General features: G+C 34.5%; 2 protein-coding genes and 1 long non-coding RNA gene across 19 annotated transcripts; all 3 read left to right on the forward strand.

The window, feature by feature from the left end:
* Positions 1-1,505: 1,505 nt before the first annotated feature.
* LOC119876923 lies at positions 1,506-3,653 on the forward strand. The gene is made up of 3 exons (XR_005368402.1): positions 1,506-1,550; positions 3,290-3,314; positions 3,533-3,653. It is a non-coding gene; the product is annotated as an uncharacterized LOC119876923 (long non-coding RNA).
* A 3,265-nt stretch (positions 3,654-6,918) lies between these two features.
* PRR27 (proline rich 27) lies at positions 6,919-22,102 on the forward strand. Of its 17 annotated transcripts, none has more exons than XM_038556245.1 (8): positions 6,919-7,112; positions 9,472-9,613; positions 9,873-9,926; positions 12,776-12,903; positions 13,956-13,974; positions 14,423-14,481; positions 17,903-18,364; positions 22,006-22,102. In XM_038556245.1, the coding sequence occupies exons 4-8, from the start codon at positions 12,856-12,858 to the stop codon at positions 22,072-22,074; spliced, it is 657 nt and encodes a 218-aa protein (XP_038412173.1). In that variant the 5' UTR covers positions 6,919-7,112; positions 9,472-9,613; positions 9,873-9,926; positions 12,776-12,855; the 3' UTR covers positions 22,075-22,102. The 17 variants fall into 17 exon arrangements, with proteins under 17 accessions (XP_038412173.1, XP_038412171.1, XP_038412172.1 ...); XM_038556243.1 differs by having other exon boundaries at positions 12,845-12,903; XM_038556256.1 differs by having other exon boundaries at positions 6,920-7,112; positions 12,845-12,903; positions 13,956-13,979.
* Positions 22,103-55,692: 33,590 nt separating this feature from the next.
* Positions 55,693-64,950, forward strand: ODAM (odontogenic, ameloblast associated). The gene is made up of 11 exons (NM_001097551.1): positions 55,693-55,762; positions 55,852-55,893; positions 56,710-56,757; positions 57,306-57,539; positions 58,399-58,446; positions 60,550-60,654; positions 61,632-61,679; positions 62,453-62,524; positions 62,931-63,089; positions 63,345-63,403; positions 64,576-64,950. The coding sequence occupies exons 1-10, from the start codon at positions 55,712-55,714 to the stop codon at positions 63,372-63,374; spliced, it is 837 nt and encodes a 278-aa protein (NP_001091020.1). The 5' UTR covers positions 55,693-55,711; the 3' UTR covers positions 63,375-63,403; positions 64,576-64,950.
* Positions 64,951-72,089: the final 7,139 nt, after the last annotated feature.

The raw sequence follows: 72,089 nt of genomic DNA on the forward strand, positions 1-72,089 counted from the left end.
AAGGCGATTAATAATGAGCAGCTAAGAACCTGGTTTTATTGTTGTAATTTCAATCCTTCTAATGATTATGTCGGTAATGTGAGAAATACCCCCTGAGCCACTAACATTCAAGAATAATACTGAGGATGTCATATGGTGGCCCGATTTTGATCTTTATTATTATTATTTCTCAAGTCATATTCTAGCAGACAATCTAGTGAAGTAAAAGACCTTTTCTTTTAACATCAAATAGCAAGTTCATCAAGAAATACCAGATTTCCGGCAAAGTGTGTCTTAATTTGTTAAAGGAATGTATAGGATAAGCAATGGAGAAATCATCCAAACTCAGTGTTGTTTTGGGGAGATTAAGCGTCGCTCTATACACCACAGTGTACATTGGGGCTCTTTGATAGAAACATCAGATATCTGACTGCAGACAAAAGAGCATTTTTAAAAAGATTTTATTCATTTATTTATGAGAGACAGAGAGAGATAGAGAGAGAGGCAGAGACACAGGCAGAGGAGAAGCAGGCTCCATGCAGGGAGCCTGATGTGGGACTCAATCCTGGGACTCGATCCTGGGACTCGATCCTGGCACTCCAGGATCACACCCTGGGCCGAAGGCAGGCGCTCAGCCGCTGAGCCCCCCAGGGATCCCCCAAAAGAGCATTTTAAATCAAGCTCGTATCAAATCAAAAGTCTACTATTTGCCCTTGATCTGGTTTTATCCTGAAAAATCTGTCAATATTGCTTAGAGCAGTGGTTCTCAAAGTGTTAGCTCTCATCTAGCAGCATCAGAATTACCTGGACATTCTGATACACTATAAAATTTGAGAATCTCTTGCTTAAAGCAGATGGATAAGGGAATAAATTAAGATGTGTAGGTTACTGGTATAAGAAACAAGTGATAAGATTATCCAAGTAAAAAGCATGATGAAAAGGTATCCGGTGAAGCAAGAAGCATAGGTGTTGCCCTCAGCCTTGTGGCCTGAGGCCCAGTCTGAAATCTTCCTGCTTAGTGTCTGTGAAGCATGTTTTTCTCTTTCTCTAAGTTGCAAGTTTATCTTAAATGGAGACCCAATGGTCACTTATAAATAATAATTATATCCTCTGGGAAGAATGTGTTGGATTTATTTTACCACACACCTCACTAGGCCTACTTTGCAATATTTTTTGTCACCTATATTCGCTCTAGGCATTTGATGAATAATGTAGAATCTATGATACTTTGACACAAAGCAAGGGTGCTGCTGATGACAGTTTTACTGTATTGAATTCAGAATAAAATGATTTACTTCTCAGTAGTAGTGACATGGTCCCCAAATATTCCGATAAATTGACCCTACCAGTCTGGTACAACTCTAAGGTTAATTATGCAGTTAAGTTAGTTCTTTTCTTCCCCTAAGGAGTCTGCTGAAGTTCCCACAGAGGTAAGTCATTTCCATTCAAATAAAATGAATTAATATCATTTATCAGTGTTTTCTTTTTGTGTATTTTTATAATAAACGTTTTTGTTTTCCTGACAGAAAGTCAAGCCCACTGTGGAAAGAAAGAACTACCTACAGCAACTGGTAAATTTCTCATACAAATTATAATTTTGAGCAAACCATCATACTATGGCTGTTTTTTCTCCCAAATGTTCACTTAACTCTTTGTATATCAATGAGATAATTATCCGCAAAATTATAGTAGTTAATATTTTTCCCCTTTTTGTTACTTTTAATTTCTAGCGTTACCTTGTCAAATGTGTAGATGATTGTTCTAAGAAAAATAAGTGTTGAACAATTATCCAACTGATTTTGAAAGAGTTACAAACCTCAGAAAAATAGTTTCATGCTTAAATGATGAAAATTAGATAACAATGCAGTTAAGGCATCGCATTATTGCTCACTCAACTTTTTTTTTTTTTTTTTTTTTTTTTTTTTAAGATTTTACTTACTTATTTGAGAGAGAGAGCACAGTGGAGAAGGAAAGGGAGAAGCAGACTTCTTACTGAGCAAGAGCGTGATGCTGGGCTTGATCCCAGGCTCCAAAGGCAGAAACTTGAAACACCTGAGCCACCCAGGCACCCCTACTGCCTCAACTTCTGACAATGGCATCAGATATCTCTTTACCATCAGATAAAGGTTTCCAAACCATACATAGGAAATCATGTAATCTGTCCACTATGAACTAGAAAAATTTGCTATGGGCACACATAAAGGGAACATACTTTGGAGTCAGCAATTTGTGTTTCAACCATAATTTCACAAATTATTACTTAACTTCTCCTAGCTAGTTTCCTTAACTAAAAGTGAAAATAGCTATATTGACCCTGCAGAATAATATTAGATAATATGCATTAAATTATGTTAAAAAATGTTCGGAACATGTAGATAGATGCATCTAAAAAAAGTGACAAGTATTGTTGTTATCTTCCTACATAGAACAGACGTTCCTTCCTAAAACTTTCATAACAGGAGCAGTCTTTCTTTGAACACTTAAAAATGGGACTGTCCAAATAGAGCTTTTCTTTTTTAAAAGGAAATTCTAATTATTATGAAGGGCATTCCTATATTTTGTTTGACATTCTCCCTTTGTACCACTCTTAATGTAACTGTGGATTTATCTAGTAATTTTTCCCAGGCAATGCTAAAGGCCAATTAAGTAATTAATTAATTAAAGAAATTACAGACACCTTTATTTATTTTTTTTAAGATTTTATTTATTCATGAGAGACACACACACACACAGAGAGAGAGAGAGAGAGAGGCAGAGACACAGGCAGAAGGAGAAGCAGGCTCCATGCAGGGAGTCCGACATGGGACTCGATCCTGGATCTCCAGGATCCCACCCTGGGCTGAAGGCAGCGCTAAAACGCTGGGCTACTGAGGCTGCCCAATTTAAGGAATTTTTAAGGAACCTGGCAGCTTATCTCAGAAAGTAAATCAAAACCATTTATATATATATATATATGACATTATTTTTTATTTTGTCATGGCTATACAATAAATATATTTATGTTATATAAGCAGGAAAAGAATGTGGTTATGCATACCAGTCAGATAACATTTATCTACTTATGGCTAATTAATGAGATATCTCATTCTTTATTCATTTAATAAATATATATTTAGTAAGTACTATATTCCTTACATGATCTTAGATCTTGGGGATACAAAAGCTATTAAAAGAGTCAATAAAAATAAGTTTATATTTATTCTTCCTTTTTATAAAAGAAAGATTTTTTCCCTCTATATATTCAAGAGGAAATTACATATAACCAATACAGTAAGAATAAAGTATCTAATTCTTTTTTCATTTCTTTAAGGAAACCCCAAAGAAGACTGGATATGGTAAGCTATTGTTTCTATGTAAAGCTATATTTAATTCATATTTTAATATTAATTTTAAAATAAAAAGAATTTTGCATGAATTAACTTTCTTTGATTATATTTGTTTAGTATAATTTAGAATTTATCCAAACAAAACAAGTTTTAGTTTCTTTGGTTATGTCAGGTATCATCTGGCACATGCGATATTAGTGCAATTACTTACACTTTTTTTTTTCTAGAACAAAATCAACCAATATTATCAGAAGTTCACCTTGCCCCAATATCTCAAGACTATTCATCATTATCAGACAACAATGAAGCCATGGAATCACGTTGAGATAAATGCTTATCAAATTATCCCTGTTCTGGTAAACTCTCCTTTCTTATTTTTAATTTAAAAAATAGACTTATTTTTGTAGTAAAAGTAAGCTGAGAAAATGAAATTAAGAAATAAAATTCCAGAGACACCTGGGTGGCTCAGCAGTTGAGCGGCTGCCTTCCTCTCAGGGCATGATCCTGGAGTCGCAGGATCAAGTCCCACATCGGGCTCCTTGTGTGAAGCCTGCTTCTCCCTCTGCCTGTGTCTTTGCCTCTCTTTCTCTCTGTCTGTCATGAATAAATAAAATCTTTAAAAAAAAAAAAAAAAGAAAGAAAATTCCAACAGGTTTTGTTCAGTAGAAGCTAAAACAAAATTTTAAAAAATTTCTAGGCTGGAAATTAAATCATAAATCATAAAGTGCAAATACAGCTAAAAAAATAAAAATGATTAAAATGCATTAAAATGATTAATTGAATTTATATTGGATTTAAATTTCTTTTTTTTAAGATTTTACTATTTATTCATTCATGAGAGACTCATTTTACATAAGTATCTAAAATTCTAAATAGTCCAAGCTCTAATTACATTTTTCCTTTATTTAATTAAAAAAAATGTGACTCAGGACACCTGGCTGGTTCAGCGGTTGAGCGCCTGCCTTCAGCTCAGGGCATGATCCTGGTCCAGGCATGGAGTCCTGCATCGGGTTCCCTGCAAGGAGCCTGCTTCTCCCTCTGCCTATGTCTCTGCCTCTCTGTGTCTCATGAATGAATAAATAAAAATTTTTTTAAAAATCTTTAAAAATTAAAAAAATTTAAAAATGTGACTTAGGAAATGTTCCTTTTCAACATGAAGAGTAAATGAGAAAGCAGGAAATTAAACCCAGAAAACTATTTAACATAAATAATATGAAATTTAGAATCAGAAGACTTGGCATAAATAAGCTTTTGATTTTGAGAAGTGCCTCATTTCTCAGGATATCTTTTTAAATATGACTTAGTTTCTTAGATATATATGTAACATTTAAATATATCCTCCACATTTTTTGAGAAAATAAGAATTTAGTGTCTGTAGTTTGAATGTGAGATGCCTAAACTAAAATCTGTTCTAAATATTTCTATGGAGATGTAAATATTATTTTTTGTTTGTATGTGATGCAAAAGAGTCAGGCAACTTCACAAAATAATCTTCTATGAGGAAAATACTTATATAATTACTATAGATAAGAGCTGAAAATATAGTTGTATTTTTTATAAATAGAAATATTTCCTTTGTAACATTATTTATATGTTTATTCTACATTTTTAAAAAGCTGATCATGTGTTCCATCATGCGAGGGACATGAGATAGAAATAAGATACCAAGCTTTCTTATTAAACTTACTTATTAAACTCTGTTCTAGACAAGAGCACAGAAATGGCAATACAATGTGATAAACACTAAGTCAGAGGCATAGTATATGGCGGTACAGAAAGGTCAGGCGATACAGTTAAGTCTTCAACTTAACTTAAGTCTTAGTTGAGGCTTAGTTAAGTCTTCAACTAAGTACTCTCATGTAGTTAGACTAACCAAAGCAGTAGTAGGGAAAATAATAAGGCAAAAATACTGAATTGACAGAAAAATTACCAAAATTATGAAAGAAACCGAGAAACCAAAAAAATGTACAAACAATTCTGAAGAATTTAATAATTGTAAATTCTTAAATTGTAAAATATCAGCCCCAAGTCATTCTGCATAATAAAATTCCTTTATTAAAATCTAGATTTCAATTAGATCAAAAGCATTAAAATATAGGAAGCAGTAATATTTTATGTCCAATAAACTATTCAGAAAATAAGAGTAGTTAAATATTCCTTCAAAGCTGGCTGAAAATCTAAATGTATACCATTTAATAAATAAATATAAATATTGCTTTTTGTATGCTAGATTGAAGAACTTGGCTATTAACTTTCATTTGCTCATTAATTGTTCAACAAATAGTTATTAAAATCCTACTATTTGCTAGGTATCACTGGGGCATTAGAAAATAATAATGATAACTAATAATAGTTATAAATAGTAACATTATGTCAGAGTAAGATGGATGAATGTGTGTTCTTTATACAGACATACATTATTTAAGGAAATAAGTTTAATAAATAATACAATATTGTCTTTTTCCTTTTAGATTTGACTGGAAAATCTATCTTCTACATTTTCCTATCTACCACAATACTTCATACTACCAGCTTGGACAGACCAATTAATAAGACAGAAATATTGAGCCAAAAGAAGACTGTGCAAAATATTTCCTGAGTCATTTATATTTTTCTTGTTAGTTCATGTTGAATATACTGAGGGTCTGTATTGAGGTTTCATACAACTGAGCTGATGATTATTTAAGATGTTTTTACCATTCTTTGAGTTAGAAAATCACATTTTTTCCCCCTAAAAATAAAATTTAAATTGCATTCTTTGGTGTGTAATCATCATTTCCACTGTTCATACTGGCCCAGCAGGCTACTAATGATAATATAAGGAGTCCTTTAACAATTGACTTTAAAAGAGCTTGGCTATCACCGACATAAATGTACACTTACATTTTACTTCTCATAATGGATAAACTTGAACACTACTAATTATATTCTCCAACCACAGTTGGTTTTACAATACTATGCAGCCATCATTCTGCCATCTCTGATTTATTCATGCTCATAATTTGCCACAGCCTCAATCCCAAACCTTCCCCAGAGCCCTTACTTTTCCTCTCAGTTCACACTGTCCCACTGAAGAAGGGAGTCAGGCACCGAGAACATACACCTTCAAGGCCCCCCATTAATGTACCTAACAAATAAAGAAGCAGAAAGAGCAAACAAGTGGGTGCATGCATGTATTATAAGGAAACTCTCTAGGGGGATGAACATATCCAGAGAAGACAGAGAAGGAAGGGAAGTTAAAGAAACGTAGATCAGAGGTCAGAAAGGAAGAGATACAGATGAAGGTTATTGAGCTTAGAAATTTGTTAGGCATTTGGTTGTGATGGGAAGACACTGAAGGAGTGTTCACAGGAGAGTGACATGTGTCTTTGGTGAAAATTGGAGACTTTCTCTTTGACTTCATGGAATATTCCAGTCCTTTAACCCTCCCATTATATTCCATTCTATCCAATCCTTTTTAGGCTCATTTCCGTTCTTATTTAGGCTGAACACTAAAGGCTTTTTTTTTTTTTCAGAAGGCAGTAATATATGACATATACTTTGAAGGGACAGAATAGGAAGAAGCTAAGAGACGTCTTTTGTCTTCATAGAACATTCCATCCCTTAACACTCTGATTATATTCCATTCTCTCTATTCTATTTTCACTCCCTTTCTTACATAGCCCAGACTTTATCCTTGACTATTTCAAAATTTATCTTCGTAGTACATATAACCCTTCCGTCTCTCTGCACTTAGTCCTGTCTGGAAAACACCCAACCACGAACTCAATTTCTACTACCACTTCATCCAAGCAGCTGAATCCTAAAGTAAGTTCTTTTTCTAAATTTTTTTTTGTCACGAAAGACTGTTTATCAAACTTTGTCTTATTGGCATTAGTTAGCTGCCTTCCTCGACTCTCCTTACACTTACCACTAATCCTACTAGAAAAAAAAATTCCCCCTTCTATTTCATAGACTATACTGAGTCCACCAAGCCCAAACACTATCCACCACCTAGTATAATACTTCAATAACTTGATAAATCTCAACATTGACTGTCTCCTTCAAGTCTCAAAGAATATAGTGACCTTCCTTTATGTTAAAGCTAATAGCTCTTTTGATACTTGTAAAAAAATTCCCTCTATAATATCACCTATTTAATAGATTGTGGCAAAAGTAATAATGACGATTATAATATATGATCTGAGTAGCAGGGTAACTTATATATTTGACCCAATTAACCTTACAACTATTTTTATTACTATTACATTACTAATAATGATTAATATTACACTTTGCAGATGAGGAAAAATTAATTAATTAATTAATTAATTAATTAATTATTTATAGATGAGGAAATTTTAGTAGAAAATGAATAAGTTGCCCCTAGGCGCACTATTTTGTTTGGACCTATTGATTAAGATGTACTTTCTGGTAATTTTTATAATTCTCTTTCTTTAGCCATTTCTTCTAGGTATTTTGCATGGATGCCTCTTCTTTACACAAAAATTGATATTCTCTAGGACTCTGACTTCAGCCACTTCTTTTTAACTCTACATATTTTTCCTATATGATCTTATCCATTTTAAGCATTTTAATTGCCACATACAATCAGCCAACAAATATCAGCTCCTAATTCTCAAGATTCAACTCTATAACAGCCATCCCTCAAATTTAGATAGGTGAATCTAACTGAGGCCTGAATATCTCCATATATTTGTTGGCTTCCCAAATTAAAATGTAAGCAATATAAGAAAAGAAAGCTTATTTTTCACATCCATTCTTTCCAACCGTCAAATATAATCCATAGGTTTCCCATACTGTTGAATCACAAAGTAATAAACTTAATAATACCCATTTTTTTAGTATAACAGTGTGAAATAGGAGGTTAATTAAGTTTACACCTTTTTAAATTCTTCATTCATAAAAAAAAGTGATATCTTTGGAGCTTTAAATTCCAAAGCCCTTATTATAATTTTGTCCTCCAACTGCCTTTTATCCACTGGGTTACATCTCTTATATTCTCTAGGGTCTAGAACAGTAGTACTAAGTGACTAAGTGAATGATCAAGTGAAGGAAAAAAGGAAAGAAGAAAAGAAGAGTGGAATGAAAGAAGGAAGGAAGGAAGGAAGGAAGGAAGGAAGGAAGGAAGGAAGGAAGGAAGGAAGGAACATATCTTCAAGTTCTCTGATTCTTTCCTGGGCTGTGCTGAGTCTAATGATGAGCCAAATCAAATGCATTCTTTTTCTTTGTTAGTGAACTTCTGATTTCTAGCATTTCCATTTCACTCTTTTTTATATTTTCCCTCTCTATGCTGAAATTACCTTTGTAATCTTGCATCTTGTCTACTTTACCATTAGAGCCTTCAATGTATTATTCAAAATTATTTAAATTCTCTGTTTGAGAGCTCCAACAAGGCAGTTTAATAACTGACTTTGGTTCTGGTGATTGCTTTTTTTTAATCTGTAGACTATTTTTTTGCCTTTCTATATACTTATAATTATTTTACTGAATGCCAGAACTATGCTATAGTTTAGTAGATAATAAGGTTAATATTTGAATGGTTGTATGCAAGCACTTTTCCTTCTGCAAGGCTGTTGGGGGGGTATGTCAATTGATTCTACATAAAGAAAATTATATACTTGGGGTAAAAAGGGTTTTCTCATCTTAAACACTATAGCCCTTACTATGGTTCAAGAAGGTATCAAGCTAAATCACTTCACATTACTCTGATTATGACTTCGGCACTGCCAGCTGATATTATGTCTTTTACTACTTCTTATTTATATTGCATATTACCAGAAATACTTGGTTGTCAATAATAAATTTACATTACAGAAGAGCTCTTTTTAAAATATTTATTCATAATAGGTAATTCATGTTTGTAACACTAATATAGAAAAAAATACCACCCTGTTATTTTTAAAAATATTTATATTAAACTGTTTTCAGGTTTAACATAAAATGAATCAAGCATAAAATTCCTTCATCATACTTTCTGGAGATGTCAAAATTCAATCAAGTAATCAATATTTGCAAAGTGTATTTAGTAATTAAGTTTAATGGAGTTCCTAAATTTCTCTTTTACTGCCAAGTCATGGGAACTTGTCTATTTTTATGATTTTCTGAAATGAGGGGAGCAATTTACAGCCAAATAAGTCAAATTGATAGGTTTTTATTTTTTCAGATATTATGCTGATTTATTTCAAAACAAAAGAATAAACTTTAAATTAAAGACTTCTTATAAATATCACTGGAAGAAAGAGAGTGAGGCACAGTGTCCAGAGCAAGACCAGATCTCCAGTCATTAGTTTCCATCCTGGAACAAGGTATCCTCCCCTTGTGGCACCCTCCTGCCCCCCTCCTCCCAGTATAAAGATGCTTCCATTTTTAAAAGATTCTCCCTTAGGTCACAATTAGATAGAATTTCATAGAGTACCTGTAAGTGCATATTTACATTATCTCTCTTTTGTAGAAGTTAGTAACACAGGGTGTTGTGTACATTTAATCTAACACACATCTCAATGATCACTTCAAGACTACGTAAGAGAAGACTCATCACAGGAATTTTCTTTTTTAAATCTCTAGGTTCAGAGTGGATTCAGGATTTCACATAAACCCTAAAAGGATGGGGATACTCAGGTATTCTCATGTTCTGAACTCAAGAACTCAAGAGTGGAGTCCAGTGATCCCCTCTCACTTAAAAGCTATTTGAAGAAAAAAAAAAAAAACTGAGGAAAAGGAGAAGGGAAAATTGTTATTTGAATGAGACATGAATTCTTTGTTCCTTCTGGAGCATTCTAAAGTACTAAATCAAAAGTGATATATTGATAAATAAACTAAATGAAACAAGGAAGAAAAGGTTTTTAAATATTGCTAAATCTGGGATTTTTCCATTCTCAAATGATCTTTTTAGAACTCCAAAGTTATAACTGAGTTCTTTGTTAGCTGTTAAGTATTCTGATAGGAACAGCTTATTTTTTTTTATTCTTTGTGAAGAAGAAATACTTATTCATCTTTAACAGAACTGCTAAAGCATTAAGAGCTTCATTAAATTAACAGTCACATTAAGGCAAAAGTTAAATTAAATAAAACTATGCTTATGGGGGCACCTGGGTGTCTCAGCTGGTTAAGTGTCTGCCTTCAGCTCCATCATGATCCTGGAGTCTGGGTATCAAGCCCTGCATTAGGCTCCCTGCTTAGTGGGGAGTCTACTTCTCCCTCTGTCCCTCACCTGACTCTTGCACTCTTATTCTCTCTCTTCCTCTCTCAAATAAATAAATAAATTTGTTTAAAAAATATCAGATTATCTATAACAATTTAAGCTGGTACTATTTAAACCAATTATATAGATTTCTGTTCAAAGCACATTTAAAAAGGTGAATACGCACATTCTCACATTATTTTATCTATATTTATCTATATTTGGGGGCCATTATATATAATCAAATTAATAGGTTCTCAAAATAATAGTGGGATAAGGGAGGGATTCTTCTAAAAATTCAAGCATGATATAATTTGACAGTTATTAGATAATTATTAGACAAGATAACAAATATTATTTTGGCAAATTAGACATTTGCCATATAATATGTGTAGGAAAATCTGGCTCCAGCCAATTAAATCCTCCTATTTCAGAAATTCAGATAAGGCTTAAAAGAATGATTTTAGAGAGATCAATAAATACATTCATTAACTTTATATTGTTAACCTTTAGGTTATATGTGCTATACAATGAAGTATAGGATAATTTAAAAATAACTGATCTATATTAAAGAATAAAATATTATCTTCTTTAGGTATAAATTCATAGTTTTGCATCACCAGTAAAATTTTTATTTTCTTTTCACAAAAATGTTAAAATATACCACAGAAATTTTAGCACTATAAACAATTTTAGGAGACTTATTTGATTGCTTAATTTGTTCTTCTGTTTGTTTATAATATGACCCATTCTAAAAGGATTTAAGACAGCTTGCAAAATAAGTAAAACAGAATTTTTAAAAATATATATTAGTATTTTGATACAGGAAAAGCAAAATTAGGGGAAATAATATAAAGCCAGAGATGGAGTAAGCATTCCCAAATGAGGTGCCATAATGTCCTGTAGAGTTCTATATATAGCTAAGATATTTGACTCTGAAATTCCTGGTCAGCAAAAAACAAAACTACATACTAAAATAAGAGATAATTAATATTATGTATCTAGGACATAAAAGTATATCCATAGCTCAAAAAAAAAAAAAAAAAAGTCTAGGTGTTGGGATTTGCCAGGAATTTCTCCAGTGCTGTCTATAGGGAACGAGAATGAGGCACAGGTTGTTGTCCCATACATCTTTACAACTTAAAAAACAATAGTAAAACCTAACAGTTTCTTTCTTATGCAATATCTCAACAAAAAGCAGATGTGTAATACCAAAGAACATTATAGCAAAGATTATTCAATATATGATCAAAACCATGTTGAACAGGTAAATAGGTGATCCAAAATGTTTAAAATATGTTTTGAGAAATGGATGGAGTATATAATTTCCAGGGCTTCCCCCATGAATATAATTTTGCAGCCTAGGTCTTGTTACAAATTAGGCACTAAACCATTCATAGCTTCATCAAAAACTTGGAAATACTTCATACTATTAAAATACATTTAGCATACTAGTAATACATTCTCACTTCACAAAAAAAAATGTAGACTGTAGAAGACAAAATGAAATTGTGGAGATTATTTTAAAAATCAGCCATGATCTAATTAGAAATACTCCATCAAATACTTTAGCTATATTTAACATCTGAATATTCATGAATATTCATTCATGATATCATGAACCTGGTATCATTATTCTTAATAAAATACTTCTTGACATTTATATTTTTCTCACTTTGAGATATTAAATAATATTATATAAATGCCTTGCATAGGTATTTTTACTTTAAGAGTAGACATAATCTATATTTTTGAGGAAGGGAGAAGACAACCAACTTTAGATTGGTTTTACTTTCTTTGAAAAAAATTGAGCCTAATCAAGGCACACACCTGAACATATGGCTGCCCCACCACTTTTCAGAGACAGAGGGAAAAAATGGATGATTAAGAGCCTAAAGGTTTATGCCAAAGCATACAGTGGCAACAACTTTAAGAAGGGAGTGTTTCCAAGTGGTTGATATCCATCTCCCACTCAATCTGTAAAAAGAAAACCCTAATATAGCACCCATAGAATGGTTTTCTTTAAGCAATTTTATCTCATGGTAAACCCTCTGTGACAAATCGCATAATTATATCCCTAGGTAACTAAATGAGTTCACTCCTACTTAAAGAAGCTTAAACTTTAGAAGCCAATTAATTGTTGAAGGACATTTGCAGAAAAATAGTTTTGTTTTAGCATCATTCCTGTTAGGTCATGTGGACAGTAGTTAATAGCAGGATCAAATTTTCTGTTGAGGGTGCTTCTAATCAGACTAAGAAAGCCATGTATTCTTTTGTCTCTCTCTAGAAGAGAAACAACTAAAATATACATTGTGTGTTTTCTGAAACAACCACTTTATAAAAATAATCTTCATAGGGTCACTCAAAATGAAGCTTCTATTATGGGCCTGCATCTTGTGTGCTGTTCTTGCAAAGGTAAGTAAATAGACATCTAAAATTATAACAAGAGTATAGCCATCTAATAATTGTAGATAGGAATTCACATTATTGACATAAGTTATTATAGCGTTGATAACAATGAAGCAGAGAGACATGTTAACGGGCATGAGGTTCGTTGTGCCAAACTTTTCAAAAGAAATTTTTAAGAGCAAAAGAATAATATTGTGTTATCTAAATGACTAACCAGCAAGGAAAAGAGGTTAGCTCAAAAATGCAGTGGGCAAGAGGAGGATAAAGTTACAGGGAACCAGAATGCCATGTAGATTGTTTTAATAGAGTTTATGTCTTCAAATTCTTGTGCATAATCTGTGGTGAATTCATAAAATATATTGAAGCTTAATGGGAGAAGAAGTGAATAGATGATCCTTCTGAAAGTGTAAAGAAGTGGCACTTAGATGCACAAGTATGCACACACCCACACACAGAATGCAAACAAAACCTCAGGGTGAAAGAGAGCAGCAAAACCAGATCTATAAATAACAGCCAAGTGATCTTTCAGTTGGTAAGATTTATGTACATGTAGAAAATTACAAACCAAAATCCTTCAGCCAAAGTAAAACTTTCTAAGACAATCATTGAGGTCAAAAACATATGTTGATAACAATAACAAACCATTTATACTAGTGATTCATATTTTAAAAAGAAATAAAGTGGGACACCTGGGTGGCTCAGTCAGTTAAGTGTCTGCCTTCAGCTCAGTCTCAGGTCATGATCCTAGGATCCTGGGATGGAGCTGGGCTTTGGGCTCCCCGCTCAGCAGGGAGTCTGCTTCTCCTCCTCCCTCTTAGATACTTTAGATAATTATTTAATCCTCAAAACCATTCTATGAGGTAGATATCAAAATTCTGTTCGCCCCACCCCACTTGTGTGCTCTCTCAAGCTCTTTTTCAAATAAATGAATAAAATCTTTAAAAAGAAGAAATAAACTATATTAATAAGACTGTACAAATTCTTCAGTAATATGGAAATCTGGGTACAGATGTTTTTAAATAAATAACTATAGTGTATTAATTTTTCCTTTGTTTTAGAAGCGCTTCCACTTCCTTGGTGAGGTAAAACTTTAAATTTACATATGAATGTATTTGTTTCTTACCTTAAAGTGTATTTTACATTTTAAAAATCTTTGATTTGTTTACAATGCAATGCTATTGCTGTTAAAATATTAGTACTATTAATCTATTCTTATTTGATAGAAAAATATTTATGGAGTACAAATATATTTGTGTTTAACATATTTCCCACCAGGTCTCTATTTCTTTTCATGAGCAGAAGTGCGAAGTACGTGCAGTCTCTCTGCAGTGTGATAGATTTTTTTGCTATGCTCAAGTTTCATCTTCATGCCTCTACAAAATTTATGACAATGCTTCAAACTTAACATTTTTAACTCAGTAATTCCAATTTCAAACTAAATTGGAAAGAAATATTATATACAATACTCAATTCTTTTTTTTCTTCAATGTTTTATTTGAGTATAATTGGCAATGTTATATATTAGTTTCAGGTGTACAACATAGTGATTCAACTTCTCTGTCTGTTATGCTGTGGTCACCACAGGTATATCTATAATCTGTCACCATACAACACTATTACAATGTCATTGACTATATTCTCTTTGCTGTGTCTTTTATTCTCATGACTTCTTCATTCCATAATTGGAAGGTTTTTTTTGTTAAGATTTTAAGATTTTATTTATTCGTAGAGACAGAGGGAAAGAGGGGCAGAGACAGAGGCAGAGGGAGAAGCAGGCTCCATATAGGAAACCTGACGTGGGACTCGATCCCGGGTCTCCAGAACCCTTGCACCACCAGGGCTGCCCCTAATTGGAAGTTTATATCACATACTCCCCTTCACCCATTTCACCCATCTACCCACACCCTTCCCTCTGACAATGATGAGTTTGTTCTTTGTATTTAAAGGTCTGATGCTAGTTTTTGTTTATTGATTTGTTTTGGTCTTTATAAAATATTAAATTTTAATGAGGAGCTGGATTGGCTGGAGATGTAGTAACTAGATCTGAATAAAGAAACCCTGTTTGTTCTTTTCAATACTTCGAATCCCAATATCTAGCACATGCATAACACATAGTAGGCCCTCATTTTATACTTTATAAAAATAAATCCCTAAAAATCCATGAAGGAAAAGCTTAAAATCCCAAAGCCACTGAGGAACCATCTGCCTTTATTGAGAATTTATATTGCAAAGCCTTATTTAGTCTCAGGGGACTGTGTAATGAACACAGATGATTCTCTAATGTAAATAGCTAGTGTAAAAAAGCCACTAGCCACAGAATTGTGCCCTGTACATGAAAGTTTACAAATAAATATGAATGAGAAATTTAATGATAGGGAAGAAACAATGACCCTAACAGAACATTAATATTGGCCATTGAATAGCTATTTTGCAAGAATGTATTTAGAATAACAGAAAAGTCTACATAGTCACAGGAAAACAAGGCAAACAACTCTATCACATAAAAAAGAAAATCCCAAGTTGCTTGGAGAGTTTTGTCAGTTACAGTCACTCTGAATGTAGGTCGAGATCTAAAGAATGGTATTTTTCAGTGGCATGAAATTTAAAACCAACATTATTTTCTTTGTTTTTAGAGATTTCTCTCATCTGGTGAACATGTAAAATATGTTCATATTTTTTATATTTTACAATATTAAAATGTAGTCTGTATTATTTTCTTTTTAAAATAGTATTTTCAAAAAAAGTAGTATTTTCTATCTAATAATGTTAAATAATTCAGTATTATGTTTTTCCTAAAATTAAGTAATTTAAAAACAGGTTCTTTGCTTGCTATAGTTCATTAAAAAATGAACATACAGGGGATCCCTGGGTGGCTCAGCGGTTTAGCGCCTGCCTTCAACCCAGGGCGTGATCCTGGAGTCCTGGGATTGAGTCCCGCATCCGGCTCCCTGCATAGAACCTGCTTCTCCCTCTGCCTGTATTTTTGCCTCTCTCTCTCTCTGTCTCTCATGAATAAATAAATAAGATCTTTAAAAATAAATAAAAATAAAAATGAACATACAAATATAAGCGTATGTATATTTATATATCCTGTAATTTTCCTATTCATACTTATATCCAGTTTCACTGCTTGCACTTTAGATTAAATGCTTTAAACTGAAATTTAATTGTATAAATAAAGTTATATATCACAGAAAAGTACTGTTAATAAAGAAGGCAATATTTTCTAACAAATATGAAAACTGGATCTATGTTCATAAATGGTGTCTGCTATTGACAAATTAACTTGGAATATATGTAAAGAAAATAAGTCTGTCCTAATTAGTTAGCATTAACATGAAGACATAAGAAATATTAAATATAGTTTATAATTTTAAAATATTTATGTTTTAAACATTTAAAATTCTTTATGTTACAAATTGAGCTATGCAATGAATCAAAGAATCTAGGATCTTGATAGATAAACCAACATATACCAAAACTGCTCATGAAAACTGACAAATTTATGATAGGAAAAAATTTTAGGTATTGAGACCAAGAAATGTCTTAATTTTCTGTAAATTTATTTTTTAATTTTTTTAAATTTTTTAAATTTTTTATTGGTGTTCCATTTGCCAACATATAGAATAACACCCAGTTGTCATCCCATCAAGTGCTCCCCTTAGTGCCCGTCAAATTTCTACATAATTTTGTGAACCTAGAGCTCACTGACAGTCTCACACACATGTAATAGACAACCCTGGAGCAACTGGAGGCTGTAGAGGTCCTTCAACCAAAAGAAATCATTTGAAATTTAATAGTAAATGCATCAGCCACATTAATAATGCTCTCATCTAAAACACAAACACCACAGGGAAAATTAAATTGGAAAAGTCAGTAGTAGATATTGCAAGATGATCACCACATTAAGTCTAGCTAACATCCATCACCGCACAGTTACAATTTTTTTCTTGTGATGAAAACTTTTAAGATCTATGATCTTAATAACTTTCAAATATACAACATGATCTTAACTATAATAAGTATATCTCAATTTTTTTTAAAGCCAGTAGTCACTCATCCACATCCAGTCTGCTTTCCTTCTTAATAATATTTTGAGATCCTTGGCCTTGATGAGCGGACAAGTATGCTGGAGGATGGGGAGGAGATCAAAAGAGCAGTCTAACTAAGTGAATGCTTCAGTGAGGCCCTTAAGACATCTAGGGGGACAATAAGAACAGTGAGCTGGGTGGAAGGTACTGAGAAGGAGACCTGGAAATAACAATCCTATACTGTGTACACTCTTTCCTTCTATTTTTATCCTGACCTAAGCTGGCATATTGTTCAGTTTATGACGCTCTGATTTACCCAAACACAAAATATTTCCCCCAAAATTGAGAATTATTCAGTTTTTTCAAGAAATTATTAGCTTCTATTGAAAAATTATGGAAGCAAATTAGCCTTACGAAAGAGACTAAAGGGTGGCTCAGTGGTTGAGGGTCTGACTTTGGCTCAGGGCATGATCCTGGGGTCCTGGGATAGAGCCCTGCATTGGGCTCCTCACAGGGAGCCTGCTGCTCCCTCTACCTGTGTCTCTGCCTCTCTCTCTGTGTGTCTCTCATGAATAAATAAATAAAATATTTAAAAGAGAGAGAGAGAGAGAGAATGAGAGACACTAAATTAGAATCCTTACAAAAATAATCTTTGGGCAGCCCAGGTGGCTCAGCGGTTTAGAGCTACCTTTGGCCCAGGGCATAATCCTGGAGACCTGGGATCGAGTCCCACGTCAGGCTCCCTGCATGGAGCCTGCTTCTCCCCCTGCCTGTCTCTTCCTCTCTCTCAGTGTGTCTCTCTCATTGATAAATAAATAAATAATAAATAAATAAATAATCCTTTTTTAAAAAAGGAAAAACTTAAAAAAATAATCTTTACTTATTGAATATCGTTTTAGTGATAACATGGGTAATATATAGATAGGATAGGTAGAAGCAATCAACTTTAACAGACTTCTTTGCTTCTCCTTTAGGATTACAGTGGCAATCATTACCCAGTTAGCCCATCTCTGACTATTCCTTACCCAATATCAGACATTGATTTTGTTCCTCCTTTTCGCCCTTCAAAAAAAAAAGCCCCCAATTACCTTGGGAATCCTGACCCTGATACAGGGACACCACCCTATTCCTGGGTTCTCCCTTCTCCTGGAGCCCCCCTCTACCGCATTCCTAGTTTTCCCTTAACTACTTGGTTGAGCCCTTCTCCTCAGAAACCTTCCCACTTTGTCCCTCCTGCAAGTAGAATGGAAGGACCTTTTTCCACATTCAATGCTCCCATGCCTATGCCTGCAGAACCTTATGTAGCTACACCTCGTACCACACCTACTACATCACCTCCCAACCCAAAGCTTATTGCAGTTGAGCCTGGGCCCATAGAACCCGATGAAGCCGAGCCTGCTGCCGCAGAACCTCAGCCTTCTACTTCTCCTGACAAGGTGGGTTGCCTAAATCTTACTCCCATAATGCATGGAATTTGTAGGAGAGAGAAAGAAACTGAATCTCCCCATAAGCAAACAAATATCATCTTAAACATTTTGAACAGCTTTATTAAGAAACAATTGGCAAACAGCAAACTACAGGTACTGGAAAGATACACCATGGTAAGTTTGGACATAAGAATATACCAATGAAAAAAATATATCCCGGGCAGCCCCGGTGGCTCAGCAGTTTAGTGCCGCCTTCAGCCCAGGGCCTGATCCTGGAGACCTGGGATTGAGTCCCACGTAGGGCTCCCTGCATGGAGCCTGCTTCTCCTCTGCCTTTGTCTCTGCCTGTGTCTCTGCCTCTCTCTCTCTCTTTCTTTCTCTCTCTAATAAATAAATAAAATCTTACAAAAAAAAGAAAAAAGAAAAAAATCCCATCCTCCCCTTTCTCCTATCCCTAATCTATTTCTGTCCTTACAGATTAATTCACATTTTCTAGAACTGCATGTAAGCAGAATCATACTGTAAATACTTTTATGTGCCTGCTTTCTTTCACTCAACATAATTATTTAGAAATTTGTCCATGTAGTTAAGTACATCAATAGTTGTCTTTTTTTCCCAGAAAAGTGTTTCATGATACAGCCATATCATATTTTTTTACCCATTCATCTGTTAATAAATATTTTAATTTTCAAACTCTATGCTACTGATTTACTTCCATTTATTTATTTGTTAAGGCACACTGTACTGGCTTAAGCCTCCAGTTCAATGTTAAATAAAGGTGATCAGATAGACATCCTTGCCCTGTTTCTGATATTAGGGGGAAACATTGTTCTTCACATATCCACACGTTCATGAGCTTTACTTAAGGATGGCATTAGCTTCCTATGCTTTTAAGCCTTATTAAGCAGGAACAAAGAAACCTTTTTATCTAAGGCTAATTTTTCCCATTACAGAGATCAAGCCATTCTAAGTACTCAAGTTTATGCCCTGTGAATTTTGAGATTTTTTACTCTTATGAGATCAAAAATTTTTGCCTGCTCTCTGTGAGCACCAGATATTGCTCCATTTTGTCTTTCAGGTGGTTCTTGAAACCTGGCCTCACGTGATATCTTCAAATGAATAATCTTTACTCAGTTGAAAATATAAGGGTAACCTCTTTAGATCATTTTATCTGTGTCTTTGTCCCTCTCTTTCCTCTCTGATGCTCTGCTGTGTGAATTTCAGCTACCATGTCTTCCTGGACCCCTAGCTCCATCTCCCTTCTCGAATACCTGGAATCTCTCCAGGCAGTAAGCAAGGACAATCACAGGGTTCACTTCAGTTGCTTCCTGTCTCTTAGGAATTCCTGTCCTTCATAGCTTAATGTTCAGATCTCAAGAAACTGCTGCTTCTCCTTTGTTTGGTATATTTTTTAAAATGTGTTCCAGATAAGAAGGTAATACCACTTTCTCTTACTCATCTTGCCCTAAAGTATAGTTCTCTAAGCTTTTGAAAAATATTCATTCTTTAAAAACTCTTTAAGAAGCATCCATTCCCTAAATTTTAGTAGACATAGTCCAAGCAATTGGGCTATTCTATAAAAGGATTCCAATTACATAGAAGATACTCTAAATTCAGGGAACAGGCTAAAAAAAAATGTGAACTTAAATCCATCAGTGAATAAATTCTGCAGTACATTGCCACTAATCAAATACTCCTGGCAATTGCTTTCTAGAAGGAGGTACAAATTTTCTTCCTGTTCCTTTGTTTTTGATAAAGATCAGGATCAAGCTAAAAGGTCATTTGAAATTGCTCCAGAGAAGTATAAAGAGCTAGCTTTATTCTACAATGTTCTACACAATAACATGTTCATTTAGTAGGTTTCTTTGATGCAAAGCACTTTCCATCTACAAACATATGCTATGGCTCACATGAGGGTAGAGGAAAAATGTGGGAAAGTATGGATAAAAAAAATAGGACTCAAGAAAAATGGGCCTTGAAAACACTGCTAAATATTTGGACTTTTTCCTTAGCCAAAGGAATTTATCAAGGACCTTCACTGAGTAGAATGATTTGACCAGTCTTCTATTTTCAAAGGCTAAGTATGGTGGCAATACAGAGTATTCTAAATAGGAGTGAGTCATAAAGAGATGACCAGATACAACTTCCTAGAGAATAAAAGTTATTCAGGAAAGAGAGACCCAATATTACGAAATGAAGCACATTTTATCATGCATGAAAAAACTTTTTTTTAAGGTAAAGAAATGAAATTTTCTAGAAAAGAGAGTACCAATCATTTATTTCTGTAAGTCATACATGATACTGAGATTTAAAAATCACACATTAAATAGACTAAATCTCATCATCTGAAACCACCTTGGAATATATTTTTACTACATGAAAACAAGAAAGTGGGGTATGGAGAGGCATTTGGTACCCTGTGTCCTAGAACTTCTGCAATTTGAATTCATGTCCTGTGTAATGAACTCAGGAACTGAGTAGATAGGTTTTCTTTAAATGAATCCAAATTGATTATAATGAATATTCTTAGATAATAGTGGTCAAAAGAAGGAAGAAAATTCCATAGGAAGTGTGGGGGTTGAATTATGCATGAGAGGAACCATTGCTAAAGTTGTCGCAGATCATTCTGTATTATATCCATTCAGCCTCTATCCTTAACCCACACCAGAAACCACTACCTTAGAAAACATAAACAATGATTTGTATCTGAAATCTCCCAATCCCTACCCCTTCCCCCCACAGACATGCCCTCCATCCCCCATTACACGTTATCCTGGGGAAAAAGGCATTGGTCAAAAAGCTCACTTGTACTCATTCCACCTGAGTTCATCTGAACAAAAAATTTGGTTAATCTCATTCCAAGTTCTCCTTCATCCCTTCCCAAAGCTGTTCCAATTTTACTGTTATAAAATTGGACAGGAAAATGTCAAGTCAAGGCTTTATTTTACTTTGTTTTATAAGCCGAATCAGAATTTCTACTGAGGCAACATTAGTAGTTAAAGTAGAATTGAAAACCAATTAAGAGGGCAGTTAATATTGTCGGTAATGTCTCTTATTAACACTATTGCCAAGGCGATTAAAAAGCTTCAAATTTTAATATTGCTACTTTCTTTCAGTTTTTACTTATTTTGCTATTATATAAGATAAAAAGATATTGGTAAATTAGTTCAAGATAGTAGACAAATTTAATAATTTCATGTTTTCAGTAAGCATTTATGTTTAGTTTCTTGCCCCATTAATTACTTAACTCACAACAAGTAACAGAGAAAGTATGCTACTTTTCTAGAAAAGTCTCTCAAGGCAGAGAAGGAATTCTATTTCGCCCTATTCAGTATTAGAAGATTATGTTGAACTGGACCCAAGACCTTCACACAAAGGAATCCTGTATAATACAGACATGCATGCAAATAAAGCATAATACTGGATTAATGTTGCATTTTAAAATAAAATTTTACGAGAGTGTATGCATAATCTAGTATGGATTTGTAGATAACTTGTCAATATAGTTTTTTAACATTAAAAGTGTAAAACAATATTTTGCTGTGTGAGTAAATTTGGAATTTTATTATACAAATACATAAACTTATTATACAAATAAATAAATTTATAATTTTATTATACAAAACTAATGTTATTTTCGTTTTTTTCAGACATTGTTGCAGAAATCAATTAAAATCTACAAAAATTTACTTTCTTTTCGAAAGCCTTTCATTCTGTGATATTAAAAACTCTAGTCTCACATATTAATTGGCTTGTGGTATTTTTTTCATTTGACTTCATTTATATAGAAATGATGTTAATGTTGTACTTTTTCCATTGAAAATTGTAAAAGGCTATTTCCTAAATACGTAAATAATTGTCAGAGATTTAAACATGCAATCGAAATGTGTCTTTCTTTTGAATCAACACCATCTAAAAAAAAAAAAAAAGCACTAATAGAATTTTTTTTTAAAGATTTCCTTTATTTATTCAGGAGAGACACAGAGAGGCAGAGACATAGGCAGAGGGAGAAGCAGGCTCCCCAAAGGAGCCTGATTCAGGACTTAATCCCAGGACCCCGGGATCACGACCTGACAAAGGGCAGATGTTCAGCCACTGAACCACCGGGTGCCCTTTTTTTTTTTTTTTTTTTTTTTACTAATAGAATTTTTTAAGGGTTTGTTTCCAAATTATTTCTTTTGAAAATGTGACAGAAGTTAGTTAAATGGGAGACAACCATCATTCTATAGCTCTCCCCATTTTCTTCCCTTCGAAATATTTGATCTACTTTTAAAAATATTTATTTATTATCATCTTACATAACATTTGCCAGTTCCAGGCATTCTTCTAAACTCCTAACAATTAACTTAAGTCCTTATAATAACTACTAAATAGATAGTAATATCATCCCCATCTTACATATTAGGAAAGTGAGTAACAGAGAGGATAAATGATTATCAAAGGTTACACATTTAGAAAAGTGTCAGAAGCAGGATGAGAAAGCATATCATGGAGTTAGTACTTTATTAAAAATTAGAAGACATACAAACTGGCATGAAGTTGAACATGATGGCTATATTTGTTTCTTCTGCCTGTTGCAATAAATTATCATAAAGTTGTTAGCTAAAAGCAACAAAAATGCATTCTCCTACAGTTCTGGAAGTCAAATATCGATTTTACTGGACCATGGTCCCTCAATAGGCTTTTGGAGAGCTTTGGTTCTTCTAGCTTCTTTCTGTGGCTGCTAGCTTTCTTTAACTTGTCTCCCATCATTCTAATCCTCAAGGAACACATCATCAAATCTCTGTGCCGCACTTTCCATTTTTCCCTCCTGTGTGCATTCAAGTCGTCCTCTGCCTCCCTCTATAAGGATACATATGATTACATTTAGGACCCACTCATATAATCCAGGATCTCTCTATTTTAAAATTTAAATCACAGTTTAATTTAATCACATCTCTCAAAGACCTGTTTTACCCCAAGTAAGGCAACATCCATAGTTTCCATGGGATTAAAACAAAGATCACATGGGGAATCATCTCACACCCTATCATAGTGATAACAGATAGAATTCACACTGAAGGTGTGAATTAGGTATTGTGTTGATGAAAGAATAACTCCTTATTAAATTACCCTACTCAGACATAGGAAGATGGATGGTATTTGGGCAATGAATGAATATTTTGGTAAACTCAGAGCTTCATATCAAGTATATGAATCCCCATAAGTCAGTTCCCAGTGAAGTCTATTTGAACCTGAAAATCAGGGGAAAGAAAATGAATGTATAAGACTGAGATCCTGCAGTGTTGACCCTACATGAGGTACAAAGGAAAGGAAATTAAGTAGGTTAATATTTTTAAGGCCTTCCGGGGACTGCTTACAAGTAGTAGAAGGAGAAAATGGGGACACAGGAGTGCCAAAGTCCTGTCCCACTGCTGGCGGAAAAGTGTGGCAGAAAATCAAGTGTCTGCTGCTAGTGCAGTGACATGGATTACAAATGGCCTGGAAAATTCAGTAGATTTTGAAATCTTTGGGGTTCAAAAGTACACAAATTTTGACAACATTACAATTTGGACTCATTGGTAGGATTGTGCATTTAGTAACACAAAAAGAGCAACAAATATGTAATTAAGATCTTTAAGAACAAGGGAGGAACACTAAAAGAACAAAGGAAACCTTAGTTAAAAGTTAGATAATAACAATGTCTCAATATGCGAAAATATTCAAAAATTTTGAAATCTCAATACCACTGTCTAAAAAGACCCTCTGGCATGGGTAAAATTTGCCCAATGAAATAGACAATGCTACAAAAGACAATCATTTGAGAAACTCCTGATGACAGCACTTACATTTATAATTAAAAATAGAAATAAAAATAACTGGCACAACTAGTTACTATCCTACAGAAGTAGTAACATTAATCTTCTGTTTTCTCTATCCTCCAACATACTGAGTTTTGACAAGCAAAAGCAATATGATGGAGATGAACTTTATACTCACTTCTGGAAATTCTCTTGGAAACCTCCTGTAAGAATGAGAAACCAGGGCTTAGAGTTCAGTTGTAGAGCCAACTCCATCCGGCAGGGCTAATGAAATGCTCAGACTCAGTTGAATAAGAAAATGAGGAAGTCTTTTGTTGTTGTTGTTGTTGTTGTTGTTGTTGTTGTTGTTGTTTGAACTTTAAAAGAGAATTTTGAAAGGAGAGGAGAAAGAGATTTAAATTTTTGAGAGTTTAATAATTGGAAGGAATTTGTATTACTTTCAGTGCAATTATTTTATCACTGATTGTGGGGCATCCTTAACTAATAGGCTTGAGAAATATTCAGTTCAACCTATTCCCGAGCCTTCTAGGGACAGAAACTGAACTGCTCACCCTCCATGTTCTAAAGACAAGGCAACCTGTCTCTTCTGCTACCTTTCCTATCTCTCAGAAAACTACCACCCAATTCTTGAAGCTACCCTTTACCCATCTCTTTTACTCCTAAACTACATCTAAGCTCTCAGTATGCACTATCAGCTCTACCTCTGAAATATATGTACAATCTAAGAAATTCTCATAATTTCTACTGCTACCATGTGGCCAAAGACATCATCCTTTCTTACTTAGATTATTGCAATAGCTTCCTAACTGCTGCCTCTGCACACCTTGTCCATCCATTGTTTCTTTAAACCCTAAGTCAAATTGTGTCATTCCCCTAACTCTGAATAGTTGCATGACTTCCGGTATCAGAATAATTCCTAATCTCTACCCTTAATAACAGGACTTCTTATTATCTTTATGAATTTGGTCTTCTTTCAGGCAGTTGTTTAAAAAGCTGATTCTTGTAACATAGAGCCCCCAAATCTCAGCAGCTTCATGTAATAATTATTTCTCAATTACACCAAAGTCCACTGGAAGTTGGATGGTTTTGCTAGGGGCTTTTTCCTCAAATAGTGAATCAACATTTCTGTGTTGCCTTTAGTGTATGTCTTTATCTCAAAATATTCTGCTTCAACTAAAGCTGATAGGGGAAAGAAAGAAGGTGGAAGATTTCAAGGAAAGTTTTATGGCTGGGACTGAAACAGGAATCATCATCTGCCCATCTCCCATTTTTTAATAGGCAGTCATATGTTCCCAATGTAATAATAAGGGTAATTAAGGAAAACTAGGTTGATGAATATAGAATATCTGCACACCTTACCTTGCTAGGTTAAAAGCATCCATTTTACTCTTTCTCCCAAGCATAGAGCACTGTCATTTTCTTGCCACTAAGACAAAACTCAGGTTTGCAACTCTCCACCAAATTGTTAGTGACTTTTCCTACTCCTGAAAATTGAGCTAAAAAGACAAGTTATCTGCCCAAGAAATATACCCAATGTGCAAAGATAAAGCTGAGACAGGGATAAACAAAACAAACACTCTCATTTGGAAACAGTCATCACTGTCCATAAAAATAGTAAAATTTCACTCAGGAGATATAATAGACTTGAAATGAGGGAAGTTTCTCAATTTTTCTCTTTCTGGAAATAAATACTGGACGTGTTGTTCTCTTCAATCATACTTAAAGTGGATTTTCCATCCTTGGTGGCTGTCAAAGCCTACCTTCTGATGTGGAAGACTGGAGGCTCAAGAATACATTATTTTAGTTCTCAAATAGTCAAAAGATGTTTTTTAGTCTGAGCTCAAGTTTTCTCTAATAACCTAGTTCAATAAAAAATCTTGTAGGAATCTGATATACTTCCCTTCAGTCAGTTACATGTGCCAGTGACTATATTGAATGTTCTATTCTAAAATAATTTTGTCACCCTGTGGTTCTCTTTTAATTTGCTGATGACTTCAATAAAATCTTCAGGGAAAGTATGTGGGAATATGACTCCATTAATCTGACCTATTCCCTGAGTCACTTTTAAAACACTTTATTTGGCCTTTGTTGCTCAAAAACTTTTAAGTCTTTTTACTTACTATTTGGTGTGTGTAAGAAGTTAGCTTTCCAACCCTGCAAAGTCACAACATTCTGTATTTCCTCTATTCACTTATATGTCTGCTTGTAAACCAGCCAATTCTTCCCTAGATTCATTTTATTTCTTCTTTATATACAGGCAACAACAACTAACACACATCAGTAAGTTTGTATTTTCCAATTGCTTCCTAAAAGCTTTTGGTTTACCTGATAATAGACATGTCTGCTGCCACCTGTGTTACTTCAAAGATTAAAACAGATGACCGGATAAAAGGGTCTCCCAATCTAGCCTCCATTGTTTTGTTTTGTTTTTTAAAGTTCTTCTTAGATCTTATTTCATTCATTCATTCATTCATTCATCCATTCATTCATTCATTCATTCATTTTAAGTAGGTTCTTTGCCCAGCATGGAGCCCAACACGGGGCTGGAACTCATGACTCTGAAATCAAGACCTGAGCTGAGATCAAGAGTCCAACGCTCAACCTACTGAACCACCCAGGTTTCCCTCTTCTTGAATCCTAAATCCTTATTTAAAAGTGGCCACTTTTCAAATTGTTTAAAACCTATAAGGATCAGTAATAACAAGTGGCTGCATTAAATACTAGAACAAATCATTTCCTTATTTTTTTTCTCTGTAAAGCCCGCAGTTAAAAATTCCTTCAATACTGTTGAGAAATTCCTAAACTCTATGCACTTATCTGATGTTATAGTCATTTTCCTGCTCCTCAAGCCAGATAAGGCAGGATCCTTTAAATAATGATGCCTGAACAGATCCTCTTTATTCTTCAGTTTCTTTAAAACACACATACATATATGTGCCCACACACACACACACACACACACACACGCACCCCACAAAGAGAAGTGCTCTTTATGGTTAATAGCACTCTGGAATCTCTTCCTGCATCTGCATAAACAGATGCTTTGTTTCCGAATACACTTGCTGGGAGACATTTCCATTGGGAAGTGAAGTATGAAGATGTTAAGTGATTGTCAGGTGAAACCTTACTGAACTCTAAGAGAGACTGAAACTAGAAGGGATTAGAAATCACACCATGTGAAAAGTGGATGTAGGAAGTGAGAGATTTAACCTGAAAAGGAAAAGTATATCAAGGGCACATGACAGCTGGCTTCAAATATCTGAGAGATTTCCACATCTTCATAGAATGATGCATTTTATTTGTTATGTAACAAACTCAGGATGATGTGGGAAGAGTTCGACAATTAGGACAATCTTAATATGAAATGGCTTGGCTTGCAGGAAGTAAGTCCCTCATTCCTGACACGATTCAAGTACAGACAAAGGTAAGGATGAGAGAAGACTCAGTTTGTGACTGAAAAGCTGGTTTAAATTATTGGTAACCAGACGGATTATTAACATAATATTTGACAAAAAACAATAGACACCAATGCTTCCTATTCTCTTTTAGAGATGATAGTTCCTGTCAATAGTTTATTGGAGGAAATAAAGAATAGCCATCTAAAAGTATATTTTTAAAAAGAATTTTATTAGATTATAATAATTGACACACAATGTTTTGTTAGTTTCCATCATATAGTGACATAACATAGTGATTCAACATCTCTATATGTTATGCTATGTTTATCACAGTGTAGCTACCACCTGTCACCATAAAACACTATTACAATATCATTGGTTGTATTCCCTATGCTGTGCATTTTATTCTATTACAAAATTCACAGGCCAAAAAAATTGTTTTAATTAAAATAAAATGTAAGACTGAGAATTTAAAGTGGAGAAAGAGAAAGAAAACAAGCAAAGTGGTCAGTTATCAAAATCAGCCAAACACTCTAAAACAAAGGATTATGAAGGAAGAAGTGACAGCTGTGGCCTGGCTCCTTATCTAGTGGTATGGCGGCTGGCAATGTGTTTATTTGAAATAGTCATCTTGAATTGGATGCATTTTGTATAGGATGCCTTAGCACTCAAAGTTTAAATCAGGAACTTGGATTACAGAAGAGAAAACTCAACTGTCAGGACTTACTACAATATTTCTCTAGAAATTTCCTGGTAAAGAACATTTAGCCTTTTGGGGAGAACATTTTACCACTGTTGGTCATTAATACTTTCACAGGTTCTCTTAAGCTCAACAAACATTAAGCATCTACTTGAGTCCAGGCATGGTGCTAGATCACAAGGAAACAAAGATAAAGCCACTGCAGTAACTTCCCCCAAGCATTATCTGTGTGATAGGTTATTTATTTATTTTTATTCCTTCAGAATCAGAAGTAACTCCTGTCCTTAGAGAGTACTAGTCCAAAGACTGAGTTCTAGAGACAGAAAGATTGTATTCTAAGTCTCTGTCCTAAACCACTGTTAGCTTCGTGACAGTTGGCAAGTAACTTTACCTCTCTAAAATAGACTTTCAGACTCTGAAATCTCAATCTATTCAAAAATTGTAGAACCTATGGAAAGTCACAATATATACAAAGCACTAGGTACACTTAAGCTATGGCTTTTGTTGCCTTACCTCTAAATCATCCAGTGACAGAACGTGGCACACAGTAGTTACTTTAGAGTTTTGTGTTTTTTAAGATTTATTTATTAATTTGAGAGAGAAAGAGAGAGAGCATGGAAGTAGGGGGAGGGAGAAGGAGAGAGAATCCCAGGTAGACTCCCCCCGATCAGCAGGAGGCTCAACAGGGGGCTCAATCTCATGACCCTGATATCATAACCTGAGCTGAAACCAAGTCAGAGGCTTAAATGACTGCACCCAGGTGCCCCCACAACAGTTACTTTTAGAATGTGTGGTAAATGAACAAAAGTTTCCCATGAATAGGTTACTTGCAATCAGTGTATAGCTACTAAATATTGCAGCATACTTTTCTCTCTACCATCAAAAACAGGTATTTTGACAGCTATGGAATATTATCTATATCACCATCAACTCAGACTACACACTTAAATAATTCCCTTGAGTGTCTTTTGAAAAAATACTACTCTCAAGTACCTCACACACACAAAATGTAATTTAATTGGTGGGTTGGGTCTGGGTTAGTGGTATTTCTGAAGGTTCCCCAGATGATTCTAAAGTGCATCCTGCATTAGGAAGCCCTGATCTTTATATCCTGGAAAAGGAAGATATGCAAATTTCATTCAGTGACTTTCTAGAACAGTTTCATCCATTTACTTGCAAAAAGTAAAATCATCTTTAACTGAGCTTTTCATGGGGTGAAAGAAAAGTTTTAATCCAAGAAAAATTTGGCATTTTTTAATAAACGTGATATTTCATCATAGAGAGAGATTTATCTTTTTTGCTTTTATTACAAAATACTATGAAACGCTCTGGTCTATTAGTCATGGGGGTATGAAATTTCAGTTACGTCTATCATTACAATAATATTTTGGCTTTTTCTTTAGTGTTCATTCTTTCTCTTTTGACTGTATTCACAGGGGTTTGATTGAGTGAAAAGAAAATGCGAATGCTTTAAATTGACTTCAGGTCCTTCGTGAAGAACAAGCCACTGAGAGTGAAAAGACAGGAATCAGGTTTGAGATGTAGGAAATTCATTCAAGCCAGAAGACTGAGAACTTTTGAAATTTCTCTGTCTCCCTCATTTTTTATATTCAATTTGTCAAAAATCTTAAATAGACATTTTAAAAGTTTTTTTTAGTGATATCTATGACACATTCAGAAAAGTACATTAAGTGTACATTATAATAAGTGATTCTAAAGCAAACATTCATGTAGCCACCATCAACTGGAAATTTCATATCAAGTTATAAAACATCTCTATAATCTCATAGGATGCCTTTATGTGTCTTTTTATCAATCTACTCCTTCCTTATCTCTAGAGTTAAAAATTAGTGGGTTAAGGTCATTAATTTTTTTCTCACTGAAAGTTTCTAGCCAGTAATCAATGACATTCATGCTACTAAATCAGTGGTCGTGTATTGGTTCTCAACTTACTTGACCTATTTATATAGCATTTGACTCATTTGCTCACTCCCATCTCCTTAAAATATATTCTTCAGCAATCTTCCAGGATAACACATCTTTATAAATACACCATAAATATTCTCCAATCTCCAGAAGATTTCAAATTTGCTGATTCTTTTTTATCTCCCTGATTTCTTAATACTTCAGTTCTTAATACACAACATAGAATAGACAAGTTTGAAAAAGAAAAACAAAAAAGATAACTTACATTTACAAACATTAAACATAGTATTACTTAAGGTAATGTGTGAATGCACAAAAAGATCATAGACTAGAGTGCAAAAACAGGCCCATACATATCTGGTCACTTAATATTTGACCAAGTGTCAATTTTCATAAGAAAAATATGGTCATTTTAATAAGTGATGGATATCTGCATGGAAAAAAAATAAACATCTTCTACCTCACAACATACAAAAGTTAACTTTCATTATATCGTAAACTTAAAGTCAGGCTAAAAGATAAAGCTTCTGGAAGAAAACACGGAAGTTATTTCTGATGTTGGGTAGGGTAAAAATTTCTTGGACAAAATTTTGTTTGTGCTTTAAATGAATAAAGCATAAACAAAATAGCTATGGTTATAAATCTATAAGAAAATGACAAACAGTGCAATAAAATAGGCAAAATATGTAAACTTCCATTTCTCAAAAGAATATATCTAAATAGACAATAAACTTATGAAAAGTTAATTAGCATCCTTACCACAAAAATGTTACTTTTCTCTTAGACCTTAATCCTAATATGGCTTCATGTATTTCATTTTCTGAACCATCTGATACCCTTTCCTGAGACCCTTCCATTATACCCTATAAAACTCAGGTCAGTCACCAGTAAATCCACTATATCCTAAATCTCTGCATTTCATTTTATCCCGTGATCTGAATGAGACTTAGATACCAATTTTATCATTCTTAAGGATAGTATCATTGAAAAAATTCAAAGACCTAAATAACTGAAAAGATATTTCATGTTCATGGTTCAGATGACAATATTTTAAGAGGGTAGTACTCTTGAAATTGATGTATAGATTCAGTGAAATTATTCTCACAATCTCAAAAAAGTTGCCCTTTCTGGAAAAATTGGCAAGCAGATTCTAAAATTCATGTGTAAATGCAAGGGATCTAGAATAGCCAAAACAATCTTGTAAAAGGAGAACAAAGAGAGCTCACACTTTCCAATTTCAAACTTTACTGCAAGGCTAATCAACACAGCATGGTACTAACATAAAAATACACAGATACACCAATGGACTAAATTGAGTCTAGAAATAAGGCCTTATATTTATAGTCAATTGGTTTTCAATAAGCTGCCAAGAAAATTCAATGGGGGAAAAACAGTCTTTCAACAAATAATGTTGGGATAACTATATATTCACATGCAAATAATTAAGTTGAATCCTTATCCCACCCCATATAAAAAAATTAACTAGAAATGAATCATAAACCAAAATGCAACTGCTAACATGCTAAAACTCATAGAACAAAACGTAGAATTGAATCTTCATTATCATGAGTTGGCAATAGTTTCTCAGATATATCAAAAACACAGGCAACAAAAGAAAAAATAAATAAATTTGACTTCGTCAAAATTTAAAACATTTGTGTATTAAAGAAAACCATCAAGAAACTAAGAAGACAATCCATAACCAATGAAGGATATACTTGTAAATCATACATCTGCTAAGGGTCTTATATGCGGAATATATGAAGAAATCTTCCAACTCAACAAGAGCACAACACAATTTAAAAACTTGGCTAAGGATTTGAATAGATTTTTTTCTCTAAACAAGCTATATAAACTGCCAATAACCACAATGATGTTCAACCTCATTAGTCATTAGGGAAATGGAAATCAAAACTACCATGAGATACCACTTCATACCCACTAAGATAACTAGAATTAAAAAGTCAGATAAATGTTTACAAGGGTATGGAGAAATCAGAACACTCATAACGCTAGTGAGAATACATAATGGTACATCCACTTTGGAAAATAGTTTGTCCGTTTCTCAAAATGTTAAGCATTTAATTATTGCTATCTTTTCACTTAACTATCCAGTAAACACATCAAATATAACACTTGTCTAAGCCTTGGGTACTGATTACCTCCACATCCAAGCTCTGCTTACTGTCATCTTCCTTCTCACAGAAACTCAAAAATTCTATCCTCCAGTTGTAAAAAAAAAAAAAAGCAAAAAACACTCGAAGTCATTCTTGATTCTGACCTTTCTCTAAACTCTCACGTCTACCAGGACATACTTTCAAAGTGCCAACTTTATAAAATATCTTGAAACCCATTAATTCTCATTACCCCTCACCTGATGCTATACTATGTAACCCAACACAGTCTTGCTAATAAATTATTGCAATCATCTTCTATCTTCTCTCTTTACTGACCTCCTCCCCATCCCTTTAGTGTATTTTCTACACAGTAGTCAAAGGGATCGAGTCAAAGTCACATTTGTCCTTCTGAAATTCTGTAAGTGTCTCTGCCCAAATATAAAACAAGGGAATTTAAGATCTAAATAAACGAACTATATATTTAATATTTCTTTTCCCAGTGAAAATAGATAAACAATTTCACTATTATATGATGGAAAACCTTCACTTTATTTATATTGAGAAAGCAGTCCTTTGGCAGTCCATAACAACTCTGTTTAAAATTAGATGAAAAGATACAGTGGACATTTACAAAGCACATTCCAAGTATGTCATGCTGTGATTTTTCTTCATAATAAAAGAGATTTAAAAATTTCTTGGAATGAAAAAGATTATAAAAGCCACTAATTCTTTGACTAATCATATAAATATCTGGTGATGCTTGAATGAGAAGACGGACATGGTTGAAGATAACACCTGGACATGAATTTTAAAAAGGTTTTATACAGCTGTAAAACTAGACATTAGATCATTGTTTAGAAACAATACAAAGCATAAGCATTTTGCATTAAAAGTGCAAATATTAAACATTAACTAAGATTTCTTTACCATATTTCAAAAAGTAATTTGGAGTTCAAAAGCCTGAGAGAATTATCAATACTATATTGTTGATATATTATTATTATTCACATTTATTAAATATAGTATAATATTTGGCATAAAAATATTTAGTAAAAATTTATTGACATTTTCTCTGCTTTCCTCTTAAAATGTCATAATAGCTATTTATATACTCATATGCCATTTTTATAAAATCAGAATAAGTTCATTTTCTGTGTGAAGATAATCTCTTATAAAATGTGAATTAGAATTTAATTTTTCCCTGGTAAGTTTCTTTAGCACTTATCCTGGTATTTATTTCATCATTATTGCAAGAAGTATAAAATGTAAGATATTCCATATATCCATGAGTCTTCTAGAAGATTAGAATGACTATTTTAGACAAATGAAAATAATCTTTAAGTGTCTTTTAAAGGTTGAGAAATGGGAATTTAAAAATTCATGGAGGGGATCCCTGCGTGGCGCAGCGGTTTGGCGCCTGCCTTTGGCCCAGGGCGCGATCCTGGAGACCCAGGATCGAATCCCACATCGGGCTCCCGGTGCATGGAGCCTGCCTCTCTCTCTGCCTATGTCTCTGCCTCTCTCTCTCTCTCTCTCTCTCTCTCTCTGTGACTATCATAAATAAATAAAAAATTAAAAAAAAAATTCACCTTTAAAAAAAATAATAAAATAAAAATAAAAATTCATGGAGAAATAATTAGTAGTATAAATTACCTTTTTTCTAATCTTAGATTACATTATTTTAGGTAGCATTAAGATAGGAAAAAAAACAATTAAGCAGTGTTATAAAAATAATTTAAAAAATAACTAAATACTGCAATTGGGGGTTATAGGGGGTGCCTGGGTGGTTTAGTTGGTGGAGCATTTGACTCTTGATTTCAGGTCTTGATCTCAAGGTCATGAGTTCAAGCTGGATGTTGAGCATGTAGACTACTTAAAAAAATTAGAGGTTGTGGATATTTTTTCATAAGGGTTCAATCCCAACCCTTCTACTTTCTAAAATTGTTCATCAGTTAGTTTCTCTGAGCCGCAGTTCCTCATCTTCAAAAAAAAAGATAATGTTTACAATCTTAAAATTTTAAGAATAGAATTGGTGAAAGAATATTTTAAAGAATTTAGCATAGTATAACCACACAAAAATGCTTATTAAATTATTATTAAATCATTCAATAGAATATAAGCCACTACTTACAATTAAAATGTGACTGAAGGTCATTTTCAATCTATAAACAAATGAGTAGTCATTATATTACATGATTTACATTATATTACATGTCTGCTATTGAGTATAAATAATTTCATACTAGTCTTTTTATGCATATGTGACACAATCAAAACATTATAATAGAAAGAGTCTGGAAAAGGAGTCAAAATAAGAGAGTAATAAATAATGAATTAATTAAGAAAATTAATGAGTTAATCACATGAATTTAATAACTGAATTGTATTATTATCATCTCCAGGTAGCTAATTCTTTTGACCGTGAGAATGTCCTTATAAAGTATTTCCTTGGAATATTTCTGTTAGCACCTTATATCTTTTCTCTTGTCTTATTCAGATGTCAGTGTTTTAAGACCACATTTCTTTTCAGATGCCTGGAAACATCCCCTAAGTGGTTCTGCCATTTATCCATTGTGTAGCCTTGAGCAAGATATGAAGCTTTTTTGAACCCAGGCTTTCTCATTTTTAAAATAGGGAGCTCAACTGACATTCACTCTTGAATTTAATATTTTATAAATGCATTGTATATTTTTTATTTATAATAATGTTTTACTGTTATTTTAAAATATAATTTCATTTCTTTTAGATCACAGAAAAATCGGCATATGAGGGAAATATCATTATTAAAGAAATTTTGTTAAATATGTATGTCAGGGATCCCTGGGTGGCGCAGCGGTTTAGCGCCTGCCTTTGGCCCAGGGCGTGATCCCGGAGACCCGGGATCGAATCCCACGTCGGGCTCCCGGTGCATGGAGCCTGCTTCTCCCTCTGCCTGTGTCTCTGCCTCTCTCTCTCTCTCTCTCACTGCGTGCCTATCATAAATAAAAAAATAAATAAATAAATAAATAAATAAATAAATAAATATGTATGTCAATTTAAACTGTATATTCTGGGGATCCCTGGGTGGCGCAGCGGTTTAGCGACTGCCTTTGGCCCAGGGTGTGATCCTGGAGTCCTGCGTGGGGCTCCCGGCATGGAGCCTGCTTCTCCCTCTGCCTGTGTGTGCCTCTCTCTCTCTCTCTCTCTCTCTCTCTCTGTGTGCCTATCATGAATAAATAAATAAAATCTTTTAAAAAAATAAACTGTATATTCTTAAACACCTCACAATTCTAACAATACTGGCAAGCAGAAACTGGGAAACATTTATATGGGTTTGCAGACTCTAATAAAGACCTTCATGGGTGGGTTCCTTTGATAAAACATGGCAAAGTTCACAATCATAGGTAGTATGCATGATCAGTTTATCTAACACTATTGAAAATTCTGGCTAGAACTACTTTTTGATGGGGCAAATTATAATCTTTATTTCTCCAACTGGGTCCCATAGACATTTGAATTTGCAACATCTATGCATAATATCCCAGGAGAGTGCAACTGCCCCACAAAAGACTTATTTGAAAAATATAATAAAATATACTTAAATATTACATGTACTTCCCCAAATGTTTTTAATCACAATGCCTGGAAAAATCTTAACTAAATACACAGTATAAAAAGTGCTTTTTGAAGCTTTTCCTTGATTTTCAAGTCAATCTCCATATTTCTACAACTCAGCCATGTCTCTGCTCCCGGAGTCCTGCATAGAAATACATAAGATTTTCATGCTGAATTTCTTCACTTTTGTGTTGGAGATCCTATAGGAGTACATCTTTTGCTGTTACATCTTCTTTACCAACCCGTGAAGGAAATAATGATTCATATTTTGCCTAAAATAAAAAGTTTAGATGAGAGTATAGAGTCATTGTAATAACACAAAAGAGATGGATAGTCTGACACGCTTTTCAAAGCTTATCCTTGGAAGCTCTGAATTTTGTTTTCAAGGAGGATTAATAAATGCTTTCATCTCAAAAAGAAAATTCATTGTTCTGAAGACATTTTTGTAAATATACCAGTTTGATATCATATGACCTAGCCAATATCATGAAAGTCACTGGAGATATTGTTTGGGGTGTCAGAAGATTTTCCAATGGGCTTCTCCTCTCTGTAGTGAACCTCTTCACCAACATCTTCATTAACAGTCTACTCCTAAGAAGTTTAGTTGGGAGTTTTTATCCTGCCCACCCATTATCCACAACAAATCTCTACAGAGTTGATATGGTAAACCTTCAGCCTTTATAGCAGAAGGCACTGGTACCAACACCATAGAATGAGCAAAGACAGAATGTTTGAGGATCTAGAATTAAAATCAGCAAAACACATGGAAGAATGTTATTCTACTCATCAGCATAAATAGTATATTTCTATTTTTTCCTTAGTACTTAAATAAACATGAACAGGATCTAAGTGATAATCATATTGAACATGTGACTGTAAAACGGACTCTCCCTGACTTTCTAGTAATCACTATTCCTTGGGTTAGGCACACCATTAACAGATACAAGGTAACATATGATTTACTTCTGGCTATAACAAATCAGGTCTAAGTTGTTTTGCTTTTAAATATTTAATAAACTTAAATTAAATATGTGTAAATATTTGTGCACAGTTATTGGTTTAATGGCTATGTAGTATGGATGCTGGAATCACATAAAATAGTTCAAATCCCAGGTTGAGTAATAAAAACAATGTAGCTCAAGAAAATTATTAAACTTCTCTTGTTGATTTTACCTAATAGTGTTGCATGTATCATATGAAATAATGTATCTGTGATGTAGTAAGCACTCAATAAATTCTGCTATTGCTGTGTCCTTTCACATATTAATGGGATTTTTCCTCCAAAAAATTTCTTTGCCAAGTAAATATAATCAAACAATTGAGCATGGAAAAATAAAAATATTGATTTTTGGCCTAATCTTCTGACTCATTTATATAATAGAGAACATATATTTGCAGAAATAGTTGAGCATCAAGTTACTCTTGTGCTCTTCCATTTAAAAATAATTGTCACTTGACATTCCCATACCTTGACTACTTTTAATAATGCTTCCATAAAGATGGGAGTGCAGATATCTCTTTAAAGATTCTAACTTTGATTCCTTTGGATATATACCCAGAGGTGAAATTGATGGCTCATATGGCAGTTCTACTTTCAATTTTTTGAGGAATCTTCATATTGTTTTCTATATGGCCATACCAATTTATGTTCCCACCAATGGTAAACAAGGGTTTCTTTTCTCCACATCCACACCAACACTTGCCATCTTTTGATTTTTTTATAATAGTCATTCTAACAGGTGTGAGGTGATAGTTCATTATGCTTTTGGTTTGTATTTCCCTGATAATTAGTGATATTGAGCATCTTTACTATACCTGTTGGCCATTTAACTTTAAAAGGGGAGGAAATCAGGGTGTCTGGGTGGCTCAGTCAGTTAAGCATCTACCTTCAGCTCCGGTCAGGATCCCAGGGTCCTGGGATTGAGCCCTGCCTCAGACTCCCTGCTCAGTGGGGGAGCCTGCTTTTCCCTTCTCCCTCTGCCACTCCACCTTATGGTCTCTCTTTCTGTGTCAAATAAATAAATAGAATCTGTAAAATAAATAAAAATTTAATTATTTATTAAGATTTTATTTATTTATTCATGAGAGACACACAGAGAGAGAGAGAGGCAGAGACACAGGCAGAGGGAGAAGCAGGCTCCATGCAGGCAGCCCAATGCAGGACTCGATCCTGAGACTCCAGGATCACAACCTGAGCTGAAGGCAGATGATCAAGCGCTGAGCCACCCAGGCACCCTATTTATTTATTTTTAAAAAGGAAGGAAATCCTACCATTTGTGACAACATGGATGAACCAGACTAAGAAAGACAAATATTTCATGATCTCATTTACATGTGGAATCTTACAAAGTCAAGTTCACAGTAACAGAGAGTAGAATGGTGGTTACCAGTGGCTAGGATGGGGAAAATGGAAAGATATTGGTCAAAGACTGTAAGCTTTTAGCTGTGAGAGGAATAAATTCTGGAGATGTATAGCATGGTGATTGATTATAGTTAATAGTAATGTATCCTATACTGGAAATTTGTTAGGAAAGGAGATCTCAAGTTTTCTCACCACACACGATTTTTATGGACTCTTCCGTAAATTTCGCTGAATTCTCCAAGAAATGTTCGGAGAGATGGAAGACCATGTCTGCAAAGGAAAAGTCGAAATTTGAAGATATGGCAAAAAGTGACAAAGCTCGCTATGACAGGGAGATGAAAAATTATGTTCCTCCCAAAGGTGACAAGAAAGGAAAGAAGAAAGATCCCAATGCTCCTAAAAGGCCTCCGTCTGCTTTCTTCCTGTTTTGCTCTGAACATCGCCCAAAGATCAAAAGTGAACACCCTGGTTTATCCATTGGGGATACTGCAAAAAAGCTGGGTGAAATGCGGTCCGTAAAAATCGTAACTATGTGAGATAATGGTATGTTAATCAGCTTGACTGTAATAATCATTTTGAAATGTATATCAAATCATCATGTTGTATATCTTAATATATAATTTTTATTTTATCAGTCTTACCTCAATAAAGCTAGGGGGCAAATTTGCAGTAAAATTAAGTGAAAGCCTTTCTGCAAGTAACTGTGTAATTCTCTATAGCAAAGCACAAGAGAAAACTGATTAATGGGTTAAAAACTATCAAATGGGCTAAAATTATCAAATGATAACAGGAAGAAGTTGATTCACTGTAACAAATGTAATGGAAAGCAGGACGGTGCATATGAAGAAGGAATTCAGGGCACCCGGAGTGGCTCAGTCGTTGAGCGTCTGCCTTTGGCTCAGGTTGCAATCCTGGGGTCCTGGAACTGAGTCCCGCATCAGGCTCCCTGAAAGGAGCATGCTTCTTCCTCTGCCTGTGTCTCTGTCTCTCTCTCTCTCTGTGGCTCTCATGAACAAATAAATAAAATCTTTTAAAAAAATGAGAAGAAGGGATTCAAGTGGGATATCTGCAAATCCTTTCATCTCTCTACAATTGTGTTATTAAAGATTCAGAGGTACAAGGAATTTTCACATTAAAAATGTGAAAAATACTTCTTTATATTGTCTAATTTCTTTTTTTAGTATTGTCTAATTTCAATCCCTACAGACTCATTATAAATTCTATTTTTATCACAAATTTCTTCTGAAGGAAGAAAACAAAGCATCCAATGGTGACTCCAGAAAAATCTTAAAAACAGCTTTCATACTTTAAGCCTGGGAAGGAAGGTGATATGAGCAAGAGGTACAAGACACCACTTTATCAACTTCATGCCATATGATTTCAAATACTTCTAGTACTTGCTAGTCCTAGTTTACATGGACCAAAAGATCTCAACCTTTTCCCTACATGCAGAAATCAATCTCCTAGACCTTTAATTATTTCATTTGTCTCCTTGGAATTCCATATTAATTGTCCAAATGTTTTAAAATCATAAATCTAACAATAATACAAATAATTGCATTTTAAAAATACTTGCATTTATTTACCTAAGTTATGTTAGCAAAAATTAAGCAAGTAAATGTTGTCATCTCGGGAAAGTTGTTCTTTAACCTCGGCCATCTTGAAGAGTCAAGAAAATGACAACACACAAAGTACAATTTTCAAAGATACTATCTCCAGGAATAATTATAAAGTGGTCAAAATCTTTAGATCCCTCCACCCCAGGCTCATAAAGAAGTGGTTACTTCTTTCTGGGGCCTGCCTGCACTTCCATCTCCAAACTTCTGAGAGTCTAAGCTCTTAGCACTTATTCATGTAGGTAAAATGAAAAGACAGCACTTAAACAGAGCTTAAAACTCTAATGTAAAAGATTACATTTGAGCAGAGTTTAAAAATTTTAATAAAAATGAAATCACACAACTTTAGGGAATATTCTGGCATCAGTGAGCAAATGATAAACAGATAAATCAAATGGATGAATAAAAAAATTTGGCCTTTGAAGTTTCCAAGCCACAAAGACAACTGGCAAAAATACTGTTCAACCACGTCTTTGGGTATGTACACAGGTTACTGGCCTCTGGTCTGTCCTTTGAAGATTTAATGAACCAAATGTCAGCTTTGTGTGTGAGGCACTTTAAGTAAGCCATTGGATTTATTTGGGGGTGAATTTAGATGTCTTGATTTTTCCTTATGTCTTTGTTTCCTTTGGCTTTTCTCTAGCTGGCAAACGACATACCTCTGTTCTTGTTTGTGAATGTCTTTATTGATTCTGTTGTCCATTTATTTTTCTTGTACTAAATTTTAATCCCTGGTATACGCTTTGAGTGAATTAGTCCTTTGTTGCCATAAATGACCTTAGTCTATTCTTTCCTTAGCCGATTTCCAATGGAAGTTGAATATACCTCCTAATATTGTCACAAGGATTAAGGAATCATTTTGTAAGCTTCTGAGTTGGCACTAAATTTCCTCTAGCATTTAAAATTCTAAAAGTCTGTTACATTAAAAAAAATCATGTCTAGATTCTGATTCTCACTGCAAAAGATATTACCATCTTATCTTATTTTTCAAGTGGTTTTATGTATTGGATTATTTATTAAACAGTAAAGGCCAAATAACTGACACCTACCCATCATGTGCTAAATTTAAACAGATACAGAACTTTTTTGACAGAAGCCTGAATTTTTCAGAATTTTACACCTCCATACTTATAGAAAAATGCCAGATATTCATCCACACTTATGATTAAAACTGAGTACCATAATCACAAATCTATTTAGTATAATTTGCATCTCAGCCCTAGCATCTGTATGTAGCCTTTCATATTCTTCAACATATTTAGTTGGCTAGAATTAAGCTTGAGTTATCTACAGTTATGTGAAATTTATTTTACATGGCATGGAAGAAAATTTAAAACGTATCATGATAAATTACAGTTTATATTTTCTATTAGGAAAAACAGAATTACACTGAAGAAAAAACACTAAATATATGTATACCTGATGAGGAGAGCGCCCCATGTGGTAATGGCCAAACATTTGGCCTGCACTGGTAAATGCCTACCTTGTTTTATGGCTGACAGATAATTTATGTCATGGGGCCCATCCTGTGCCCATTGCAGTCATTACCAGTTGATTTAGTCTTAAAATCTCAGTAGAGCATTCTATCTATATACGATAGTGACTGGTACTTAAGATAAAATTTTAGTTTCTTTAGCCACAAAATCATTTAGGTAAAATATCCAAGGATAATCATATTCACCAGGAACTAGTATTACTCACATGTTCAAGTCTGAATACACATTTCATTCAGTAATTTTATTTACATTTCAATAATTCTATGTTAATTATTTGTCCAAAAACAGACAAGAAAAAAAACTTAATCCTGCAACAAAACTACATCACCAACCATATATTCTCCCCCTCGCCCCTCAATTTGTCTCACACACACACACACACACACACACACACACACACACTGTGCTTGGAATATCATTTCACTTAGGGACCTCTTGGCCTGCTACCTGTAGCTTATTCTTATCAAAGCAATGTAATGATATATATTCTATTATCCACCCCATCTATACACAAATAGAGTTATACCATTTGTAACACTGATTGGCTCTATGAATTGTTTATGGATAGAGGATTGTGCATCCTTAAGTAAAATTATTGACTATATATAATTATGAATGGGGATCCTCAGATACCTGGTAATGAAGTTGTAATTATAAATTACAGAGAACTGATACCATCGAGACTATCTTTAGATCAGTGAAGCTCAAAAATTGCTGAGACATCAGTAACAGTTATAAGACTTGAAGTTCAAAGGGAGGCCATGATTGGTCACTGAATTTATTATCTGTTAAAGAAATCGAGTGCCAAGAGTCAAGAGATTGAGATGAATGAAGTGGGAATATTAGCAATATTAATAATAATTACACCTTCTATTTCATGATTACCCAATATATGTAAAATGATGATACAGTACTTCCTAGAACATGTTTCAATTTTCACAGCATGTTGGTTCTAAACCTCAGGAACTTCCTGAATAATATCTGAAGCTGGATCCTGTACATGGATGACAAGGGGAGACAGAGGGAAGAATGGTAGACCACTCCAGACTAGCAGGTAGCAGTTATAAGAAGCAAGAATCTTAAAAGTTTATATAAATTTAACTGGGTTCAGTCACATAAATCATCCAGATGTTCTCAATAACATATTGCTCTCTCAAGGTGGCATCCTTTAAAATGACTCCAGCTATGGGAGTGGTAGACACAGTGTACCTTCCAAGGACAGAGGAAAGCCTCCAATTGCCCTGGTCCAGCTCTCAGATAAGTCAGCAGAAAACTAGGACTGGAAAGGTTGAATAGATCACTTGAAGTCATGTAGTCAATATATCACAGATCTAGAATGGTCTGATGTCAATGCAGTTCACTCACCCTACTAGAAAAACAAATGAGGACAGTCCAGGTGACTCAGCGGTTTAGTGCCGCCTTCAGCTCAGGGCCTGATCCTGGAGACCCCAGATCAGGTCCCACGTTGGGCTCCCTGCATGGAGCCTACTTCTCCCTCTGCATGTGTCTCTGCTTCTCTCTCTCTCTCTCCCTCTCTGTGTGTGTCTCTCATGAATAAATAAAATCTTAAAAAAAAAAAAAAAGAATGAAAAAAATCCTCAGAAAATCATTAGTAGGTTTATGGGAAAAATTCATTCAGATGAAGTATAAGGAAGGTTTATGGCAAGGTATTAATGCCATAGTGTAATAATAAATACAAGTTAATTTATGCTGTGATAACAACCCCAAAAGTCCCAGGTATTTGCACATGATATATACTTTGCTTGAAGTTTTCATTCCACCTATGTCTGCCAGGTGAATTCCTATTCTTTCAGGGTTTCTCTGCCCTATAAATAGTCCACTCCATCCCTAGAGCACATGCAGCATGGCCTTACCTCTATTCTATTCTTATTAAACAGCATCTCACCCATTTGTTTATAAGTAATTATCATCTATTACATGTTATGAATACAGTATCTCTGGATCATTGCCAATACTCAATAAATACTGTTTGGTTGAAAGAAGAAAGTCATCTGCATTTTATTTTATTTTTAAGATTTTATTTATTCATGAGAGACACAGAGAGAGAGAGGCAGAGACACAGGCAGAGGGAGAAGCAGGCTCCATGCAGTGAACCTGACGTGGGACTCAATCCCAGGCCCCAGGACCACACCCCTGGCTGAAGGTGGCGCTAAACCACTGAGCCACCCAGACTGCCCAGTCATCTGCATATTAATAGGCGATACCAAAATTTACCAAAGAGACTATATCATGAATATTAAACTATCAATAAACCAGGAAAAGTATGAGAAAAAAATGTAGGATAGCAGGGGATGGCCATATAGGCAGTAGTTTTTTATTCTTTGTGAATAAATCTAACATTTTTCCAAGTAATTTTTTCTTTTATTTTTTAAAATGCAACGCAGTCATTTTAAATTAGAGGGTCACATATTTGTGAACAAGATTGTGAGGCTAATTTCAAATTACCTTTACCTCTTAGAAACTTCTTCCTGGAAAATGAAATGTGTCAGGTTTCCCCTAGTTTATTGGAATTATTACTATGGTAAACAATGCATTTTCACACTTAGCAGCATTTACTTTCCATAGATACCCTGGAGATAAGCATAAAATTTGTCCCATTTTATAGAGAAGAGAACAGTGTCAGAGAAGTTAGGCAACTTGCCCAAAGTTATATGGTTGAAATGCCTGAAGTGGGATTCAAACTCAAGACTTTTTGATGATGGAGCCATGCAATCAACAATGCCATTTTGCAATAAATGTAGTAAATAAATGTATCATACTCATGTATTCATTCTAATAAATCATCCTACCCTACATTTAATCAAGGATCTTCTCCTCACAATGTTTTTATCCAAAGAGCATTGATAAGTTATAAACTTCAATTTTGATCACTTAGGTGATAGTTTGATGAAATTGTACTTGACAAACAGCTGGGTTTTTTGACAAATTTAGGGCCTATGTTGGGCCTGGTGCTGCACAGTAGTTACCTATCCAGAAATCTTATGACCATTCCTCCTACTCCAACTGGCACGTATCACTGCATAGAGTATGTCCTTGAATTCTTTGGTACTTTTGGCATTGAAAGGAAAAAAAGCAATGCTTTGTTTTCTAGGAACCTCTCCTACCAAGAATTTCCTAATATCATGATGGAACTGCCAGAGATTTCAAAAACGCATTTTCTTAAGTGCATATAATTGGCCCTAGGCCAGGTCTTCACAAGTATTCTTTTCTGGACTCTAATTGTATCCATCTGTGCCAAAAGAATTTTTATCTGAAGGCTCATCTAATCTCTGAATCTAGGTCATTTCTCCAAAGTCCCTGTGAAGTGTACAGCCAGGAACTTCATTCCATCATCATCCAACATAAACGGATTCTTATAGTCCCTTACAGACATATTTTTACAAGGAAATATTAAAGTGTCTTCAAAAAGTTTTTTTGGATAGAAATTTTACTGTTTATTCGAGCTTTCAGTGATTTTTCTGGACTTAGAATTTGTGTGAAAGCCCCTAACAAAAGCAAATTGCTTGTTTCAGCAACAAGAAAACCCAATGAATATACTTCGTTGGGGCACATAATTAACATAACTACTCAGTAAATCTTACCTTCCAGAGAAATCAGGATGAGTAATTACTAAAGAAAGAGTGCCCAGGTAGTTCTGCTGTGCTTGCAAACCAAACAGACCATGCGACCTCAAAAGGATTTCCCACAAAACTTTTCATTGACATTTTTAAGAGAGTCATTTCAACCCAACCTAACACTTATTCAAAGTCCAGGCTTAGACAGATAACTCAACCTCAGACATTCTGCAAATTATTGCACAATGTTTATTCATTGACTATTTTAGTCTCATTTATAGAGATTAGTTGCCAATTTCGTTAATCTTTCTAAGTAATACTTTATTATTCATTCATACCGTCAGGGCTAGAACTTATTTTGTAACTTTTTAAATTAATTTTTCTCAAAGACAATATTTTTTTTTCATCTTTATCTGGTAAATGACCTCATTTCTTATTATATTTTCCACAATAATGTAAAGTACGTGTCATAGCGGAAAGGAACATTTTAATAATAAATATCATTATCCTATATCACAAAATAATAAATGATCAAAATATCGAAAATATAGAAAATAATAATGTCTTAAATTCTCATGTGTGGATGTCATACAGGATAGAAAAGGAGACAAATACATTTGTATAAATGTAGATTCATACCTATCAGACCCATGCCAAAACACTATTCAATTAACCTAAGTGATTTTTATAAGGGACGCCTACTGGCTCAGTTAAGCAACACACTCGATTCCAGTTCAGATCATGATCTCATGGATCATGGTCAGGTGCTATGCTCAGCAAGGAATCTGGATTCTCCCTCTCTTTCTCTCTCTCTCTCCCTCTCTCCCCCTGCCCCTCTCTGTCTCTCTCTCTCTCTCTCTCTCTCAAAATAAATAAATAAATCTTTGAAAAAAATAAACTAAGTGTTCTTTTAAAATGTGCACATATATGAAAACACAAAACACCAATGGTTATGGAATAGGTGTTTAACAAATTATGTGTTTCACTATAGTATGGTTATTAAGAAGATGATTTTGGACTCATACAGACTCCAGTTCAGATCCTGCCCCCTGGAACTCCTTAATCACATACTCTTGGGAAGATTTCTGAATCTCAGTGATTCCTATATTAGCCACCTATAAAATGAGAATATCAATATCTAAAACTCAAGGTTGTGGAAGAATTAAACCAATTGAACTGATTTATATATATAAAATAGTATACCACCCGGCATAATCTACATGTTAGCAAGCAATATTTTTGTTCTAATTACATCATCATTCAGAAACAGAAGGTGAATGTGATGCTTTATAGAAGTGATAAGTAAATGCATATTTGGTATACCATCTATGTATGAAAAAATAGAGAAAGCAAGAGCAAGAAGCTATGGAAGGTAATAGCACATACATTTAGAAATTTGATGATGGGCAGCCCGGGTGGCTCAGTGGTTTAGCACTGCCTTCAGCCCAAGGCCTGATCCTGGAGTCCCGGGATCAAGTCCCACTTCGGGCTCCCTGCATGGAGCCTGCTTCTTCCTCTGCCTGTGTCTCTGCCTCTCTCTCTCTCTGTGTCTCTCATGAATAAATAAATAAAATATTTTTTTAGAAAAAGAAATTTGATGAGGCATCCAATATAGTCATGAATTTAATTTCAGAAATAAAGTAGAACTCTTTGTAAGTAATATTGCCATTTATCAGAAATCACATGCAATTCTTATTTGACAAAAATAGATTGGTAATTTATAAATGTTTCTGACTGCATAATCTAAAACATCCATTAAGCAGATACTTTATGAAGACACAATATTGATATTTCCACAGAGTGTCTAAACTTCTGGAAGCAGTCTTGATGAGGAACATTACCTATGGCACTGATTTCCTAGCTCTTGGCTTCTGCTGTTTTAAGTGATTGTTTTTGCAGATGGAAAATCTTGGAAAAGAAATAGAGAAAATTAAACTTCCTTCATTGAAATGTGACCAGAACAATAAGCACTGTTCTTAGGCGACCTTCATGGTTGATAAACTCAGCTGAGGGCACTTAAACTGTAGATTGGAACAATAATCCTGGACATACTTCCTCATATCAGTATGAGTTTCTTAAGAATTTTGAAAACACAGAAGTAAAATGTCTGGCTTAGTATCTGTCTTAGAAAACTCCCAAATGACCTAAGGCAAGCCTCTGAAAATCCAAAAATTGGGAGATATTAACGATAACAGAAAATATGTCAGGGATTATATTATTCAAGACATATGAGGAATCTTCAGTTAATAATGAGAAGGAAATTTTAAGCAAGAAAATCATGATGTTTGTTTAAGATATCTCAAAAGCACATGGGAAAAAATTATCTAGTATCTTCATTCCATAGAGAATGGTATAGTGAAATTATTACCTTTGGGAAAAGACCTGGATTCAAATCAGAGTTTTATCACTAAATAACTAAGTCACATTGGGCAAATTAGTTAACGTCTCTGAGTCTCAGTTTCCTTGTAAGTAAGATGATAATGAAAATACTTTCCAGATTCTTATGAGGATCAATTGAAAAAAATGTATTTAGAAAACAGCTGAGAACCTGGTATAAGGCACTAAACATATGTCTGTTTCACATATCTCTAAACACCTACATCCTCAGCATAAATTGACAGTTGTGTGAGATACACCATGTAAAATACTTCTGACCAGGGCAACAAAACCATATTATTTGGGTAGTTCAAGCAAATAATCCATTATATCCATTATGTGAAGGCATTAGTTTGCTGAAGTTGGCTTTTATTGTATCTTGAGATTCGATCCTTAATATTAGGGATTTTAAAAGTCATTGTCAAACAATTGGAAACTTGAAATGGGCCCTGGTGGAAATTAGGAGATACAACAAAAAAGAGGTTTTCTGTTTGTTTGTTTGTTTGTTTGTTTGTTTTTTCTTGCTTGCTTGCTTGTTGTCAGAGATCCAGTTTACCGGCACATCACTGACTAAGAGAAAGAATGAATTCGAGGGCAACAGGAGTTGGTAAAAGGAAGTGAATTTTCCTTAATAAAACGTTGAAATTCGTATTTTGGAAAATTTTTCAAGAATATTTTTAATTGACAGACGAATTGGTTGATAATGTATATCTTAGTTTTGGTTCAGGGGCCTACCTTTTTACCAAGGTGCTCTGTGGAGCTTCTATTTCTCATATGACACTTGCTTTTCACTCTTATTCTTCTGCACTAAGTGCCATTCAATTTCCCATGCTTGTCTTTGTAAGAAAAGGTATTTCTGTATTATGCTTCATTCTTTCATACATGTAACAAATATATATTCTGTGTCAATCTTGTGCCATGCTGGGCATGAAGCCTACTTTTAAAAGAAGTCTTTTTGGAAATTAAATTTCCACAGCTCTGGTTTATCTTATTTCCTAACTTTGTATTCCACAAATGTGTGCAGTGCTAAACTTCTGGTGTATGCATTGCAAAACTGCCAGGTGCTTCTTGCCCTAGTGAGATCTCTGTTTCTGTTTGCTTCTCTCTCTCTCTCTTTCTCTCTCCCTCTTTCTCTCTCCCTGAAGCTTGATTAGAAATGCTTTGCCATGAGGTGGGGGGGGGGGGCAATTTTTATAAAGCATTATAAAAAAGAATAGCCAGCAATAATTTCCCATCACAGATTCTATATGTAGGACCTTGGAGTTTTCCTATTTAACAATTTTATGCCCATTATATCAGAGAATATTGGTTCTTATTCAATATATATCTAATTACTAAAATACATGAGAGTAATAAGTTTAATGAAAAGTTTAGTTTTGTATATGAGACCATGGCCAAAAGCACAGAAACAATAACGTTCACAATTCAACACATGGTAAATGAGAGTAGCACACTAGAGTCTACTTCTCAAAAGTAATCTATTCTTTATAGTGATTCAGAATTGGCTAATGTGATGAGAAATTATTAACACTCAATGAACTACGATCAAATCTTTAGAACATGTCACTAAAAGGTAATATTTATATGATGAGAAACTTGGTAACTGTCTCAGGCTGAGATCCCCAGGAAGCAGACTGAAGTGGGGATTAACAGGCAGGAAATGTATTAAGGGCCCTTGGAATTAACATCTATGGAATGGAAGAGAAGGAAGTAAAATCAGGTTAAAGAAGAAATCAGCTGTTATATAGTCAACAAAGGCTTTAGTCAATCCCAGGGGGGATTCTGGAGCTGGGATGACCAATGGCCCAGTCTTCAGTGTATTAGTTAGATGGTGTTTGTTGGCCAGGGAAGGAAGAAGCCTTTGAGGGAGGCAAGTGAGGCAAATCCTGAAGAGGCTGACCACTGTGAGCACTCCCAGCAGCTAGGGCAGTAAGTCCTTCACTCCTAAATAGGGCTCTGGTTGGGGTATCACAGCACCCATGACAGAGACTAATACAGAATTCTGAAAAAAGAAGAGTTAGATTTTTTTTCCATCAATAATTCCAAAGGACAGGGTAAGGTGAGTATGAGTGACCAACTGGCCAACACCAGTAATTCAGACAGAATTTTTCCCAGAATTTTCCTGTGGAGCAGAATGACAGAATAGTATCTCACAGCAATTTTATCTACAAGTCTTCAATTCTGAGTTTTTTATGTGGAATGAATCCAGCATACAGTTCCCATATATGGTGTTATTTTTCACAAACTTTATATTGATTGTTTTCCTGCTTCTGATCCTTCTACCAATTTAGCTCCCATTTCTTTCCTTAACTCTTCAGTTAGACTTGACACTGAGTCTTATTTTCCAAGCAACAAATATCAGTTCTCCTTTTACTGTTCAAATAGCAAGCAGGAAAAAAAAAAAAGAGTATAAACATTTCTAAAATTGCTAGGGTGTGGATTAAGACATTACAAATAGAGAAACACATAATTACAAATGACCACTGCTTCCCACCAAACTCTTCATGTAAGTTTACCAGAAATGAGGTAACAGATTCTATTATAGGAAAGTATTTAAATCAAGTCAGAGGTATATTTTTTGTTTGGAATATGAAAGACACTGTATTAGTAATTTTTGTATTGTAATATGCCTATGCAACAGAACGAGTTTCCAAAAGAAGAGTAATTTATTAAACAATATGTCACATTGACAAACACTTCAATGACTTTCAATATCTATCAGTGCTATAAGTAACATTTAATCTCACTCTGTAAAAGTGTATTTTGGACTTTCTAAATCATAGGAATTCCCATGCAATTGTTTGACAAATACTTGAGTATTTATTATGCGCCTGGCACTATTCTAGGCAATGGGATAAAATAGTAAAAAAAAAAAAAAAAAAAAAGATTCTGTTTCAATGCAGTTATATCATAGTAATGGAAGGCAAAAAATAAAAACAAGTAATTATGGATACTACTAAAAGGAATAAATAACCAAATCAGTAAACAAATAAAGTTAACACATTAGACGCAGGCTTTGCAAAGAATTTAAGTGAGATGATATGATAGAGGTGACTTCTCTAGGTTGGGTAGTCTGGAAACATCCTTCTGTGGAGTGACTCCTACATTGAATGACAAGAAGGCTTTGGCTCCTCAGTGATCATAGAGAGAGCATTCCAGACATGGATAACATGCAAAGGCCTCAAGGCAGGAATACATTTAACATGTTCAAAAATCAGAAAGAAAACTAGCATGGATTGGAGCTTGGGGAACAAGGACAGAAATGAGAAGCAGTGAAGTGAGAAAACAAAGCAAGGGGCAGATCACTGTGAACTTTGTTTTTTTTTTTTTTTTTTTTTTTTGATCACTGTGAACTTTGTAAACTGGAGTAGGTGGAAGAAAAAGAAAATAAATGGAGTGGAAAACAAAAGAAGAAAAGAGTAAACAGATGGAAGAAGTCAAGGAGAAGGGAGGAGGAAAAAAAGAAAGGAAGACAAGACAGCAAACTTTTTGGAGCCATAAAATACTACCTTTATTGGATGCCTGGGTGGTTCAGTGGATGAGCATCTGCCATTGGGTCAGGGTGTGATCCCAGGGTCCTGGGATCGAGTCCCACATCAGGCTCCCCACCAGGAGCCTGCTCTCCTTATGCCTGTGTCTCTGTCTCTCTCTGTGTCTCTCATGAATAAATAAAATGTTTTTAAAATATGCTATTGTCAGAAAGCATAAAATCTGGTTAAGGAGATAAACTCTTCATGTAACAAAAAGACAACCAACAGAATTCTGAGAAAGAATTAAATCAGACTGGGCTGGGGTACTACTGCCCTTGACTGGGACCTTCACAAGAAGTCCCATGACCACAGCATGGCCTTGGCTAGATGTCATGAAAGACATGAGAGGGGAGAAAGGGGGAGAAAGGCAGAAATAATGGAAAGACATTAATCTCAAATCAAGTTATGGGCCACACTCTATGGAATCACAGGCAGTTCACAGTTTTTCAGCCCAACTTTAATTGTGTCTGGCCTCTCAACTACTCTGAAAGTCATGGGTCTTTACCTTATTTTTCTTATTATCTCTATTCCTGAACAAGTTACTCCTGGAAATTATACTTTATTTATTTATTTTTAAAGATTTACTTAGAGAGAGAGAGTATGAGTGGCAAGAGTTGACAGAGGGAGCAAGAGAATCACAAGTAGATGCCACACTGAATGTGGAGCCCAACGTGGGGTTTCATTTCACGACTCTGACATCACATTCTGAGCTGAAACCAAGAGTCAGAAGCTAACTGACCAAGTCACCCAGGAGCCCCCTGGAAATTATACTTTATAGTCATAATTCACATGCGTGTACCTACAAATCTGAAATATAATAAAGCTAGACTCATAAAATCAAGCAAGAGCCATGAAGCTAGAATGTTTTGTCATAGTGGACATGTGATGATTAATATTCAGCAACGTACACTGTTAAACAGAAGGGGCATTTTAGTAAAGTCTCACAGAAGTTAAAAGTAAACACTCTGTGATAGAAAAGATAGTGATTGACAGCTTGCTTATCCTCCATATTTATTGCACAAATTAATAATAAAGAAATTGTTAGAGTCACCTATCGCCTTGATTGAGCTGACATTCACTATTCAACTCTGGAAATATATGAAAATACTTTCATTTCTTATCATTTTATTTTTTTTTATTTTTTTTTCATTTCTTATCATTTTAATCTGTTAATTATCTTTGGAATTGTGCTGTCTCTCTTCTGTCTGGTTAGGCAGCTTGGTGCTTTGGAAAGACTACTTGACTAATAATCAAAAGACCTGCACACTAGCCACAATTCTGGTACTTTTTTGACAGTGGAAGAAAAATTAGTAATTTCCATGAAGCAGAAATCAAGTCTGTTTTATTAAGTTCTCAAAACCCATTAAGGACATGGATACAGAAGTTACACAATAAGTATGTGTTGTATGAATAAATGAATGAATGAAATTGCTGAACCTTCTGTACCTCAGCTTTCTCATTGAAACATGGCAATAAGTATACTACATACCTTGACATGTCATTAGAAGTTCCTGAAAAATTAGAACTCATGCAAGAAAATCATTTTTATTATAAGCAGCGCTAAAATTCAAACTCTATTCTCTTGATCTGCAGAATATTGACCTACTTCACAATGGCTCTCTGCAAGCTTCTTAACTGATTTTTCAGGTTAGTTGAAAGGGGTAAAAAGCAGAGATAACCCTTTGAAAGGACTACTATATAACCCATTGTTATTTGTGCTTCATCATCTGTTATTGGAACAGAGCAAAGGTAAGGATCATTTTAATGGTACATAATCCAACAGTCATATGTACTTGGCACTGTTGTGTGTTTTTGTACTTTTATTTGAATAAAGGGTGTCTGGTGTTCTGGTAATCAAACTAAAACAAAGTAATGAAGTCACAGTCACAATATCTGCTTCAGGATTTCCTCCTTGTAAGGTCTCTTAGTTTAAGGTTCCTGTGTCTTAATCCATACAGATTGACATTGCTCTGGATGTGTGTCACCTTTTTCTCCTCTGAATAAAGAAACCTATTTATTTCACAAAAGCCATGGAATAACCTACAAAGTGAATGACATTGAACAAAAAAAACAAAAAAAAAAAAATGAAGAAGTCAACATAGCTGAATGGGAGAAAGAGACACAGACAATATCCACACTTTGACTAGTAAGAATTAGATGAGAGCCCTTGGCTACTTCCCCTCTTGCACAAAAGTAACTTTGCTGCCAATAATAGGAGCTATCAGATAGGAAAGCATAGGTTGTTCATTTCCATCTCAATATACTATATAACTGAAGAGTTTCAGCTGCTTTTCTTTAAAATACTCAAGTAATGGAAAATAAAAACAAAAAGAAAACAATAACAGAAACCTCCTTCCAACTACTTTAGACTTGAGGACTGTAGCTAGGTGAAACTAACGATCCTCAAAATAATGTTTACAGTGACTATATTTTGGCTTTGTAATACAGCTCCTAGCTTCTTCAGCACTTGGCCTTAACAACTTTCTGGCTCAGTAGTGTCTAAGACCCCACACAATGCAACAGAAAATCTCCAAGACTGAGACCTTCATGGTATACTAAATTTAATCTGACATTCAGAGTAGACCAAGTTCATTAATTATAAATACATGCCATCAGGCAATTTAGAGCCACCTTTCTAGTTCATCCATTCAACCAATCTACTGGATTTTCCAGACAACTGGTTACATTAGCCATTCAGCTCTAGTTAAAATCTGCAATAACATCTGAGGCAGTCTAACTATTTGGCTAAATTAAAAAGAAACTTTCATAAATCTTGGGAAAGTTCCTTTCTAACAGATATAAAATCCTGATTGTGGCTATGCTGCTTTAGTAAAGAAAGGGGTCTTATTATGTTTACTATTCCTTTTCCTTGTTGCTCTTTCTTTTTTGGTTATGCAACAAATAGCATATTCATTTTAATAATAAGCCTTGCAAATTCAAGAAGTTTCTCATCCTACTAAGAATGACAAATTTATTGAAAGGCAATAATGTTTTCCTGCATGAATAGCTGCCATTAGTTGCTCAAGATTAAATTAGCCAAAGAATTCTTTCAATGGAAATTAACTGATAATATATGGCACCACTTATGATCTTGGACTATCTACTAGAATGGGGTCAGTACTAACAGCAAAGAAAAACAAGACAAATGCCACACATACTATGAAGAAAATTTAACAATGAAGTACACATCATAACAGCTATATTTTGAATGCTAAAATCATATTTAGCAAAAGACACTTTTTAAACACAAAATATTCACCACTCCTTTTTAAAATGTAGGCCATCATGCTTTTTATTCATTATTTATTATTTGTTAAATTATTTATTCCAACCAACATGATCATATGGGACACATATGCTATAGATACATAGAAATTTAGCATTTTTTAAGGATTCTATTCCATAGGTAGACAAACATATACTGATATTTTCAAGGTTGAACTTAAATAAAATTAGTTCATATTTACTCAGTCCAACACTGACAAATCAAAGAATCTTAACTTCCCTGAACTAGGTTTTGAAATTTTGTCTTTAAAAAAAAAGATTTATTTATTTATTCATGAGAGACACAGAGAGAGAGAGACAGGGACAGAGACATAGGCAGAGGGAGAAGCAGGCTCCTCTCAGGGAACCCATGTAGGACTCATTCGATCTCAGATCCCAGGATCACTCCCTGAGCCAAAGGCAGGCGCTAAACCACCATTAGTCCTTGAATAAAAGCTTAAAAGTTACTCTATTACTGTATTCATTTTAAGGACAATAAAAGGAGCAGAATTAAATTATTCTAGAGGATTTAGTCATAACTGAAGCAAAAGCCAGGAATGATCACAGGGAAACATTTCTCAGAGGATAATGTAATGATATTACTAAAAGTGTGGGAATCCCTATACCACCTAGATGATTAGGAAAGGGGTTATTAGCTAAGTCATTGTCTGAAACCCACTGAATCACTGGTCCCTTTGAAAAATGATTGGTCATTCTTTTTTAAAGATGGGTTTTTAAATTTAAGAGAAGCTTCAAGCAGCAGAGCTGAAAGATTAAAAGAACGCAGATCTTGCATGGGTCTAGATTTCTCTACTTAGGCAAAGGATTGAGGTAAGATATCGAAATCTTTGTTTTCATAGTTTTAAGAACCCAAATCAGTCAACTCTGCAGGATAATCCACCAAGGTCACCCTAAATGCTTATATAGATTGATAATATGAATTAGGATAGGCGTTTTTACATCTGGAGGACAAAAGATAATATGTTTCCACAGGTTGCACTATTTATCAATATTACAGTTTCATTTTATAATCTCTTTACCTGAGTTAGAAAAATATTGACTCAGTTGCTCAGTTTAAATATATTTTATGTTATTAGACTTTTAAATGAACTTTTATCTGTTATTGGACTGCTATTGTCAGATCTTTATTGTAGTATTTTTACTACTACATTAAATACACATTAAAACTGTTTTCATAATAAAGACCTATTTCACTGACTGTAGTCATGGGCCTCCCATGATCAGAAGAACCCATTTCCTTAGCTATAGAACAGCACAAGGGATGAGGCCATCTTGTTCATTAACTTATTTAACTATATCACATACCACCAAATGAATCATTTGGTCAAGCTAAAAGGACAAACAAATAATTCTGGTTTTTATAAACAGCTGCTCTGAGAAAAAGAATAGGTTCTGTTACAGATATTTATAAATCTGCCTTTTTAATTTTAAATCCTAATATATAAGTATTTACTATAGAATTCACTCAACTACTCTTCTGACTGAACAATACCAACGAATTATTGTTACCATGATTTTTACATAGAGGGTCTATTTAAAGCTCAATTTCACAACTTATTTTCTAGATATTTCATCTGAAAATGAAAACCATAATTCTTCTTGGGCTACTAGGAGCCACAATGTCAGCCCCAGTAAGTGATTTCATGGTACAACTAAAATCATCGTGTGAAACCTTTAACAAATCCTCTTTGACCATCTCATTTTTTTAATTATTTTTTAGCTTATCCCACAGCGCCTTATGTCTGCAAGCAACAGCAATGAGGTTAGTTTCAATACCTACAACAATCTCTCCATTTTGTTTTTGTTTTTTAAGGGAACCCAGTGCAGAAGAGACAAAAACACTTATTCGCTAGCTCTCTCTCTCTCAAATAAATAAATCTTAAAACCTGGGAAGGGGGGCCTGAGTGGTTCAGTTCGTTAAGCAAGGCAAGCATCCAACTCTTGATTTCAGCTCAGGTCACAATCTCAGGGTCATGAGATAAAGCCTCACCTCAGACTCCACTCTCAGTGGGGCGTCTGCTTGAGATTCTCTCTTCCCTTCTCTCTCTCCCTCCCCTCATGCCAGCACTCTCTCTCTCTCCCTCTAAAATAAATAAATAAATCTTTAAAAAAAAAAAAAAAAAAAAACCTTTGTTAATTTATCCTGCATTCCTATCCACTAGCTCTTACATCCAAATGCATTTCCAGTGCTCATGTTTATTTGGTATACCAGGTTATTTCTGGAATACTATTTTGCTCCCCATGTGACTGTAAACTCTTTAAAGGCCGAGACAGTGTCTCGTATATCTTTTTATTCTAAGAGCACCCAATATAGGTGTATAGAGGTGTTTAACAGCTTAAAAATTACTGACTAAACCACTGGAATGGGCTGAAGTTGTGCAATCTCAGACCCAACAGGGGAGAGGTAGTTAAATTCCAATCTCTAATCACTGTAATTTATACAAGCCTAGTGAGAAAATACCCCTAGCAGGAAACTGATGGATCAGCCCTGGCTTGTTCTATATTTGTAGTAAACTTTGTTCTTAATAGTTTTAGCATGTGTAACCATCTTGTTTTCATATCATCTTTCCTTTTCCAGTTACTTCTGAATCTTAATAATGCTCAACTTCAGCCACTACCATTTCAGGTACCTTGATAATTATTTTAAGAATATCTGTCAACTGCTTACTTCTTACAGTACTTTGTAGAGAACAAAATGTTTCCTGATTTCATTTCTGAAATTTCCATTTTTAAGGTTATAGATTTATCCCATATATTCTAATGACCATTTGTTTGAAAACAAAAGTAAACGCTGTAATCTGATTAACATTTATTTATTGAAAACTTGCTAAGTGCCAGGCACAAATTCTCACAACTGTGAGACAGTTAAATGAACTATTTATACAAAGTCATACTCAGCTGTTAAAAAATATATATATTTAAAACCAGTCTGGCAACTGCAGAAAGCACACTCGTTATCCACTTGATTCTGCCCCATATTTTTTATGACCACTGGGAATTTAGCATTGTTCGTGCTATTTGCACAGCTCATATGCGCTAAGATGCTGTCCTTTTTTATAAGGCAGCAATGGGATTACAGAAATTATTTCATTTTGGATTTTTCTTCCTCAGGACTGATTTTAAATTCTTTTTGAAATGAAAGATAAATGCTTCCTTTCTGTTATGTCCTTCCAGGGCCCATTTAACTCATGGATTCCTCCTTTCTCTGGGATTCTACAACAGCAGCAGCAAGCTCAAATTCCAGGGCTCTCGCAATTCTCTTTATCAGCTCTTGATCGGTTTGCTGGACTGTTCCCAAACCAAACACCTTTCCCAGGACGGGTTAGTTTTGCCCAAGGAACCCAGGTGGGACAGCAGGACCCCTCACAGCCTCAAACACCACCACAGACCCAGCAGAGCCCTAATCATGTAAGTTGGGCCTCTCCCATCCTGTTGTTCTGGGGAGAATTAACACATGTTGGATGTGAAAATGAGTAGGAATCAGTTTTGAAATAAGACAACAGTTAATGAGAAAATTTATTCTCATAATTTGTTCTACCATCACTGAAAGTACTTTATCTTTTCTGATTTCTACATGAAAAGTACCATTTAAATCAGCTATTCTATTGTAGCCACAAATCAAAAGTGTTAAAAATATGTCTTAGAAAAGATAATTAGGGAAATTTAATCTTTAAAGAAGAAACAATTTACATTAATGATATACATATAATAGATAACCTTCGTTGTCATAAAAGTCTTTAATAAAAATTATAAATGTGTATGGCTAGGTGTAAGAAAAAGCTCTGGAATTTTATGTTAAAAGGTCAAATATAACTGGGGTGTCTGGGTGTCTCAGCCAGTTAGGCATCCAACTCTTGATTTCAGCTTAGGTTGATCTTAGGGTCGTGAGGTCCATGTGTGGAACTCTGTGCTGAGGGTGTAGCCAGCTAAGATACTCTCTCCCTGGGGATCCCTGGGTGGCTCAGCGGTTTGGCACCTGCCTTCAGCCCAGGGCATCATTCTGGAGTCCCGGGATCCAGTCCCATATCAGGGTCCCTGCATGGAGCCTGATTCTCCCTTTGCCTGTGTCTCTGCCTCTCTCTCTCTCTCTCTCTCTCTCTCTCTCCCTCTCCCTCTCCCTCTCTCTCTGTCTCTCATGAATAAATAAATAAAATCTTAAAAAAAAAAAAAAAAAAGGATATTCTCTCCCTCTCCATGTGCTTGGGCACTCTCATTCTCTCTCTCAAAAAACAAAGTCAAGTATAATTTTTTATGCCTTTTTTGGCAGGTTATGCCCTATGTGTTCTCCTTCAAAATGCCTCAAGAACAAGCACAGGTAAATGAATAGAATACTATCACTCCTACAGAAAAGATGGCTATATATACTATCTAATGCTTTCTTTTATATTTGAGAATATGTATACTATCCAATGCTTTCTTTTATATTTTATCTCTGACTCCTATAGCACAGCTATGAAAACTATTATCATAATTATATCATAATCATAATTATCACTGTCTAAAACTGCTATTGCGAGGCTGGCATCACTTTGTTAATGTTAGGCTCACTTAATAACTCCTGAAGAAAGGACAGCTAAGGAGAGTCCCCAGAACCCCTGAGTTTCTGAAGCATGACTGCATTGGGAATTAAGAGCTCACTAAGCTGTAAGTCATGGTCCCTTTGCATGACATTTGTACTGGCATTTGGAAACTCAAGAGAAATACCATGAGCTGACTTTGCCCCACCCTACATTTCTTTCAAAGGGAGATGCATTAAACTGATAAAATATGATGGAGGTATGAAACACTTGCCACATTATTTGGTAGTTAGAGCATTCTGCTCAAAACATTTCCAGGTTCTTTTACATTTTCAATTTAATTTCATATTACAATCAAATGGTGGTGATTTCCATTAAATAAGAGACCTGAAAAAATGAATTCCAACTAGTGTGATCATGAGAGTAAAATGGAAAACCCTCTCAAGATTAGTTTCACTTAATTGACTTTATAATAGACTAGGTTCAAAGAAATAGGGACATGGATAAATTATTCACCAGCAGAGTACTGATCATTTCATAAAAGATTACACCACTTGGTTCTCATGTAATCATAATTATGTATTTTTGTTCCATGCTCATTATAAAATAAAAGTTACTCCTAGACATTACGTCATTCTATGCCAGAGCATTTAGAGAGGTAGGTATATGGTAAGTGGGATTACTTCATTTTAAGGATCAAGGAATTAAATCTAAATGAGATTAAATTCCCAATCCTGATGCAAGTAAATAGCTGAGTTGGAATATAATTCTTCATCCTTCCTTTAACCACTAAACCAATGGCTCTCCACCCTGGCTTTGCATTAGAATCTCTGGTGTAATTTTGAAAATTACAAATGCCTAGACCCTACCCACACCTAATGAATCAGACCTGATGAGTAGGTCACAAATATGATTATCTACTAAAATGCTGAAAAGGCAATTTTAGTTCTTAGCCAGAAGTAAAAACCACTGCATAAAATGTACTTCTCAAACCATAGTTGCTTTTTTAACTCTTATGTTTAATATAGTCTCTTAATTATGCAAGGAAACAAAACGTACTAAACTCTATGTATGTACTAAGATCCTCATTTTCTATAAACACATATGTATGTTTAGACACACAGGCATAAATGGAAGCCAATACATGATAATATGGGTGGTAAAGTTGCAGGTGATTTCTTTTGTTCCTTGTCCATTTCTGGATTTTCCAAATACTCTAAAAATGCTATGGATTATCTTAATAAAATGGAGATTATTAAAATCAACAAATTATTGAGGATTCACTCATTATCAAAGAACTTTTTTTTAAAGATTTTATTTATTTATTCATGAAAGACACAGAGAGAGAGAGGGAGAGACACAGGCAGAGGGAGAAGCAGGCTCCAAGCAGGGAGCCTGATGTGGGACTTGATCCCGGGACTCCAGGATCACACCCTGGCTCAAAGGCAGGTGCTAAACTGCTGAGCCACCCAGGGATCCCCTTATAGAACTTTTAATACCATTCCTATAGAATACTGATTCTCAAAAAATATAGGGAAAAATGTCCAGTAAGTCAGACATGACTTCTTAGGTATTCACAAAGTAAACTATACGTAAAGTTTGTATATAAAGTACACAATTTGTGTACAAAGTCCAAGGTGCCCTTTCTTAAAAGCATATTATTTTACTACTTCTTTAATGTGTTTGACCAAGCAACCTTGAAACAAAGTCCAGTGTCATGTGCAATATGAGTTATTTCTTAAGTTTGACAAGGACAGCTTCATGAATTATTTTGTTTTAGATACAAATCTTTGTTACTAGATATAAAGCAATTTTAAAATAATACTGACATGAGAAGATATTTTTTAAAGGTCTATGCTGATCTAAAGGAAGCTCTCATCTACTTTTCTGTTTACAAATAGATGCTTCAGTACTATCCAGTCTACATGCTCCTACCCTGGGAGCAATCTCAACAAACAGCCCCACAGTCACCTCCACAAACAGGACAGCAGCAATTTGAGGAGCAGGTACTACTGTTTGATTTTAGTCTGAGAATAGAGGACATATGGTAAATGTTCAAAGAGACTATATGAGTATATTTACAGCAAAAGCTCATCAGCCTGAACTGATGGTCACAAAAAGATATAGTGTGTTCTGCTCACATATCACTAATTTGGAAAGACTTGAAGGCTGGATTTTAAAAGAATGAAGTCAGTGAGTGGACTTCAGCAAAATCAGAGACCAAAAGATGAATCATCTTGGAAAAATTCTAACTTTTAAAAAGCTATCAGCATCCTTCTTGTTCTATTTACATATGGTTATCATTAAGAAAAAATTGTTCCCATGGTGGAAGGCACCCATGATCACTAGATACAATTAGATAACCTTAATACTGAATTTTGTGGAATTCTAGAATTCTAATATAATTTCCGGTGTGGCCCATACATAACTAGATTTCATTTAGTTAGAATGGAAAAAAATTGAATAGTTTATCACCACTCTAAAACCAAATTAGAGAAAACTGACAATTATGCTTCAAGTGACTGGTAGTAGTAATTCTAATTAATTTGTATTAATTTAAAGACAAAAGGAGAATTTTATTTATTTTTTATTTTTTATTTTATTTATTTATTCATGAGAGACACAGGGAGAGAGAGAGAGAGAGAGAGGCAGAGACAGAAGCAGAGGGAGAAGCAGGCTCCATGCAGGGAGCCCAGCGTGAGACTCGATCCCGTGTCTCCAGGATCATGCCCTGGGCTGCAGGCAGCACTAAACTGCTGAACCACCTGGGCTGCCCGAAAAGGAAAATTTTAACCTAGAAATCATATGGTATTAAAAGGATGCTTGGTAATTTAACAATAACCTTTACCACCTAGAACATATGAACTTTAAAAAAGGATTTAATATAATATAAAAATATATATAATTTTAAGTAATAATTTATTATAGACTTATGACAAAAATCATCACAGCAAATCTAACATATTTTCCAAAAACCTGACAGATGCCATTCTATACTCAGTTTGGATATGTTCCAGTACAAGTAGAACCTGTAAGTAATGCACACTTTTCATTTAAAAAACAACTAACTTTTGAAACAACTTGCTGTATAACGTGTTAAATCTATCAGTGCCCTTCAGACAAAAACCATCAGGAACACATCTATAGTTGAACAAAATTGGATTTATCTACTCATTGCAATGAGGGAGAACCCACGTGGGGAGCTGTGGGGTGTCTCAGTAGGATGGTGACTGGCTGTTCAAAGGGCCTGGGCTTCTGTCAGGGATTTTGGGGAGAGTTCAAGGAGTAATGGTTCACTCCAAATCGAGTATTCTCAAGAAGTCATGGAAAATTGTATGGTTGGTAATTAAACAATTCTTACCTAGAACATAAGAACAGAGGGAGGCAAAGACTCCCTGATTGGTAACGAAAGGAGGGTTACTCAGATTATCCAGGATATGAGGATGGCTGCTATTTTTTTGGCTTGCATAGTGACCTTGCTTTAGACAAGATCACAAAGTGGGTTTTTTTGTCGCACTTCATCACGTGCAGACATGACTCTGTCTGATGTTGATATTCTGTAGGATTGTTAATGTTTGACAGAACTCCAGGGCCTAGCAGAGAATGTCCAGTAAACTCCCAACAGCACAAGCAGAGTTGTGTGTCTTATGTCAGGAGCTCCTTTTTCTCAAATCTAAATGATTATTTTTGTTTTTAAGAAACTAAAATTGAAGAAGTTGGGAATAGTGTGACTGCCTTAGATGCAAAACCCACAGATTTTATAGATGAAAAACTTAGACTTTTTTCAACTTTCCAATGTTACAGGTTATGCCAGGAGGACAGCAGCAATTAGCCCTAGATCCCGTCCTAGGCACAGCTCCTGAAACTGTTGTAATGGTAAGATCCCGTACCTCACTGTGCTGGCTATCAGAGATCAGCAACTGGCAGCCTACAGGTTCCTGCACTATTGTTCATCTTAACAGACTTTATTATTGTTTTTCCATCAACAATTATTACTCCTTCCACCTATAATCTCTTATCGGTCAAGATTCAATTTACTCAGTTCATCAATTATTCACTACTTTATATCAGATACATTCCCAGGAATTAAGAGACATCCACATTTGATGATATATATTTATAGTCATTCTATGACAGATTATAATCTAAAAGATTAATAAATCATTTACTTCCTAAATCAATGTTTTGCCTTGCATCTCAATCCTGTTGCTTTATAGTCTTCCTAATTTTGATCTTGTATTTGAACCTGTAACCACTTTGTGTTCTTTCTGACTCTCCATAGCCAGCAGGAGTGATACCATACTTACGAAAAGAAGTGATAAACTTTAAGCATGCCAATGGAGGAATTTTTGTTCCTTCAACCTCACAAACACCCAGCACTACAAATTATTTTGCTCCTGCTATTGACCCAACTATTACCCCAGAGTTGATGGAAAAGAAGGTAATCAGAGATTTGTTTTATGTAAGAAATTGTTATCTAATAAAAAAAGAACTTGTTATCTAATAGAAAATATAAAGTTACTGCTTAATTTATAAGATTCAGTCATAGAAATAGTGAGAGTTAATGATATAGTAAAATAAATGGTCTTTACCTTGAATAGGGAGGTCAATAATTGATTATTAAGAATCAATTAATTAGAATGTAATTTAACTTTGATTTAATAAGAGCTTCTTATGAATGTCCTTTTCTCACTAGGCCAAGACTGATTACTTAAAGGAACCGTAAGACACTGTCTTAATCATTCAGAGTTTTTGGTAAGTATCTGCCAAAAGGCATGCACTATGTTACAGGACACATCCTAAATTAAAAGAGAAAAAAAACAACTGTCAGGGGAACTATTGAAGAGGTCTTACCAAAATGAAACCACAATAACAAAAATTAGTGATTATATAGTTCTACAAAGCTAATAAGAATTGTGGGACTTTAGTAATTCTTTTTAAAGATTGGTTGATTGATTGATTGATTGATTGATTTGAGGGGGGAAAGGGGGCATAGGAAGAGAATCTCAGGCAGACTCCACACTGAGCCCAGATCCCTATGCAGGGCTCATTGTCATGACCCTAAGATCATGACCTGAGACAAAATCAGAAGTCTAACAGACTGAGCCACCCAGACACCCCAGGACTTTAGCAATTTTTTAAAAAATAAAAATAAATTTCTTAGAATCACGTGTGCCTATGCAATAAATTTGGTATAAACTCTGAAAACACAAATAGTAAATATACTAGGTCCGTGTAAAACACATTCTACAAACACAATGTAGAGCCAATTCTCCTAAATCATCACTTTACCTTGCAAACTAGAAGTTGTCACAATGCCAGTATATCTGTATTAGACTGGAATGAAATAAAGTCTCAAAGCGATAAGAAAAATTGCACAATCACATGGCAATTGAAAATTCCATGACTCTCATATCAAACACAACGTTAATTAACTACCTGTCTTAATGGGCTGGTTGGCTGTGAGGCGCATGGGTATTTGATAGAAGGGGAGGCTAGGATAGCACCAAGAAGTAGAAAATATGCACTAAGAAGCAAATAATTTGGCCTGAAGGGAAAAGTAAAAGGTAAGAGTGTTTTGAAATATCCTTGTTGCTGCCTATGAGTCTTTGTTGATTCCTTCTTCTATGAAAAATGAACCTCAGCATTCTTCAGTTAAAAAAAAAAAGTCTATAAAAGTACAGAGTGAATAGATTATCACCTCTTTGGAAAAGTCTCTCTTCTGTGACATTTTGTACAATACAAGTCAATTCAAGTTATTTAATCAGAAATACTAGGATTTCTGTATAGTGTGACCTTCATTCTATGTGACAACAGTGCCAGAAGTAAAGTTTTCTAGTTTTTATTAAGCATTTTGGAAAATATCTAGGAAGTGTTCCAGAAAACAGTCTAATGGCATTAAAATGCACTCTTATCTTATTTTTCAGAGAAAAAGTTATGGCAGTGCCTCGGATATCATTTTAGGCCATTTGATTCCTCGATGCTAACATCAGTTCTTTGAAATATACAAAATACTCTTCTCTTGAAATTCTTTTTACTTATAGTTTTACACTCTTTAAGGAAATCATAGAAAATAATACAATCATATAAGTCTTGTCTTTATAAAATTATGCTTCATTTCAAATATCCTATCATTGTATAATCTAGAAAATAACAATGAGAATAAAGCTAATAAAGATGGATCAACTAGATCATTGTATTTGTAATGTATTAAAGATAGCTCTGGAAAATGAGAATAAAGATACGTTGTTGTTGGATTTACGAGTGTGGTGATTGTGACTAATGAACTAAAGTATGTACCTTTGACATACCATCTTATTATTACCCCAGGGCCCATTCAGCTAGACTCCTGATGCACTTCTCCTTAGAATCAAAATTATCTGGTGGCAGATATCACGAAGTGCATGCTCCCAGTGAGACACAGCTAATAGAGAGATGGCTATTCTCACCGAAAAAATAGATCCCTAATATGTACGCTGGTTTGAGGAAGCATCATTCTGTACAGAATAGGGCACAGATTTCAGATTCCATCAGATCTCATTTTCATGTGGTTTTGAGCCTTCAGCAAGTCTCAGTATTCCCAGGTGTAAAATAGAGATAACAATACCTATCTTTTAGTACTTGTGAAGATACTACATACACATATATACATACATGTAAGATACCTGGCCATACAAAGTACTCAGAAAATGTAAATTTTTCTCCTTTAACTTGTGACTATGGAAGTACTAATTTCTCAGCTTTGGAGCTTCAACTGAAATTCTGAGAAAACTGGCATTTAATATGCTTTACATACTTGTATGTAGGTGTGTGCTGACATGTGTGGGGGGTATGCACACAGAAAGAAAGTCGAATGTATAAATGAGTGAATACATGAATGTTAAGCATTAGGTGGTTTAAAACAAATTTGGTTAATATTCTAGGCTTTAAAGTTGATCAAAATCCCTAGAATTATACCTTCTCCAGAATTTAGTGACATTATGACTCTGAAAACTGCTACTTTCCCTATGGAAGAGCAACCCAATAATCACCTATGCTATTTTCATCTTATTTTTTCTCCTTTTCCCCTAAATTGGTGAGTTGGATATAACTCTGGGTGGCTAACTGATCTTTTAATATTGGACATGACATTCAAGATTCACACATCAAGATGTCTGCTAAAGCAAGTATTCAGCACTTAGGGACATTGTGTCCCAAAATTCCGAGAGTTCACAAGGTCACTGAAAAAAAATTGCATGAAGTGATTCATGCTGAGGGTTTAAAAAACATTCTGGAACATAGCACACATTCAATCTCTTTAAGGAGGAGGAGAAAGAAGACAGAGACTAAAGAGAAGAGATGAGCACAACATAGCTATTCTGTTCAAGGGTGCAGTGAAGAGAAGCAGGACTCAGGGAAAACTGAAAAACTCTAAGCATCAAACTAAAATCAAGTTAAGAGTTCTGCAATATCATGGGTTACAATAATAAGCACTGAAAATATGAGGTGGCATCCAGGTCATTAAGGGCCCAAATAGAACAAAAAGCAAGAGGAACTTGCCCCTTTTTTCTGCCTCACTCCTTGAACTGGGACATCTCATTTCATCTTCTCTGCTTATTGAGCTGGGACTTCTAGCACAGGTTCTCCTGGTTCTCGGGCCTTCGGACTGAAGCTGAATTACACCATCAGCAATCCTGGGTCTCCAGCTTGCATATGGCAGATTGTAGGACTTCTCAGCCTCCATATCATGAGTCAACTCCTCATAATGAATCTCAACAAAGATATACAGATACAAACACAGATATATAGTTCACCCTTGAACAACATGAGGGTTGGGGTGCCAACCCCCCACACAGTAGAAAATCCACATATGACTTTGACTTCCCCAAATCTTAACTACTAATAGCCTACTGCTGACCAGAAGCCTTACTGATAACATAAGTAAGGCATATTTTGTATGTTATTGTATTGTAGTTATTGTATTCTTACAATAAACAACAGAAAAGAAAATGTTATTTTAAAAATCATAAGGAAGAGAAAATACAGTTACAGTACTACTATAAAACAACCCACATTTAAGTGGACCCACACAGTTCAAACCCATGTTGACTGAGGATCTGCTGTAGATATAGAAAACAGATATGTTATACTGGTTCAATTTCTCTGGAAAACTCTTACTAAAACACTTTGGATTCTTTTGAATATTTAATAATTTTTCATTGTATGTTGACTTTGTAAATGATAAATAGAAGAGATTGCATTTTGTTGCATTCTTCCAAAGAATGTTGCATTTTGTGCTAACATAATATGGTGGAGGATCCACACTGGTCTTGTGGAAGCTTTTTTTTTAACTTATTCATATATTCATTTCACTTTTAACTTCAGTGTAACTAAGTCCTATCAACATGGCCTTTATACCTATGGGTTGCCCTTCTGGTACTTGAATAGAAAAGTTATCATATTTATCAAGCTCCTCTAAGTTGATGGAACTCTAATTCCTAACTCAGTCTCCATGGCATTAGGAAGTTGCTGAAATCTCTACTGTGCTCTTAACTTTCCAGCTATTGTTTTTCCCTGGAATCCTTGATGTCGTGCTTTGCGTAGGCATATTTTAGTAGTCAGCCAAGAATTTGGGAAGACTTTAAATATCTATTTTGAGGTTTCCACCTCAGACAGTCCCTCTATTATGGGACCTCCCCACTCTGACATCCCCAAACTCTGTCCTCTGATATCTCAGGGACTATCACTTCCTCACTGAGGAAGCCCCCACCCCCATACCCTGCAGATGAAGAATGTCTATAAGGGAAAAGTAATATAAATGTAGATTTCACCTTTCTTGCTAGAGTTTAATTTCCTTAAGTTTCTGCCTTTGGTCACTCACCATTGCTTTCCAACCGGTGTTTTTCATATTATGTCCAGAGTTTATATAATTGTGTTAGCAGGAGGTTTATGTCAATATAAACTTTTCTGTCACAGAACGTGAAAGTCTGTATTCTGAATATTTTCCTTATAAGTATCTTTTGAATAATTTATCTTCACTGTGTCTACCTTTCTGAAGGCCATGCTCATCTTTTATGAGGATTAATATATTACCACCTCCATATATGTTCACCCTAAAACAGAGTGATCATTCAAAAATGGAACTTTGACCATGCTGGCCCCTTGCTTAAAACCATGCAATACCCTCTCATTGGGTTCTGCTTTAACACCAAACTCTTTTAATTGTTTTAAAAGATTCATATTATTTGGTTCTGCTAATACATCAGTCATAAACCCTTTGATCATTACATTCCAACCAAAGTAACTCCTTTACATATAAAATATTCTGCAAACCCTTGATATCTGAAATTTTACACTCTGAACCTCTGCCTGGAACATTATTACTCCTCATTCCTTTCATTTTCATATAATATCATTTCTTAGGTCTTTACTTTTTCTGGTATATTCTTTCATAAATCACTTGTATTAACCTGAATGCCTGTTTTATAGTTCTATAATGCCCATATTCCCTTAGTCATTTCTGTTTACTTGTATTTTCTAATAAGCTATCAGTTCTAGTAAGGCATTAACAGTGCCTTTGCTACTGAGTACTATAGAGCGATTTCCATAGTGCCTTATAGTTACAGGAAAAGAAATGCCTAATAAAATAGTAAGTTAATGACTATAACTCAGTTTGAACACAACCTGGTTCTCTCCAACAATAATTTCATAACTTAAATAGTAAGAGCCAACAGCTGAGAAGTCCCGTTTACTAATTCTCCAAAAAAATAAGACATGAAAATGTCACCAACATACTTTGTATATCAATCATATCAATTTCTATTAAGAATCCTGTATATTTGATAGGTCTTAAAACAGTTTTTAGCATGTGCCTTCAAAAGTGTCCAATCATAAAAAAATATTTTTGTGGCTGATCCAAAACTTCCCTTGCTCAAATCAAAATGTATTATCTTTTTGAAAATACAGTTACTATTTCAAGTATATAAAATTAAAAGACTATCTTTGTTATATATTGTAGCCTTATGTCCAAAGGAGTTGGAATGTAACCTCTTCTGATATAAAAACAGTTTTTAAAATAACAGATTATATAACTATTTAAAATCTCTACAGCTGCCTTGGAATTCACTAAGTGAATTTTCCCCTAATTCATTTCATGTTACTTATGTTATGGTTAGGAACTAATCCTTCATTCCAGTTATGCAGTTTACTAGATTTGTGATCTTAAGTATCTAACTTTTTGTTGTTTTCTTTCTCTTTTTTTAAGAGCTAAACTTCCAAGCTGCACTTTCCCAATCTGTAAAATGGGGATAATTACATAGTTTATCCCATAGAGCTATTGTAGATATAGCATATTTCATGTAAAGCATTTGTTAGCTTCTAGCACATAAGCATTTTTGACAATGTTACCTTAGTAATGTAAACTAATAAAACATTTTCTAGCTTATACTACGATCAAAATGATCCTTTAGGATCCTAGTATAATTAGAATCTCTATTAAATACAAAAGGCTTCTCATAGTTTAATAATTCAAGGATAAAAATAAAAGGGGGAAAATTCTTGAAATTCTGGACCATACATGATGATCAGATATGTACTTCAAAGAAACTAGCAGTTCAAATTCAAAACTTTTGATTTCAATACATTGCTATAGAAAATATAATTTTTATTTAAACTTTTAAGCTAGGAGGTAAATAGGAAAAATGTTGTTACTGTTCTTTTAATGCTGAATAAATGGGTGGTTATAAAAGGTTAAATGATGTATTAAGTAAGTGGAGAGGCATGATTCAGATCCTGGCTCCAGACTCTAACTGGACACTTTCTTAATCTCTGCATGAAAAGCATGTGTCAGGGAAAAATGTCTATTCAGAAGTAACCACAGGCAGTATCTACAGAGCTCTGTATAGAGCAGGGTAGTAACACCGTGTTTAGGTTCTATGCAAACGTTTTAGAAAAAGTGTAATACTGCATAGGAGATCATTAATTTTTAAATTTTGTATTTAACCAATATTAGTTTGATTTTGAGAAAATAAGCTACATATTTTGTAGAGGGAAAGGAAAGTTTTTGGAACGGGCTGCATAAGTGTGTGTATATATATATATATATATATATATATGATGGAATATGGCTATTTCCATCATTTGAGTCATGTGAATAATATCAAATTATTAATAGATTTTGTATAAAATTTAAATTATGCTGATAAAACCATGTCTCAAGAGTTTAGGGACAGTTAATAAATGGAGATTTTTAGCTATTGGGCTTTGGGTTTCAAGCTATAGTATGACTGATAAAGAACACAAGAAATATCCAAAGCAACTTCTGATGAGACTAATTTGTTCACTCAATAAGTATTTCTTAAGCACATAATTAGTGCCATGGTAAACTAGGCCCATTCCAGGGAAAGTGTGGTGGTCATGGCGCTGTCTGGCCATGACTCTGGCACTTGCTGGTGCTGACTCCAGGCATGAGAACTCTATGATCACCTTCCTTTTTAACTACCGGAAGTTAAATGTGTCATGGACATTGTGGAATTGACAACCACTCAGATTCTACAACATTGACATCTAACTTTTTTCTTTTGCAGGAACCCACAATCACTAAGGACACTTCTAGTTTGAATATATAACATTTACAGGGGCTTTGGAGATAATTCATATTGATTTGCAACCTTTCTCTTAGAAGGAAGATGTTACAGACTTTTTTTAAATTAAAAATTCCTCCTGAACACTGAATATGTATGCAACTTTATTAAAGGTTAATTTCTCACAGTTTTCAATGACCAGGAAAAAAAAAAAGACTAGAAAGTCCTGAAGAATGTGCATGTATTGAATTTCTACAAACTTTGTCAGCCACAAGATGCGGAGCAAGGTATTTCTGCTCTCTTATTGAGTTAATCCACTGATAAGGCTTCCCATAGTGTGGCTTAAAGTGTACATTCCCTTACCACGAATTCTAATCCTTTAATGAGAATAAGCCTATGGGTCCTTTTTTTTTTTTTTAATATATAACATCAACTGTTAAACCTGTTCCGGTAGGTATTCTCATCTCCACTTACCACCTCATCTGAGTATTATAATTGAAAAGGCACAGAGAGGTCATCTAGCCATTCCAAGATCCCCTCTGCTATACTACAGCCTGTAGTCACTCCAACATCTCCTTGAATACCTGGAGATAAGTTTTTTTACCTTTTAAAAAGTTTTTCCTTACAGATTATTTTTAATATTTTTTGAAGTATAATTGACATATTAGTATCAGGTATAAATCTAATGTTTCAATATTTGTATACACTGCAAGATAATCACCGCAGTAAGTGTAGTTTCCCCATCCCCATATTAACTTATGCAGTATACCGTGCGGTATTATTGACCGTAGTCACTCTGCTGTACATTACATTCCCATTACTTATTTTATGACTATAGACTTGTGCCTCTTGATCCTCTTCCCCCATTTTGCCCATCCTCCAATCCTCCTCTCCGGCAACCACCAAATTGCTCTGTACATCAGTTATTTTGGTTTTATTTGGTTTTGTTTGTTGGCTTGATTTGTTTTTTAGATTTCACACATACGTGAAATCACACAGTATTTGTCTTTCTCTGCCTGACTTGTGTCAGCATAATACCCTCAAGGTCCATCTATACAAGATTTCTTTTTTATGGCTAAGTAGTATTATTCCATTGTGTGTGTGTGTATCACATCTTCTCAATCCTTTTCCATCAATGGACATTTAGGTTATTTTCATATTCATATCTTGATGTATTCATTTTCTTCTGCAATCTGAGTACCCCAAAAATAAATCTAAGCTCTCTTTCACATGATGGCCTGTCTAGCTTCTGATGGCCACTCACGACCTTTTTCTGGGGAAAACATCCTAGTTGCTCTTCCTTGGGTTACTCTTGCCCTTTGAAGGACACTCACATGCTGAAGATATTGCAGAGGGATTTTTGTATATATAATTTTTGTTCTTTTAGGTAAAGGTGTTTTCTGTTTATTAGATTTTGTCATTTGAATTAAGATTTAGCATGTGGAAGTAACAGCAGCTTCTATGGCCTGAATTCAGCCAGAATTACAGCTTGTTAGAGCTTGGTGAGTTGGTGTGGAGGATGCAACCAGAAAGAGTAATTATTCCCTCCTGATACTGCTTGATTTCAAAATTCCACTACTTACATTCAGATTTAACTAACATATTAAGCCCCTATCCAGTTCCAATTACTATGTAATGTGCTTTCCCATACCTTTAGCTGAGGAACCTGATTATCTAAAGAACCTTGAGTATGCTTAGCAGGAAGATGTCTCAGTTAGTCAAAACTTCAGCTCTGGTGCTCATAAAACTATCATTTATGAAGTCAGACACCATGATGAGTGTTTTTATACATTTCATTTCACTTCATTACTGGTTCCAGAGATACTTATTTTTATATTCATTTTTTTAAAAGATTTATTTTAGAGAGAATGAGAGAGCAG

Source organism: Canis lupus, chromosome 13 (assembly GCF_011100685.1).
Source record: "Canis lupus familiaris isolate Mischka breed German Shepherd chromosome 13, alternate assembly UU_Cfam_GSD_1.0, whole genome shotgun sequence".
NCBI classification, from domain to species: domain Eukaryota; kingdom Metazoa; phylum Chordata; class Mammalia; order Carnivora; family Canidae; genus Canis; species Canis lupus.

Coding starts and splice junctions, on each gene's coding strand:
- PRR27 (XM_038556245.1), top strand. CDS start 12,856: ATGAAGCTTCTATTATGGGCCTGCATCTTGTGTGCTGTTCTTGCAAAG. Junction 14,482..17,902: donor TTATGCTGTGGTCACCACAG/GTATATCTATAA, acceptor CTTCTCCTTTAG/GATTACAGTGGCAATCATTA. Junction 18,365..22,005: donor CTTCTACTTCTCCTGACAAG/GTGGGTTGCCTA, acceptor CGTTTTTTTCAG/ACATTGTTGCAGAAATCAAT.
- ODAM (NM_001097551.1), top strand. CDS start 55,712: ATGAAAACCATAATTCTTCTTGGGCTACTAGGAGCCACAATGTCAGCC. Junction 56,758..57,305: donor TTCAGCCACTACCATTTCAG/GTACCTTGATAA, acceptor ATGTCCTTCCAG/GGCCCATTTAACTCATGGAT. Junction 58,447..60,549: donor TGCCTCAAGAACAAGCACAG/GTAAATGAATAG, acceptor GTTTACAAATAG/ATGCTTCAGTACTATCCAGT.